At 35.6% G+C, this 72,089-nt stretch overlaps 1 protein-coding gene across 1 annotated transcript; it reads right to left on the reverse strand.

Moving 5' to 3' along the window:
- Positions 1 to 26,533: 26,533 nt before the first annotated feature.
- On the reverse strand, positions 26,534 to 38,089 carry LOC104165033 (neuroligin-4, X-linked; the record flags this gene model as incomplete). Its single annotated transcript, XM_009704548.1, has 3 exons — positions 26,534 to 27,435; positions 35,273 to 36,062; positions 37,900 to 38,089. Coding segments are annotated over 3 exons (1,830 nt in total), but the record flags the coding sequence as incomplete, so codon positions are not given.
- Between the last annotated feature and the right edge of the window lie 34,000 nt (positions 38,090 to 72,089).

Consider the following 72,089-nt stretch of genomic DNA (forward strand, 5'->3'; position numbering starts at 1 on the left):
ACTCCCACTGAAGTCCTTTTACAGTTATTATAAAACATAGTCTAGGAAATTAGAATGTAGCAGCATTTTGGGGATGTTTGTCTGGAACTGAGGCATCTAGAAACATTAAGTAGTGCTTTTCGTTTCAGCAAAGGGCAAGGACTAATTTGCATTCTTCTATGGCTCTTCCTACGAGCAGATCAACAAAACAGTGTTGGCTTGAGTCCTGACAATTCTGGCTGATAGCCTCACTTCCCTGGCTGCATGGTGTGTGACTCACACATTTACAAAGTGTATTAGGGATAAAGGGATTCATCCTGCACCCACTGACTTCAGTGGGACAGTATCAAACACAAAGACTCATTGAAACTCAATGGGACTTAGAATCCTAAGCAGAGCTGTACAAGAAACTGATTCTTTGGTTGTGGCACTGAATTTTTTAATTAGGTTTAAAAGAGAAAAAAAAATGGGAAGATCAGAAACATATCTGTGTTAATTGCAGAACTATTAAAGGTCAAACAAAGCATTGCAATTGCCCCAGATAAAATTCTCCTTATACATTAGGAAAGGAAAACATTATTTTTCATTATTTTAATAAGTTTCAAAGTGGAAAAAAGACGTTTCAAAAAAGCCCACAATATAAATATTTCACTTTGAAAATGTTGATATGAAACCTTCAATTAAAATAGAATATCTTTTTTCACTGAATCTGTTCACAAATAGTTTCAGTCTCTCCAGATTTCGTCTTTTTAAAATAAATAATTTACAGAAGAGTATCTTACTCAGACTCTTCATATTAGATTACTTTATCAAGTTGGGATGTACAGTTTCGTTTCCTTAGTGGACATGACTTGCTCTGAGGAAGGGTTTTGTCCTTCTTCCAGTGCAGCCCTTTCCCTCAGAGATTCCTATCCTTACCATATAGCTGACTTCTGAAGATGTTAGTACATCATCCTGCCTTATTAAAAAGAAACACACAAAAATTTTGTCTTAGTTAATACATCGGGCTGTAGACTGTGCTCATTCAGGATCAGTCTCAGAGAAAACTGAGCAGACTATACAGCAAACAGGAGGTGGAAGAACCCAAGAGAAGAGAGGATGAATTGGAGACACAGTGACTTGTACTCCAGTTGGATTTTTGAACAGCATTTTTTTTGTGAGTCAGAGCCATCGGACAGGCATTTTAAAGACATTTGATGAACTATGCCCATTGATTACAGTGGGATGTACCTACATCCATCCACAGTCTGGTTTTCAGACAGCACAAGTCTAAGTAGCCCTGTAATTTAAATACCTTAAACGTTTTGGACTCTAATTGAACTGAGTATTTTGTTCTACCTTTAGGATTGTCTCTCTCTCCCTTTCCTTCTCCCTCTTAAAGTTGCTTGTGTGGGAAGTAGGGCTTGCAACTCTTCATCAGACTGGATGGGTTAATTTACAGGAGTAAAGTCTTTTTATAACTTAAGGTCCCCTCTGCCACTTTTTGCTTGGTAGCTGCATTCATATATTACTCCTTTGAAAGATGAAAGAAGAGAGACCTTATATCTGGATATCCAGGACCTTATCTCAGTCTCCTAGTAAAATTAAAATCAATCATCAGCTATGAAGTAAAATCTCTAAAAGAAGACAAAACACTAACTGTGATTTGTTATTTAGGTTAGACATTTGACAAGGCTTGTCCCAGAGGATATAAAAAAGATACTGCCAAATTTATGAATCAACTTGGAACATCCTTATAGGAATTCTCTCTTTTCAACCCAAGACTCTGATAGATAACTATGATTTCAGAGCGTATTAGATGAAGAGATAAAGTGTTAAGGGACCTGTGGCGTATTACTAGTTTTACACAAAGCTTTGACAAAAACAAGTACTAAAATATGTTATTTAACTCCTTCTTATAACTCGTTTCAAAACAGTGTAAGAAGAATTAGTTAAAAAAAAAGATTTTTAATTCTTTCATACTGCAATCTTCATATGAAATTTTAAAAGGTTAAAGACCGCTTACTATGTATGAATTTCTATGTAATGGCAAATTAACTACTTACATAATTAAGCAATCTGCTCAAAGTTCTCACTCCGATTTTTGAAGTGCTAATAAGACTAAATTGCTCAAATCCAGGAAAGAAATTGAAAGATGTGAAATGTTAATTAGATGAAGAAACAGAACTAAAAGGAGAAACAATGTGCAATAGGGATTAAAAAAGAATAAGCAAATATTTCAGTTGGGAATGAAAAAAAAAAGAGAAATGAAATAGAGACAAAATAGCAACATATAAATTGATTGCCCCCATGATACAGTAGAATAGAAGATCTCACCTATTTTAAGATATGTTGCTGAGACAGCACTATGCCTTCTGTTTACCATAAATGTTGGAAATACTTGGGATGTTCTGAGTTGCTGGGAGTGTGGCTTTACATCATCATGGACACCAGGGATAAGACTCAGAGCCAGTCTATTGGAACCTAAATTTACAGGTAAGATGAATCTGTAAAGTGTCGTTATAATAAAAGGTCTAGGCAACACTATCACTGAAGACCAAGAGCTTCTTAGTTGAGCTGTAAGCTTCTACTTTATGATGAATACACCAGTTCCGTAAATTCAGCTGACTGTGGACTAGACAATAGCGTAGACACACAATCTCAAGTGTACTGTAAACCCCAATATTATAAACACGTACATTTAAACACCTGAATCTGAAGGAGAATTTCTCTATCACTAGTTCTCAATAGATGAGTGCAGAAGAATACGTAATACTGTTAACAGTGTCCTTGATGTAGCAGATCATAGAAACACATGATTGGATTCTATTTCCTCAACATTAAAAAAATAATACCTTTTAATAAATATGCCTGTGCCCATGAGGCTGGCATGCATAAGACAAGATATATTGGAAACCTTCACACTTTCAGAATGAGGAACACCCCACATGGCTGGAAAATACACTAGCTTTTTGCTGAAATCTCTTTAGTGGAAAGAGTCCCGGCTGCTTGCTGCCCCCAGAGCAAGTAACTCGGCTTCCTAGGGCTCTTCACTGGGATCTAGAGGGAACATGTTCTGCTGTGGTTTGGCCATGAGTTTTTCCATGTTTGACTCTTAGCTGTCCCTTCCATCTTTAACCAGTCACTCTAATGCTGTTTCCATTTTCTCCTCCAGACCATGGCAAAATTCATTTTTCTTCCTTCGTGTAGGTTTTTTTCCATTTTATCCGTGTTCCAACTGTAAGTGCACGACCCACAAGAGGCACAAAGCAATATGGAAGCTTAGATTGGTTTCTGTGTGAAAAACTTAATATCATTTAAAGGGGAAACTGTTTGTGGAAACAGGAAAATGAGGGAGAGAAATCAGTGTAAGACAAGGACAAGGAAAATTTTGCCAGGAAAATATCTGTTTTCAAATAGTTGAAGTTTGGCAAAAATGCATTCAAAAAGTCACAGCTCCATCCCAGGTCTCCATTCCCTGAATTTATAAAAAGAAGTGCTTTGGAACAGCTTTTTATCATCCTTGCCTACAGTACATCCAAATGCTCATTTTCCATACAGAGTTTTCTGTTGCCCAGAATTTTTATTGAAAACACAGATTTTCCCTGTGCTCTCCTCTCACGGTTAATAGTCATGTTGCTATTGACTCTCATGTGATGACTTCATCTTACTACCTGTCTGCTGGGGGATAAAAAATGTGGCACAGAAATTAATGTTCCTGCAAGCATGACTAGCCAAATGTAGCAGGAAGAGTTTGCTGGAGTGGAAACAGGTTGGAAAGACTGACAGTCCTTTCCTTGTATTGCTCATCCAATGTCCGATCACCTCTACATCATGAAAAAATAGCAAGTATGAAACATGACAAAATAGGAGATCTGGGTTTGGACATATTTTAGGAATATGTGACAGACTGATCCCTAACACACATGACAGTCTGAAAGATAAAAATAAGAAAAATAATGTCAGGTAAATACAATTTAAGAGCAGTACTTCATTAGGAGAAGTTGCATGTTTTCAACATGCAGCTGATATCCTAGTGATATTTTTCTTACACAAAAATTAGTAAAAAGGATGATACATAGCATGATTAAATATTAAACAAAACCCAACCTGCTGTGTCAGGAAATTTGCTATGAAACTATCTATTTAATAAGACAAGAAAAATAAAAAGTAAAGCAACTAAAAAATTACAGTGTTGGGGTGTTATATAAGTATGCTACAAAGCACTGAATCAATGCTGTATGAGTAGTTAATATTTTGTTTAAACAAAAATATATTAAAATACTTTCAGTTTACCCAGGAATAGCAGTAAAGCCATATTGAATTCTCTTTCTGGAGCAGAAATCCTGTAAGTTAGAAGATACTGTCTTTTATTTGGGAGATGTTTCTTTTTTAATCAGAAATACATTATGTTAACAATTCCTACATATTGATTTCAAAATAGTAAACAAAAAAACCTGAAACCCTGTACTTTGAAACTGTTGCTTTCTACTTCTTATCTTTCCATCCCAACACTTAGAAAAAAATCAGACAGTCTGGAAAAAGATGAGGGAGAAGATGAGGGGGAAGGTGATTATCCATTTCATTCAGAACATTTTTAAAAATTTTAATTATTACAGACTCAGTCACAAAGATAACTTTTCATAGAAAGCACTAGGTTGAGTGATTTGTATCTTTACTCAGTAGAAGGTATCTACTTTATTTGTTTCAGTAAAGTTTCTTCTGATTTCTTTACCCTGAGCAACAGCTGTGGAAGTTGTATTATAAATGCTAGGAGCTTGCAATGTAAAGTGGCAAATTTCAGCAGCAGAAACCTGACACAGTTTTAGATTTCTTTCGCAGAAGCATTTTAAATACTTTAGCACAGACATCTACAAAGAGGTATTCGTCACTGAATAAGGACAAATTATGAGAAACTGCAGTGACAAGTAAAATGATGAAATGTAATTATGTGCAAGGTAAATGATGAAGAAAGACATCCTACTGATAAGATCTATTGTTATTCTTTGAATTCACAAGGGAAGTGACTAAAGTCTCATTGATCAAGCCACATGATGTTCATTTTTGACAATATGCTAGTAAATAATCTATGAGAAATAATGCAGCATGGATTCCTTAGAGGATCTAATAAGATGATTTTTGTTTTTATTTTCTCTTGAATACTTTGATGTTTTGCATATGGGAAACTCATTATAAATTATTTGGCTAGAAGAATAATGGGAGAACATTTTCTCCTTACAATCTCTGAAGGTTCCTTTCCTTTTAAAATGGTTCTTCCTCGTGCAGAAGACAGAAACAACAAGTTTGGCGATATCACTGGGAATTTTCCTTATGTTTGTGCTGCTTTTGACTATCAAATCTTTAAAATAGATAAACTGAGACAGAGAAACAACCAGAATATTTTTACTTTCTGCAAAAGCTAAAGCATTGGCATTGTTTGCTTCTTTTCTTTTGATTCAAATGGTAATAAACAGCAAGAGAGAAAAATCTTTCTAATTGCTCAATTTGCATACAATTTCTTAATAGTATCTTGGACAGCTGTATAGCTGAAGGATATTCTGTGAATGTATACTAAAATTCTGGGGTCATCACTACCTAGTTCCACAGAAGCAAGGTTCATGTCCAGTCTATTTAAACTCAAAACCTTGACTGTGATTATATGGAATATCTTGTATTATTGCAAAACAAAGATACAGTTTACATTTTCACGTCATGAAAATGGCTTGTTTTAACCTCCAACATTATTTTAGAGAACAACAGACATCAAGACAAAAAAATAAGAATTTCTGAGATAAATGCATAGATGAGTTTATAGTGCCTGTAAAATTCATCCAATGTTCCAGTTTCAGACCTGTAACATCAATATACTTCCAAAAGTGCTACTTGCTTTTTACATATTTTAGCTTTTCAGCAATAAAATTCAGTGATAGTTTAGAGATCTGATTGAGACTTTTCAGGCATTATTTTCATCAAAGTAAACTAACACCGCTTGTAGACACGGAAGTTTGTAGACACGGAAGTCTGGTATAAAAGGTTGACTTAAGATCATCTTTAGAGAAAGTTAAGGAGTTGAGGGACATGGTGATGAGGAAGAAGGAGAAAGTAACAGCTTCCCATTATCTAAAATTGCTGTTTTTCATCTATTGGTAAATGATGACATTAAGGTTGTGAAGATTTTTTGTCCTGTTTGAATATGAGGAATAATGAGTCACAGGATTAATAGCATTAGTCAGTTGAAGGCAGGAAGCTGTTGTTGCTGTTCTTATTATTACCATCACAACTGATCTGCCAAGTTGTTATTGCCAGGGCATTGCATCAATTTAGCAAATTTCATTAATGTAACACAGCATTTGAGGCCAGAAGCATGTAGAAGATGGCAATGCTAATTTGAATTATTTGAGGGAAAAATTTAAAGAATGCAGTAGATAGATACAGTAATCCTTTTATTTGCTTCTTTCTCAATTATCATAACCTTATTTTTGTCCTTTAATAAGGACAAGTAACAATGGAGGGGGGGTATTACAAAATTATACAGTTTAACACCATGATGCTCAGGTTCAATTGCATGGATTGGCTTGATTCATGGCCTTATCTTAATTTACAAGTTTTAATGATCCAAGAAAGCTCCATTCCCTGCTAGGAATTAGAGCTAGTAGGTCTCTGACTTGTAGTAGACTCTAGTAGTAACATAAAAAGAAGTCACTGCAAATTCTTAAGGAAAAAGCACAGGGCAAAATTTGATAATTATGGGTTAAGGCATTGCTTAGCCAAATTCTATCTACCAATGGACCTAACCTTAGTAAAAATTAGCAACAATGTAACACAGGACAGACTTTATTTGTTTGGGTTCTTGAAAAGCTTTCCAAGAGAAAGAAAGGTCATCAGTTTTCTTCAGAGACTGCAAAACAGACTCTGGGGAGGAAAGGGATAGATCCTTTGTAAGTAATGATCCTGAATCCTGAAAAATCCTGTAGTAAATGACTGAGAAAAGTGATGGATACAAATCAAGGAAGACACATTGAAATGCATGTTCTTATGTTCTCTTTTCACTCTTTTTGCTGTTCGTTTCACACAGCCATAGAGTAGTGTCTGTGTCGAAGTACAGTGTAGAAACGCAGTTATTTAGCAGCAGGAAGTAAAGTAGTTTGGTCTCTTTCCTTCTAAGGAAGATGAAGTAAAAGTCTGGGTGAAGAAAATCAAAAGAGATTTCTATAGAAACAAAAATTTTTTTCTACCTGCTGTTCATTCATACACTTTCTCTCCATTCTGCTACAAAGGATAAAGATGCCGAAGGCAAACCAGGCAACCTTCTTTCTCCTTTCGAAAGCATCAAGAAATCCAGGAGAGCTGATATTTTCAAAACACCTTCTAGGTCCTGTATAGGAATTTATCCTGTTTTGTCTCTAAAGAAAAACTTCTTGATAGTGATGGGAAAGGGGAAACTTTCCCGTGAAGCTTTAGCTTTCAGAAAAAAATGAAGGTGTCAGGTTAACCAAGTCAAGTTAACCTCAACCATTCTACGATCCTATGATTCTGTGAAGTTCACAGCAAGAGTCTGTAGCAAAGTGTAGAGTATAAGTTTCCCTAAAGAACAGAGTTTGAGTATTTTATTAGGGGACAGTTTTCTACTTTGAGAATTGTCAGTGAGAGCAGGTTCAAGTCCTGAAACTTAGATGTGGAGAAGAACTGGAGAACAGTAGAGCAATTATTTCCATCCAGGTACAAATATTTCATCTCCTTCCACTCTCAAACCAGGTTGCTTGAAGAATGGATGGTTATTTAGCAGTGTTGCTCATGTTTTCCCATAGCTTGATATGATAAAAGTCAGGATTATTTGTTTGTTTCCTGCTGTGATTTTGTATTTTGCTGGCAGGTTAATCTGAAGGCAAGCACCAAGTCAATTGAAGGGCTCAGGGAAGAGATGATGTGCTTCACTCCTCACTGAAGCTGACTTTAAAGAGTGAAAATTCACTGAAAACTTGCTGAAATAGCACTAAATAACAAGAGGGGAAATAGCCTTCTTAGGAGAAAAGAAAAAAAAGGCAAACCAAAAACCAACAAAACCCAAACAACAAACAAACAAGCAAAAAAGCCCACAAAATAATACTGTATCATACATGGTACCAATTGCAGTCTAGAGGAACAGCCATGTAGCAGTGAAAACGTAAAAAAATGCAGAGATGCAAAATAAATGTCAGCACTGCTGCTAAATTGAAGAGAAAAAGATGTGGCATTTTGTGGGAAAAATTGACCATTATATATCTGGTTAGGCTGACTTTGTACCATGAAAAAAAAAAAGAAAAAAAAAAAATCTTTGTAGAAAGCTATGCAAGTTGTCAACTGAATTTTGTGTTACTTTAATAGGCATCAATAAACTATACATTTCTTGGAAAGCAGTCTAGCTAAAATTGTCTCAAGTATCCCAAATTATCTTTAAATTAACACAAATGCGATGGTAGTGATGACACAGGGGCAAAAACTGATCTGAGAATTGCAATACTATGGGAACTAACATTTTCAATCATTTGTTTATACTACTTTCAAAGCACAGAGTAGAGTACAAGCAATTCTAGTATCTTCATTAACAGTAAGTAGATAACAACAACAAAAAAGGTATCTGTAGTAAAACCACACTAGGAAGACCTGCTGTGACAAATCTTCGTCTGCCATAGAGACAAAGCTCCATTCAGTTCAATGAAGTGGTTTTTCTATGCCACTACCACTATCAGAAAAGGTACTGTGCTCTCACTTGCACAAACTGGTTTTACTTTGCTCCTTTTGTTCTGCTTCTTTATTAAATGCTGTTGCAGCATAAATGTCCATATCAAACCAAACCCATCTTTCAACCTCTTTTGTGAAACAAGAAGCATAAAGTTAAAATGTACTCTAGTTAATGCAGACAATTATTTTTCTAGACTTGTCACTAGTGTCACATAGGAAACACTCAAATTCTTGTTTTGTTGACATTTTTTATTTATTGCAGATTTCAATAATAATAATAATAAAAATCTCACCTTGCTCACTCTGAAGTAAACAAACATACAGCTTAGATTAATTTCATGTCATATGTGATTTTTCTTCTTTTGCTCATTTTGAGGCTTAAATTAATTTATTTTTCAACTACAATTTGATGAGATACACCAACTACTGCATGTCTTTTTCCCTTTATTCTTTTGTGAGTTGTATTGAAGCTTTTAAAAATGCACTTGAGAGGAAGTCATGGTTCAATGTAGGTTTGTTAGTACCATGTTATGAGTGTGATGGTGTTTCTTCGGTACAACATTTTATTTATGTTGCTTATTTCTTTGGGCCACATGAGCATGATTTACTGATTGTGTACAATCCACAGGGTAAATTGAGTAAATTACTAGTTCATTTATCTTGGCCTTCTTTATGTCTTATGCTGCTTAAAAAATACAAAGCTGATTTTACAAAGTGTAAAAAAATCAAAGTCACTCTGATTTCATATTTTTCAAAGATCACCAAGCTTTATTGTTTTGTTTCTGGAAAAATATACTGAAAACTACAATAAGAATACAATTCAGTGAAAAAATTCTAGTATAATAAAAACTCAATCATTTTATCATTCCCCCTTCCCTCAATTTTTTTAAAAAATAGAGTAGGAAATTCTTACAGACAATTACGTATTATTTGTGTGTGAATTGAATCTAAATGGTAAACTGTACAGACTGATAGAAGGAGACTTATACTAAAGTCTAAAGTGACATTTAATTTGTATTTTGTCTAATCTTGTGATTTTTGTTATTTCCCTCATGTATCAGTCACCTCATTTTACTATGAATTAGAAAAAGTCAGAATTACGAATATGTATCCAACTAAGAGATTTCCTGTATAAATAGGAAATCTTTCCTGTATAAATAGGAAGTCTTTCTTATATAAATAGGAAATATTTGATGAATTAACAACAACAAAAAAAGTTTTTCTAACACTGGAATAAATTATTCTTTGATGTCACTGAAGTAGTCTGAAGAGCTCTTTGAGAAAGAAAATTTTTCCTGGGGCTTCATTGTCTTTTCTGAATGTGGTGTTTCTGTAGTACTGTATCTAGTAAGGTGCTTGTAAAACTGGAGGTTGTTTTGTAATAATTAACATTGTTCCCAACCTTCAGCAATAAATTATGATTCAAACTATTACATGGCTTAAAATTGGATACTTAATATGTGAGTAGCACTTCTAGTGATATATTTAATAAAAAACTTGACTGCCGTATGTTTATTAGACAGGTGCAACTAAATCTTGCAAATACACAATAAATACTGTCTTAACTGTAAATTTCTTGCTATGGATAAGCTAAAGTTCAAATGTATTATGAATATGGCACCAGCAATTATTTTTTTGGCTTCTAACAGAGAGGAAAAGCACACAGAAAAGACTTCAGTTTACAAATGACAAAGCAACTGCTACACATTTGTCTTATTTCTAAGAAAGTATGAGTATTGTTCTTGGTTCGGCAGTTTTGAACTCAGTGGAAATGTTGCTATTCATTTTAGAGGGAAGAGATTTAGACCAATAGGCACATCTGTGACTAAAGAACTAGTGGAATTAAAGCTTTGCAGAAGACACACGGTGGTTTCCAAAGTCACAAACAGGTACCCAGCTCTTGCAGGCTTTATGCCTCAATGTTCTTTGCTTATTTGACCTTCTGTGAGAAAAACTGTTTCGATAGCTGAGTGAACAAAGGCAAAAGCTTTCCATGACAATTGTGTTCAAGAGTGAATTTTGATGTAAATGCTTGCCGTCTTTTCATGTTAATTAATTCTAATTCTGAAGTACTTATTTAAATGAAATATAAAAAGAAGGGGGAGGAAAAAAATAAGATAGTTTCAAAGCAGTTCAATTTAAAGAATTACAGCTTTCATCCTTCTAGGGAGCTAGGGGGGATTTTTCTCAACTACAGATTGTGGCCAAGAGAACACCTGACAGACCACACAGGGTTATCAGCATCTCTTCATGGTGTAAGGTGCTTCTTCATACTTGAGGTTGTTGTTCTTTGTTCAGTCCTTTCTCTCTGGTATAGTGTTTTGCTATTCCACCATCTGTTAGACCTTCCATTGCTTGAGAGTGCTTGTCCAGATAACTGAAATGAGAGCTATGATTGCAGTCAATTAATTATTTTCCCAGAAACGGTCAAGAGAGAGAAAAAGGTTTCTTTTTCTCCTCACAGGTCATGGCCTGGCATTGGGCCAGGAAGCAACTGAGGATCCCTCTAGTAGATCCCTTGAGGCAGTGTTGGGAAGACAGTGAGCAAGCCAGGACAAACCAAGCCACATACATTATGTCCAAACTGCCTTTGGATGTATTCCCAAGTCTACATTCATGCTCTGTCTGGCCCCTCCATGGCTCAGGCTAAAATGTCTACCTCTATGTGAGTGCATGGAGGAAGAGGAAGAAGGGCAGGACAGTTGAATAGTAGTTACATAGCATAGCCTAGTGGATGAAGCACTTCGCAAGGTAAGAATCTTGCATGTTGGGGTTTCTTTGTTCTCAGAAGAGTGACAAAATTAAATACAGTACAGGAAGCAGGAACTGGGTATTTCCTCTTCCACCTAAATGTTCCACAATTAAGTATTAGAAAGGAAAAAAATATATATATATTTAAAATGAGAATGCTGATTTCATTATTCATAAAATGTGTGCTAGAATAGCTGGCTTTCAGTAGTGGATGATGTAGAAGACACTATAATGTTTTACAGCTTGAGAAAAGAATGGACTGTGATGATGAAGACACATTAAAGTGTTATTCTGTATGTTTAGAAGAAAAATTCTTAGCAGAACACAGTGTCTTGTTTTGTAGAAAGAGCACAAATTACTTTTTCATCTTCTGGTTGCAGTCACTCACCTTTCCCATGGAAAACTCAGGCTGTGCAGTTGTGGTGGATTCACCAGCCTTACTCACACGCCACTACAGCCCACATCACCAGAAGAGTTAAGAAGAAAGAATCGAAACAGTCTGTATGTTCTAGAAAATGCCAGAACTGACACGACTGTATCATTTACAGTGTGGGAAAGCATGCCTTTGCACAATATTATTACATTTGCACCTTCTCACAATATTTACATTTCACCAGCCTCTGCTGCCTATTACTGCTATAGTTATTATGTACACGTTATACAGATTTATAACACAGAGATTACACATCTCTGCATAATATTTCTACAACAGGTATCTAAAGGTAAGAGAAAGAATACAAGAACTTTTTTTCAGCCTCATTTTTAATCTGTTGCTATTTTATTTATTTCTAGTCTTCTGTTCTTGTTGTATACAGTATTTTCTAATAGCTATCTCCCTCATGATCTCTCTCATACACTGTATTTCATTCTTCTCTTTTGTTATGCATGGCAATTATCGCACCCCTGTAAACATAAACCCTGCTTTCACCTATTCTGAGTTTTTATGTCACAGCTCTTTTGTATCTTTACCCTCTGGCCCAACAGCAGTTTCTTTTTCATCGTGAAATCTCAACACAAATACTGAGCTCATAGAACACTGCTTCAGAGATACTTGATACAGGCAGTCTGTGACCGTACTGTCTATTTTCAATTCCTCTCCCAAAAGTCCTTGTGGTCATTTTAATTACTGTTGGTGGAATGGTCCATTACAAAACTGATTCACTGAGTATGAAAATCATAGAGAAAGGTTACTGGCCAGCCTAGCCTGCTCTGCTGAAGACCCGACCGGCCTGCTAGATGAAGTCTGGGCATTGCTGGATCACTCTTTTTGCTTGATGCCAGGGAAAACCACAACAGCTGTCATGCAATGAAACTATCCAGATGTTGGTGTGGTTCTTGTCCCATTCTGCATACACTTATGTCTTCAAGCCTCCAGGCTTTAATGATGCAACTCACTGTTCCAATCAGAGCTGGGCATAAATATGATTTTTTTAACCTTCTGCAAGTACACAAATTTTTGTGCTTACAGTAGTCTGAAAAAAACATTTAACATCTAGATTGGCAATTCAATTTTCATTATCAAAAATTAATTCTTTACCTAAACACCAAGTCAGTCTTGCCCTCTCAATTTCTCCATCAGTTTTGTGTATGGCTCTACAAAGTCTAGACCACAGCCCTTCATTTTTTCTTCTCCAGCCCCTCTCTCTCCAAGCACAGTGCCATGTCTATTCTGCTCCTACCTCCTCCATAGTGTCTCTTCTCCCCGGGGTTCACTCTCCTTTTACATCTTTCCGTTCTTTCTTTTCTTCTTGACAGCTGAATGACTGCAGGGTGACAGAACTCTTTATTCTTAAGCTAGGTGTTAGTAGGGTATATAGAGCAGAAATCAGAAAACTTTTTCTTCATTCACAGTTGTAGATAGCTTCAAGGATGACTGCAGTTGAACCAGAATGGAGCAGTCCTGAGCTGCTGAAGGCTTTCTACTCTTCCTCCCTATTCCTAGCCTGAGCAGCTGAACAGCAAGAAGGAGCTCCACTTCCCTGGTGCAATAACCTTGTTCGTTTATAAACAAGGAGGCAGTCAGTAAGAGGCAATTTGCTAAACTACTCAGACTGTCATACTAATATCTGTCTTTCCTAAATCTGCAAATCACTGTGCTCTCAAGTATTTAAGTATCAGTTATTTGAGTGTGCAGATCACCTGACTTGTTGATAGTAAGTGCAATGAAAAAAGCTATTAATAAAGAGAGAGAATTGAATATCTGTGTTTTCCAAATGCTTCAACAGCAATAAAAGCATTTTCTTTATGGGAACATATGTTTCTGAGCATCTATTGAGAATGCTTTTCCATTTCATGTTTGCAAACTCCACTTTCAGTGTACAAGGACAGTTTTCACTGCTTCATTTAAAACGTTATTATCTGCTTCTCCTTCATAATGATTAAAACATAAGGAGCTTTAATAATTTCAGATTATCTTACTGTGATAGAGCATTGGGTTACGAAAAGCCGACCTAAGTATGTTGAATCCAGATACAGAAGTTCTGTTTTTCTTGGAATGTCTTATAATAACTAAATGGGTTTGCTTCTCTTATAATTAACTAAACGTTACCTTTTTATTAGGTATATAGATATTGATGCAATATAAATATTTTTGTTTCTTATTCTGCTATGGCTACTCCGTTCACAGGGGCTACAAATAAGATATCCCAGAAATGTTTAAAGAACTTCAGAAAATAAAATATCTCCACAGCAGAATCTTTGCTGTTTGAGGGTTAAATCTTCTTTGCCAATATACAATAGTTTTCAATACTTCAGCTTTTATGTGACGCATTACAATACTTCACACTTTTCATATATACCCATTATTAAAACCATCAAGTATTTCTTACTTTTATTGACCATCTTGCTCAATTCTTAATTTGATTTATTTTTGATTACAATTTCTGATTATTTTACCTTAATAAACCTCAAAATCAGTTTTGAGAAAATTAGTCTGATTAAAACATTGCAACAAACAATTTCATGCATGCGTTGGAGTTTCAGATATTCAGAATGAAATAATGATCAAGTTGACAACTGTTCAATAAAGAAAAGAAAATATTTATGCCAGGTTTAAGGATATTCCTGTTTAATTTTGATGCTTGATTTGAAATTACTTTACGCAAATTGCACTTTTAGCCCCTGTAATCCTAAAATTTTGCATGGAGAGATAGATTTGCTAAAATGAGATATAGGACATTTTGTTTAATCAAGATAATTTGATGTTCTGACTCCCTCATTAACAACTGCATTAAAAACTCAAAGCAGCTATATTACTTTAGGTTAAAATTCCTTTTTCTACCAAATGTAAATGGATTTTTTGTTTGTTTGTTTGCTTTTAATGCATGAAATTTCCCTGAGGGTATAAAACATAATAACTCTATGTAAACAGCTGTTTTACTTTGATTCTTTAGACTGGTGGGTAATTGTATTCAAATTCTTTCTTCTAAAGATTTCACATGTATAGGAAGTCTTGAGAGCCTTTAAAACTTTAAGCTAATGATTATTAGGAAGAGGAAAAGAGAAATTAAATGAGATTTAAAGTACTATCTTTAAAAATTTTGAATTTAATCAAACTTAATCTCTATATTACTCAACATGGAGAATCTATTTTAAAAATGGTTCTGTTAATTTGTACTCCTGAAGACCATAAAAGACCTCTCTTTAGACTAGCGGCTACCACATATGATGTGGATCAGATTCAGTATTAAGTCCAAGTTTTGTTTTCTCCAAGAGCAGGATGCCTTCTACAGTTTTGTCCTTCATAAATATGTAAATATTTCGGGTTGGGTTTTTCGTTTGGTTTGTTTTGGTTTTGCAAAAATAGGCTGTTGCAAGTTCACTTATGGATTGAAAGAGGTATCTTCCTATATACCTTTAAACTGAGAAAAATCTCAAAGTTTAGGCTTTGCAGTACATGATGAGATATCCTAGGAGTTCTATCATTTGATCTGATATCAGACTTGTCATGGAAGTATGGAAAGCATGTGCTGTTCTGTGTTGCTTTCTTAGTTAACACAGAGGTTTGTAACGGGAATATCCACAACTAAAATAATAAAAAGCCCAGCTTGACACGAAAATCCTCACTATGTCTGGTAGAGAAAAGAAACCAGAAAACATACTTATCTGTTCCTTTTGAAGAGTGGAGTGATAAATCTGTTGTCCATGGATATAATATTTACTTAGAAGATGTAAGCAGGGAAGAATTATGCAATCTGACATTGAAATTCATAATTCAATCTCCCCTAGATCTTGTCGTGAAAATAATTACCAAAGCAAGTAAAATAACACTTATAAAAAATTATGCTAGGCAGTACCTAGATTTGATAAAGCAAAAGGATTAAAATAAAATAAGGCATTCAAAAAATAAAAACCCTTTAAAGTTGTGCAGCTTTTTTTTAAAAAAATTTTGTTGCATATGTCCACTCCCAACATCCGCAGGTGCCTGGCATTTTAGGTCAGTGTTAGGAACATATAGCACAATACAAAGGGTGCATATTTCCCCACTAAAATATTTAACTAATGATTTCAGGTTTTAAAGTGGACAACAAGTAATTCTCAGTGCACTGCTGAATCTTTAAACCACTAGGAGTATAATTAGATTTAGCATTAAATGTGTGCCTGCTTTATTTAAAGGAAAAGAGAAAAGAAATATCCTTTTGTCAGTATAATTTGCTGTGTAAGGTGAGTGGTGGGACCTGCCCTTTCCCTTTTTCATAGTGTTGAGTAGAATTTCAAAATTAGTATTTTGTAAATGGTTTTAGGACTTGGCAATTTAAGATGTATTTTGGGACTGAAATCAAAAGCACTGCACCATGAACTGAACTTAGACACCAGGATGAATTAGCCTCGATGCAGTGGGAAAAGTTTATCATTTTATACCCACAGGCCATATAGCTAAATTGCTAGCCTGTTACATACAAGGGGGACATGGAGTGGTGCCAGGGCTGTGGGGAAGTGTCAGAGAATGGTTTGCATCCACAAATCTCAGTGGTTTGCTTGGAGGTTTGGGGTGCACTCCTAGATCATATCTTTCAGTATATACTTGCAAAAAGAATCCAGCTCATCTATTCCAAGACTGCTTGTAATGCACACCAAAGTTTAGTTTGTGAGGAAAGTTTGATAAATGGGGACTGGGAGATTTCCCTTAATGGCATATTGCTGATCCAAACAAAAATACTAACGCAAACACAGCTTGGCAGTCCAGTACTACATTTTTGTCCTGTGCACTATTTTCTGAACTTTTATTCTCAGTGTTATGTTCTTTCTGTTTCTTTTCTCTTCCTGATTGCTGTTTTATCATTTTCTTCTTCTGAACTCCCTCTGAGTTCAGTTGATCCAGGCTCAGATTACTTCTCAGCTCCTCCTCATGTTTCTTTGGTTAACAGCCACATTTCTTCTGTAGCTCCTGCCATCCTCCTGACTTGGCTTTGTCCATTCTCCATCACTTGCTTTTACCCACATTTCCGTAACCTCATTTTTCACAGGTGAATGGGATTCAGTCTTTTCCTCTGAGGAACAACTGAGGACTAGATTCTGCAACAGACCTATTGCAGCTCAGGAGTTATTTTCACCAAGTGAATGAAAATAAACAAGATAAGTTATCTTCTCACCTTTCTCTTGATTACATTTGTGTGTGTCTTCTAAGCAAAAGCATGTGTATATCTCTGGAAAAAAAAAATACGTTTAAAAGGACCAGTTCCAAAATACCTGTGAAATGCATTGGTATTTTGCATATTCTGTGACTTGTAACTAATTGAAAACAGCTTTTATATTCTGACACTGAAAATTGGCAGTGAGGAAGAAGATAATAACCATGTATATTTATGTGTCATAACTATATCTGCACATATAGATGGATGTAGAAATACATCCCAGATATCTAAATGTGTAGACTTCTAGATCCAAAAAAACTCAGTCAGCAAGAGTTCCTACAAAGCTTCTGTATTTGCACATAAATCTTCATATTGCCTATTAAAATAATTGAAATGGTCTATCTACCAAAATCCTTCTTTGCCCAAATTAAATATCCTATAAATTTATATTGTTTTCATATTTTGACAACATTTCAAAGCTTGCAATGCAGAAACTGCTCTGAGATCAATTGCTAAAGTTGTGGAGGCATATAATAATCCCAGAAATAAAGCAATACAGTTTGGTTTCTTTTTTTTTCATAAATTAAAATTTTCTACTTTATAAAAATAGATAGATATTCTTGTTTACCTCTTTGAATCAGTTTGCCTTTGTTTTATAAGTTTGTAAATTCTTCCTGAGGAAAAAAATTACAGTCTTAAGAAATTTCAAGTTGGATGAGACTCCATCCCATCAAGAAGAAGAAAAAGGTTATTATACCTTTACTTTGTTTTCTTAACAGCTGGAAAAGAAAAAAATACAGAAAGTAATAATTAGTCATCTGCTTCAGACCTAAAGCAACTGTTCCTGTGAAATTAAAAGGGACAGTGCCATCTTATCTACTTATAAATATATAATTTGGAAAACGTGAAAGGATTGCCTTACAGTGATAAAGATCCGTAAGAATTTGACACTTGTAAAAAGATGTACACTCAAACAAGCTGTTTGTCAGACAGCTTTACTGTCTCCTTCAGGCAATTATTGAGATGACTAAAATGTGTTGATTTTCCCATAGTTAATTAGTCTGTTTTTAAGGAAAGCAGAGATGACAGCAAAACTCTACAAGTTCAGAATGTGTAAAGTCCCCAATTATACAAAAAGGCACAAAACCAAATAATTCCAGGTGACAAAGATGAGCTCAGATCTTGAGTTCAAAATGGAGAATTATAGTCCGTTTAGTACAAATGCACACATCTGTGCTTTTTAGTATTTACCTGTTCTTCCAGGATTATCTGCAGTCTCCAGATTATTAAGTGTGATATGCTGGATTCATAAGGATTTTTGGAAATTACTGAAGTGCTTCTAAACCACAGTGATCTTAACAGAAATTATCTTCATTTCCGTTTTGTGGTTGGTATTATCCCTCACATGGTACTTACTGAATAGTTTTTTCCATTTCTTATTGGTCATCTATCAGTAAACTGCTGAGTGACAACAAACTTTGTGAACCTGCTCTGCAGAGGTCAGTGCAGTCACTGAGATATTATCACCACCCTGAGGAGATAATCTTTGTTTTCAATCCATGCTAGTCCCTAGTTACATGGCAGCCTTCTGGAGGAAGGAGTAGCTCTCCACAGGAAAGTTCATTACATGTAAGATCTGGATGGTGTGTTGGTAGCAGGAGCTGAAGAAGACAAGGTTCCTCCTCTGGGTCTCAGCTGTCCAAAGTTTCAGAAACTTATGTCTTCATTTTTCATTAGCTGTGTGTTGCAGGTCTGAGCGCTGCTGGCAGTTGTTCCATATGTCCTTGGCATATATTACTTCACATCCCACAGACTCAGCAAGAAAAGGTAAATAACTTTGAACTTACTATTTAGTGAAGCCGCAAGTTATAGAGCTGTTGCAAACGAAACACCACATCCTACCTATGTGCATATACACCTGATGATTTATCCTAGTGCCTCCATCAAAACTGTCTTATTGTGTCTGAATTGGAGACATAATGACACATCTGCAGTTAGATCACAAGACTCAAGCACACTGGTATTACTTCTCTTACAGATGCTGGAGTTTTAATTTTTGGTAACGAAATTTTTGTTTTATTAATTTTTAATACTGACTTTCCACTAAATTAATGGTGCAGAATCTACAGTCTGGGGAGCAACACAAAAATTTTTTAATAAGCCCATTATAATGGGGCAGAGAGAGGCATCCAAGCCTCACAAATCAACTCAGCAAATGGCTGTTGTCCCATCTTCAGCAAATCCCTCACTGACCACTGCTCCTTGAGTGCCTCCATTGTCTTTTTTGCAGCTGGCAGCCCTACTGAAAACTGAGTAAGGAGCTTGGCTGGCTCTCTCAGAGTACTGGGGAAAGCTGGCAGCACATTGCTTCTCTTCCCTTACTTCTTCCTGACCATCCTTCACTGAGTAGAGAAAAAAATGGTAGAAATAAGCAAACAGTTCCCAGTCCTTGTTTCTTGGTCCCAGCTCCAGCTCAGAGGGACCTCTAAGGTGTATTAGTTGTCACTGATTTTTGAGGGCTCGAGGGCCAGTGGTTACTGGAACACAGCATATGCCAGGGACCTTCCCTCTCCATGCCCCACCACCAGGAAAGTGAGGAAAAAAGCAGATTTGGAGTATAATACCTCTGTTGGTCTTTACATGCAAGATGGTTCTCCAGGCAGGACCTGTGCCTGGCTTGTACTGTCATTATTCCCTATTTATTGAGTCTGGCACTTTGCCTTTCTTGGAATAAAATAAGTTGAATGTTTCTTTCATCATTCCCTGACACAAGCGCACATTTCACTTTGTTGTATTATCTACCATGGCAGCACTGTTGTCGGGCTAAAGTAGGGCATCTTGGGATCTAATTTTATACTTCTCAATACCCAGATGAGCATTGTAGATTATATTCAACATATTTAAATCCATATAGTATAGCATTATGACACAACATCTCTGTTCGAAGTCCCATTATAATCTCATTATCTGCAGAGATTTCATTTGACTAGACCCTGTAAAAACGTATCCTTTGAGATACTTGTCCTTTTTTCTATTGGCCCTTCACACAGAAGAAATCCATCACATTCTTTTAAGGTCATCATATCACATCGTATCATATTTCTTCTAGTCACATTCATTTAGAAACAATTTGCATGTGTTTTCTATTTATTTTAAACCATTTTTCCTGTAGTTTCTTTGCTACTGCTTATAGGCATTCTTGAAAGCACAAACTCCATTAAAAATACTTTTGCAATGTCATCTTCATTTCCTGAAATCCACAAATTCCACTCTAGCTTCTGAAGTGAGATATCCAGTGACTGAAGTGTACTAAGCACTCATGCAGCTGCTCTCTATTGACCTGCAAATTGTTGCCTTTACAGAATAACCACCAGTGCAGGACACTAGAGCATGATCCTCCATATCAACAGGTTCTCTGAATTTTACCTTAGGTCTTGGTTACCTTTGACATGATGTAATGAAATTTTGACGCATGAAAATGGTAACTGTATTTATTTCCCCAGATAGGTGAAACAAGTCCCCACCAAGTGGAAGGCAGTATACCGTGAATTCTTGTCGTACAAGGCTAACTGTGCCAGCCCCCCATTAGTTTGCACTGCTGGGAGAATCAGGAAATTTGAATACCTTAGAAAGGTTTTTATGTTTTGATGGTACAGTGTAGTTAGCTGTATCTAAACCAGAATTAAGAACAATAACCTTTTAGGGTTTGAGAAATCTTGCTGTGGAACAGAACGACAGACTAACTTAATTTATCCTTGATTAAAGACCAATTTAGAAATGAAACAAATGCCAACAGTGAATAATAACAGTAATACAAACTGCAGAGGAACAGGAGAGCCTGGCTCCAAGCTGACACTTCCCACTGAGACATACACCATGTCAAACCAAAGCCGTTGGGCTGGCACAAAGTGCAGACAGCCATAGAGACTGATGCTTTTCAAGGATGATGAATACTGTCATGTAAATATTCCGTCACTGGAACTTTTTTAACACTAAAAGCAGCAAGGAAAATGTCAGATGAAAAATGCTCTCTCACAGTCATACAGCACAGAATGAAACAAATCTGAGGCCAAATTTAGCTGTCGTGACAGAAAAAAACCACATGGAAACATATTTGTACCTCTTGGGGAGGTATCTGATGAAATAGTGATAACAGATATGAGATGACATGAAATGAGTGAGGGTTGTGAGTTAGGTACAGCAAAAAGCATGACATCAGACATCAAAAGCTGAAAAAAGAGAATGTCGTCTCAAGAAATGTAGTATTTTAAAAATCAAACATAGATAAAGTTCACTATATTTTTGTGCCATATCTTTGGCTGTTGGCAAGGAACATACTCTGCAGTCTAGTCTAAGTCAAAGTCAATATATGTCAGTTCTGTGCCTGGCTTTTCCCTTTTATTTAAACCTGGACTCTTGGGAGTAAGACTACTCTGAAGCATCTGGATTACCTATAATCCCTGATAAAATGCAGTAGAGGAAAGAACTTTTTATGCTTTCAGTACTTGAGGGTCTTCATGTAGGAGGGAAAACAAAAAGATGTCATCTGTTTCATTTCTCATTTACAAGAACAGATATTCCAGAAATGACTAGAACTGGCTGAAAATGTTTTGCTATTCTTTGTGGGGAAGGGGTGGAAAATGAAGTTGGGAAAATGTAGGTATTGCAAAAATTTGCCAACTTTCCATTGCAAAAAATGGAATGTACCTAATGTATTACATGCTTATTTTACATTTGAATTGTTGGAATATTAATGCATATTCTCCTTAATTACCACTGTGTCTCATGGGAGCTGCAGTTCACTTTATGACAAAATTATTTCTCTGGTTTGGACTTTGTGGCTGGATTGCATCTACCTCATCCCTGAGTGATATGGGTTTCTTTACCACAGTAAAATTTGGATAAAGTAGTCTAGGTGGGCTATAAAAGACTGAGAAAGCATAACTTCCTTAAAACAGAACTATTAGAAGACACAGTGAGGATCTTGGTGGCCACAGTGGAACACCAAACAAAACGTTTTGAATCAAAAGTTCATCCCAAAGTGAAATGTTATTTATTATGCTACAGCTCAAACAAGATGTTTAGACATTGCCAAACCCCTTCCTTATTTTTCATTTGCATTAATAAAGGTTAATATCTCGCTTTTCAGGCTAATTTGAGGTGCTGAGAAGCATTTTAATATATTATGATATTAAATACATAATATCATTATTTCCAGTGGGATGAAAATCCCAGTTTTTACCAGCTGCCAACGGTCTCTGGAGAGATTCAGGCTGATGAGGTTTGTGATGTCAAACTGCTGTAGATGAAAATACGAGAAACAGTTGACAATAATTAAATAACACAAATGTAAAACTACAAATCTGAGACAAGTACATAGTTGTCATGGTATTATTTCATATGATTTTTATGTGATATTAAATATCATTAAATTGGTATACTCTTAGCAAAGTCAAAATAGGAACATACTAATCTGCAGATTTATATTTCAGACAGTAAAGAAATAAAACAACACAATATTTAGTTAGCATGAACAAACTTCTGAAGCTTTTCTTTTTTTTTAATGTGAAATTGATTAACTGAAAAGAAGGTAATTTATTGAGTTCACCCAGCAATTTAAGGTGAACAATTCACAGAAATGACACAACTGTAACCCCTTTTCTTGTGTATAAATTATCTCAGAGTGAGCTGTGGAATTTCAAAGTGTACCTGTAATTAAACATATTTGCTGAACAATTCTAAATCTGCAGTTTATTTGCAAAAGCTTTATACACAAATTCAATATTCAAAATTCCAGCTGCTTGATTAGGTCAGTAGGCACATAATATGTTTCTATCTCAGAAGCTTGATTCTTCATATCAAAAATCTGATATGAATCATTCAGAATTTGCTTTTTGCAAATACTCTTCAATAATAAGCTCAAAATTCATCAAACATTACTGTTAGTACCTCTATTCAGCAGAATAGTTACAGAAAGCAAACAATACCCAGCTCAAATGACTAAAATGTCTATGTACCTTTCCAGTGAAAGGAAACCTGGTTGATAAATGGAATTTAACAGCATAAAAGAACAAACTATTTACTTACTCCGCTTTTGAAGGAAGAATGATATTAACATACCTGCAATATATGTAAATCCCTTAAATATATATGAGTAACTGATATTGCTACTCCTACATATGTTTTCTAACAAAACTCATTGTTTATCTAAATTTTAAATATAAAATGAAAGTATATTTACTTGTAGAGGCTGGATGTATTAGATTTATCTGAATTATTTTGATCTCTAATTTGGGAGATACATTTTTCAGCTGCTAAGCTCTACACAAATATGGGAAGCTGCTTACCTAAGGTTTTTTTCGGTGCTACAGAAAGTACTAACAGAACAATTAAACCATTGCTTCAGTGGGACTTGCAGTGCATACAGATAATAAATATATGGAGCTTATTCTCTTATATCTTCATTGTCTGAATTTCTTTCCTTTTACTGGCAAGCTTATAGAACTACCAAAGCCATGAAAACTCAATGCTAACTTAAAAGTGCAACCTCTGTTACTTTAATATTTTTGTACTGTGTATCAAGGCATTGTTTACATTAGATAATGAAATGGAGATGGGGCAGAAAACACACCTCTGAAAGACTTTCTACACAAAAAGGATGAACACGTAGTTCTTTGCACAAAGCATTAGAAAATACTGTGATATTTTATTATTAAAAATGCTGCTGAAAAGTTTATACATATGTGTCCAGCCATATATATCTTCTATCATTACTTAAGGCAAAAAACAAAAAATTGCAAAACAATAACAGAAGAACCCATTAAACCCTGTGTGCCTCTTAAGGTCAAGAATATAAGCCTGGGAAAGTACTTTTGTTTTTCTTTTACAGTTTGCAAAGTATATTTTGATATCATTATTATAGAACTCTATGAAGACCCTATAAATCTGTTCCCTCTATAAATCATACATCAGTCCAGATGTATCAAATTATTAAATCAACTTGATTGTAATTACTTTCAAAAGCTAAAATCATTCACTTACAGGAACTTCTTTTTTTTACCCAAATGTCACAAGCCTGACACAGTACTGTACATATTGCTAGCAGAAGACAATTGAAAGTACTAAACAAATACTGTAATTCACATTACAAACATACCCAACTGATTATGATGCCAAGCATCATTATCTTTTTTTACTTTTTTCTCTTTTTTTTCCTTTTTTTTTACCTTTTTTTTAAGAGTTATGAACTGCTGCATCTCAGCTGAGGCATTACATAGGTGGTGGAAATGGCCTGGTATAGAGTCAGCATTAATTAATATTATGTGATGGATCAGTGAAAAAAAAACCAACAGTTTTCCATTTGCTACTCATTGTACTTTGGAGTTCTTGCTTCATCACATTCCAACCTGAGCATCTAGGTCAGGTTTATAACACATTTATTACAGATAAAGGATTATATCAGCCACATGTTGCAGTTTTATCATGTCATTAACTTTCTTTTTATTTCTTTCCTTCAGCATCTGTTTTACTGCCTGCTACAACAAGGAGTTGTGCAGATGAATAGACCTCATTGAATCACCTTGTCTTTGATTTTATTTGTAGGGGCGACTATTCTAAGACATTTTATTAGAAAACAAAAACCATAGAAAATGAGAAGAGGTACAAGGCATCTTGTGTTAGATACTTATGGGACATACGATATTGATGCAGCTTAGTTGTGAATTAATAATAGAAAATACATCTGGGATAATCATGTTCAAGTGCAGACCAATCTGTTCAAATATCTTTGGTTACTATCAATGATGGAGTAACTTTCAAAGACAAAATATAAAGCAGTCTTCATCTGCAAGAACTTATTTCTAGCTTTTCACATTCAAATCAGTTGTTTGAATCAAACTACTAAGTTCCTTTGTTTGATAGCTCTGCTAGGCCACTGGTTTCCTAGTGAAGGAAGGGCAGAAGGAAATAATCATCTAAGAATTTTGCCCTTCCGGAGAGTGATGCTCTCTGGGATTTTCAGTTTTATTCAGATGCAGAACAGCTGACAACGTCTCTGCTTCTCTCTCCACAATGTTCACTGATTATGGGACTGCTGTGTAATAAATCAGCAAAAAAAGTATTTTCTGACAGATACACTCTCAAGCACAAAACAGGATACTAGGCAGAGAAGTTCTTTACACACTGATCATTTCTGAACACTTCAAAAAACAGCCAGCCAGCCAACCCACCATTTCCCCACTTTCAAATTGTGATTTTATTTCGTTTAGCAAAGCTAAGAAGGTGCTTTCTCAGCTGAGATTCCGCTGCAACTGCTGGTGAATACAGAGCTACTTTTCCTCAGAAAAGACTGACTAAAACACAGGCTTTCTTTGCTTTTGTCAGGGCACAAAACTCTTCCTAATGTATCACAATAACCAAGAACTACAAACTGGACTCTGAATATATATTATTGGATGTTTCTTGGTTTAGTTCAACAAGCTTAAAACAGTAATTATTTTCTTTTGTGTTTTTGTTTTCTCCATTTTCCAATCCATTGCTGTGTTGCAATTTAACAAAGGCTAACACAAAATTAAATTATAGAAAAAAAAAAGTTCCAGAAAAGAACAACAATCTCCTATGAATACTTTAACATGCACTAGTGTAACCTGTAAGAGAAAATGCGCAGGTCACACAGACAACTGTATCCTCTGCATGACACCATGGCCTTATATAAATGAAACATGTTAGAAAAAGTCATGTTTTTTGTTTACCACTAGTAATTAAGAAGAAATTCCTCCTTTGGGCTTGGAGGAAACAGAGGTGATATGACTAATGTATATACACATAGGTCACAACCGAATGCACAATCTTTCTAAAAGCTCTTTTCAAACTGAAAACATCAATAAAAGCTGCTTCTTTTTTTTTATTTTTTTTTTTTAAACTCACAGCTATGTACATTTTTACAAAGTTTCTTTAAATATAGTTCAGGCTGGCAAATCATCTCTTTGCACAGAACTATACGTATTTTACTGCATAGTCAGTCCTCCTCTTTTTTTTTCATTTTTGTTTTTAATAATAAAATTCTATTTCCCCCATCTGGATTACAGCTTCATATGCTGGGTAAAAGCCCATGGTGATGTCTTTGTTTTAACAAGGGCCATTCATGGTATGGCACATAAAGAATTTTTTTTACTATTTTATTTATTAAAAAAAAAAAAACACACAACCAAAAAAACCACCTGTACAGTCACTGGCTCTGTGTTCCAGAAGACTCTGCTTTGCTTGTTACACTCAAAACATCATTTTAAGTGACTTCTTCTGGCCTCAACTTTCAATCAAAGTGGCTGAGATCTTAAAGCAGTATCGTAACAGCAATGTACACTTTTCACATTTCACAGGGTTTGTAGTCAACCTTTAACATCAGAGAGTTTCTGTGGGAAGGATCAGTAAGAAAATAATGACTGTCCTCCTCTTTTATTTGTTTTTATTTTAGATTTTGGCAAGGTGTTCAATGGATGGTATTATAACTTTTTCCTCTTTTTTTTTTTTTTTTTTTCTTCTTTCTTCCAAGTGGCTTGTGAGGGTAGAGGGGGAAGGGCTGAGCTATACTCTAGTGGTTGAATGTCCATGGGGCAAATTCGTACTGTTTTGTCCTCCACTGAAGGTGTTGAAAGTATGCAAAGGCTGCATTCCTGTTAATGTATTTGGAATCATGGTTATGGTGTTGGGTGTCATTAGCGGGATGTCGTCTGGGGACCTTCTCAAAGTAAGCGTGTAGTCAGGTGGACAGGTTAGTCTCAGTGTGTCATGGGCCTGCAGTGATTCACACTCATGGTCATGTTCTAGCTGTTTCATCTGCAACGACATAATCTCTTCGTTTTGTATGTGTGCGATATCGTTGGTTGTGTTCCTCTGGGGGCTAGGGCGCCTGTGAGTCTCGTGACGCCGCTTGTCCTTCTTGTAATATAATGCAGCAAAAGCTAAAATATTGAGGAACAGCAAGGATGCCCCCACAGCAATGGTGACACTCAGCTCTGTGGAGTAATCTCGCTTGTTTTCTATCAGAACTGTTGTATCCTCCGGAGCTGTTTTATGGGTGTCTTTTGAATGTTTGGGATTGTTGGCAGGTGTCATTGCTGGGCGTTTGGTGGCTGGCCACAATTTACCAGGAGAACGTCGTGTCACATAAGGAAACGATGTCATGTCAGGAGGGGGGACTTTAGTTGTTGTGGAAACGTACTGAAATATTTCATTCAGGTTGTGAAGGTGAGGTACGAGCTCCAACCAGAAAGCAACTTTTGTTGCTCGGTAGTGATCACGAACTCGGGGTTTCAGGCCAATATGCAGATAAAGCTGGTCTTTAGGATTGTATTTGGACCAGGCCACTTCTTCAAAGCGGTTGGGTTTTGTGTGGATGAACTTTGTGTCCTGTGGAACAGGCTGGTTTGGATCTCTACGAAAATAAAAACAGGCAATATTATAATCATTAAAAAAACCAAAACCAAAACCAAACGCAGAACTCAAAACCCCCTCCATCTTTCAGTTAATGGTTTATCTGGTAATTAACATAACCTAAAAACAGAAGCTTAAAAATCCTCCCTAACTTAACAACAGATGTTAATAAATAAACAAAAGAAAAATTACTTGCACTGTACCATGCATCTCAGAAACTATAATACTTTTTTACATGAAAAACGGTTGTGTTTCAGCTCCCAAAAGCTCCTCTGAAGTTCTGTGATTCAGTATCATACTCTAAAGCTGTCTTAGAGAGGTACTACCTACCTTTGTCCATAGTAAAGGTGTACGTTCAGCTCTGCTCAAGGTTTGACATGAACTTTCTTATTTAAGATACCACTACTTCTACTGCTGTAAGCAGTAAATATGGGTATCTAATCCCTATGGCAACACTGGAAGTTCATGTGACCATAAGAATTCATATTAGCTGTGTATATTACATAAAAAACTTCAAAGCATGAAGTGGTAGGGCTAATACATGTAACTAGGAACTATTTCTCTTTGTGTTCCTTTACTGAGCTATTAGTCCCCCTTTGTTCAAATATCTACTTTAGGGAAAAGCCTTTGAAGTATTTGTATGTTGCAAATCTTTCCATCATTTACATTAGCAGATTACTGTTTGAAACTTCTTTGTGCTTATTGCTACTAAATAACTATGTCTAACGGCCGTACGACAGTGAGCCTTAATTCTGTCCCAGTTTGTAGGGATGAGAAATATATTAGCTGAGATCAACAAGTTTTATAGTAGTTAAGTAGTAGCATAGTACTAGTAGATATAAGTGTAGCACACTACTCAGAGATAATTTAAAAATTGGTAACCCAAATATTTCATTGAAATTATGCTTTTCCCATCTTTTCTTTTTTCTTTTGTTCTTACAGCTTCACAATAAAGACAAACTAATGGCACAAAAAGCATTTAAATGTGGCTAATGTCTAGCTATCCTTATAATTTTGCTAAACTTTACCAAATACGACTTCCTCTTGGCATGAAAAACCACAGAAATTTAAATGTACTAATACTGAGTTTAATATTCCGTTATGCATGAGTTTGAATCTTCTTTTGCAAGACAGAGTACTTTCTGGGACTTTGTGATATATTATATTGAGAGTATATGATTCATTTTCTGTGCATTACTCTGAGAACTTTCCATTCTCTTTTCCATTCCCATATGCATTAGTTTATTTCCTGTGAAAACGATTCTAATATTTTCCTTTTCTTTCAATATACTGTTATGTATGTTACGGGAATACCAAGACCCATCGGTAGAGTTTTTAAAGTGTCTTAGTTCTTCTCTTTTTCCATTTTCAAAAGCTCATGAACATGATTACCTAGTTTAGCATTCCTTCGCTGTTCATAAAGAGTTATTCCTTAATTCTTAAACCAGACTGGTAATTTGATTTTAATAAACCTGTAATTCCTGTATTCATCTGTTTACCTGAAAGAATTTATGTCACCTTTTTTTAAGTGAAAGGAAGAATTCTTTTTCTGTATAATTTTGGTACTTTCGTTTACTTATGCTTGTCATTTTAGGTGTTTGGGTTTTCTTTGGGGTGGTTTGTTTTTTTCTTTTTTTTATATTGTACTGTATCAAATATTTCCCATCTTAGTAAGAGATAATCTAGGGGTTCCAGAACTGTGGTGATTTCATTTATCTATCTATCTATCTATCTGTTTCTTTATTTATTTTTCATTTTATGTAGTAACAGTTAGCCAAATTGTGTTAATTCTGAGGAAAAAGATAACTGCTTAGTAATTGTTCATCCTAGTTGAAGCTACAGAAGTAATATCCACATCCAAGCAGTACGGCAGCAGATATATGCTGCTACTTCGAGGGATTCTAGCATGCATTCAAGAAGGAAATAAAAGTATTTCTTTTGTTCTTAAAGAACAGACTGAAAGATTTGGCAAATCCAAAGGAGAAGATATTGGCCCAATTCGATGTACCTACTACTACAGTATTTTGAGATTCAATACATAAATTCTAAATCAAATTAAAAATCAGGAAGATTATCAAAATGTAAAACACTTTTCTTGTCAGAAACTCAAAATCCTGTAATAGTTTCAGCACAAAATCCATCTTGTGTTCTCCCCACTTGCTGTCCTGATTCACAGCACTCTGGGAAGTGTCCAACAGAAAACCTGTAAATTAAGCTAGCTCATGTAAATGAGTTGCATTTGATACACAGTACAGGAGATGAAGAAGCTGGAAACTCATTTCAATGAGCCAAGCTGGACATGCACTTTTCATTCTTTTTTTTTTTTGTGGCCCTATAAAAATGACAGCAGATGATGATTTTTTAGCTACTAAACAGTTTTAAAATTAGTGTTCTCTTCCCTTACAAACAGCCCACAAAATAAGTAAATATCAGCCTCCCTTTCCTTTCCCTCTCTTCCTTTCTCTACCTCCACCTCTCCTTTTTAACTGTACCTATTAGGAATAGCCAATTATGCTGCCATCTCCTCCAACCACAAGAGAGAAAATTACTTTACAGGAAGCTAGTTTTCTATTTCAGGATTTGTTTACATGGCTGTGTGTGGGCATGAAGCTGACCATTGAAACAAGGAACAGAAAAAAATCAGCCAGCCCTACAGACAAGTAATTTTTTTTTGCTGAGGGTATCAGAATTCTACCATTGGCATCAACATTAGGGTTGACCACTTAATAACTGAATAAATGATCTGAATATTCAGTCTGAATTTGGAGGATAGGTATCTAAATGATTTTTTTTTAAAAGAAAATGGAATAACTAAGTCCAGTCCTAAATAGCGGATCTCATAATGCATGGATCTTGGTTTTACAGACTAATGATAATTTACCAAAAATATTCAGTGGATATAAATAAGAGGATTTTTACTTTCATTTGCCCTCCCTCTATATAACCTGAAGACAATTCATAAAATCATAAGGATACAACTTATGACATGTTAAGTCTTTTTCTCGAGTATTTGGGCAGTTCATCGTATTATGAACACTTTTCCAGTATCATAGATAGGCATAAAATACAGATGTACATATAGTTACTTCTCCTATCAAATCAGCTGTTTGACAAAACTTCTGATGTGTTACTTTAACTTCAAATCCCCTTTCATTTTTTTTTAGCCTCTCACATGGTCTTTGAGTTTCTGGACATTCTTGAGGCTCAAGTGCGTAATTACAGAACAAAAGGCTGCTAGGAAACCCTCCTTTAAAATCCCGCTGCAAACATTGCAATAAAAATATAATCTGAATAATATATTTTCAGTTCTGTACTTCCTCCAGTAATGGTTCTCATAGGGACTAGAGAAATTGTTTCCCAATCCTACTAGTTGGCAAGGAGGCTTTTTTTTTTTTTTCTTCATCCTACTGCTAGAATAAAATTCATGATAATTGTTGCTCATTTTGCTCTCTGATTATTTATTTTCACCACCTTTAGAATTCAATTTAAATAGCTTCTCCATCAAAAAATGCCCCATCATGAAATGCCTGAACTTGTCTTCCATATGATAGATGACCATATGATAGTCTTTCTTGTCTTATCTAAGGTATTTTTTTATTAATATGCAGAATCATCTGATTTCACCTGTCACTTTTTTCCCCACTTTCAGTCTGCACTGGTTTTGCTTAATTTAACATGTTGCTGTGTATTGTCATTTAATTCACACCTCATGGGCTACAAATGTACATTCAAAGCATTGATTTTTTTCTCAGGTGATATAAAGTAAATGTGTCTGCAATGGATGCTGACTGAAGAGCAACACACATTCCTGTTCATAAGGTGAATTAATAGCTGACCTGGAGGGCAAATGAGGGATATCATATCTGGTGATACTGGTACAGGAAGAATGATGGGGAATCTTAAGTTTTCTCTTATCCTGAATTCCATGTAACATACTGAAATACCATTAATCTTTTAACTACTTCTGCAACAGCATTAACTATCACTCAGGCCGATGGAACTGTTACGTTAATGTACTTAAGGTGTTTTATTCTTGTGTATCATTCTCTAACTTCATTGGAGAACAAAATGTCTTAACAGGTATATACTGAGTCTGTCTCCAGGACACTGAAAGGCCTTGATCATTTATTTTCTTTCAGTAGTCCTCTTTTCTCCATATGGAAAACAAAAAAAAAAAAAAAGAGAAAGACCACGTGGCATTCCTTCATGCTTCCACTGATTTTGCATGTTGTCACAATATTAATAACGGTACAGCCATTCCTCCCTGAAGCACTGGTACACAAGCATATTTTCCCTTACCTCCTTTCCTTACTTATCTCCTCAGGTCCCACTGTTACCATGCTCCCAGTCAGCTATTATAACTACTAAGGAAAGCAAAGCCTAAGTACACTGGTTTTGTGACCAACACAGATTGGCCATTGGAGACAGTTATTTCTTCAGACAAAAGCATCAAAAAGAAATGCAACAGGCTCGTAAAGGAGTTCACAGAGAATTGATTTGAAAATACGCTTTAATCATTGTAAGTTTAATTGTTTCTTCCATTAGAAAGCCAAACTGAATATGAAACATAGACATCCTTAATAACTCAGGTTTTTGCTTCAGAATTAATGGTGGTAAAATAATTCAGGAGCATTTATGTGAATTACAAAGAAAGCATGGATATATCCTTTAGGCCTTTATCTTTCTCATCACCAACCTAGATAAAGCTGGATGAATGAGAGCAAAAACAGGGTAATTTTTAGAAACCCTATAGATGCCTCTAATGAGATCACGGCTTCGTTTCTACTCTATGAAACTTCGAATCCTTCTTCACAAGAGTGTAGCTGGCAGAGTATCTGTGACGGTCTCGCACACATCCCCTCATGTCATTCACTCTCCCCCTGCTGATGTATCTGTGAAGGGTGTAACATGGCCCTAACTAACAGAACATCTGAGCATATAAAATTAACATTACAGTTAGGATAGTACTACTGGCAGGAGACTGAAGCTTTAAGTACACCTCTTAATGAAGCTCTCACGTATCATTTTGCACACAGTGGAATCAAAAGCTGTATTTTCATGTCATTTTTGTATCCCAAATGTAGTTTCTCACACCTACTCTATAACAAATTACTTCCTATTTCTAAGGAATGTTAGAAACACAGTTTTGAAAAGGCCACAACAACTGTTAATGCAAAAAAAAAAAATAAATAGCAAGACAGAAAATGGAGGATTAGCAAAATACAGCTTCCACGTATTCATTTCAAGCATGATCCATTTGTCATTAAACACTTTAATTGTCACCTCCTATTTGCTAGTTTCAGTAACTGACATCAAAGTAAAACACAATATAACATTGTGCCTTATGCAGTGTCTTAGACACCTAGTGATTTTACAACATTGACCTGCCCTCCAAACCCAGCCTTGGCAGTAAGCCCATTAAACAATGTGTGTTTTTTAGCAGCAGGTGGCATATCGGTTAAAAGCCCAGCACAGTCTATCAGAAGGATGCACCACCTGAGCCGTAATTATACAATAAGTACCTGGATGCAGCCTCTGTGGGAGTCATCAAGATTGAAAAATGTCTCAGGGACGTTAAAATTAAATAAATAAATCTGCAGTTTTAATGTTCAAGGCTCACCTAAAGGGAAACGTGGAATAATAAAATCTTTCCGTTAACAGATTTTTTTATATGTGCTGTCATGGGTACAAACACAAAGCAAGCAAAGTTTTATCAGAATAAAGATGGGAAACAATTAATTAAAGAAAGGGCGGAAAAAAACCCAAATCAAATCTTTTTGAGAGTTGGAAGACCTGAGTGGGCACATGGATTCCAGATTGCATGTGAGAGGGTAGAGAGGAGAATGGTTATCCCAGATATGTCCCCTGTTGCTCCAGGCTTCAGGTGCTACAACCTTCCCTTTTCCACTGGAGGCATCAGAGGTGCAGAGCAAATGTAATCTTAAAACATTATTTTCCCCAAGTATTCTTTTGTACTACCCAGAACAATTAATCATTGTTCATTTAACCGAAGAAAAAAAACATCAAGGTAATGCATCTTGTGTTGCTCTTTTCCTTTCCTTGTGAAAACTTAAATTTTACAGCTAGAGGTCATTTTTAATGTCATGTCTTTCAGACTGTCTATAAAGCGGCAAGTCTGTAATAGGAGATATAACCCATTCCTGTCTCATCAGCAATGGTGAAGTTTCAGAAATGACTAATGACTCTCCCAAAGCACCTGTTGTGCCTTTAGGTGTAGTATGACAATGGGTTCATAACCAGAGAACTGGGTGATGGCATGTATAGCCTGCTGAAATTAGCTTTCAAGTAGCAACAGCTGGAAAGTGCTTGCAATTATGAGTAATGGTGGCAGCTGTGACTGTGAGAAGCTCCTGTCAGCCTCAAAAAATTGCTTAAATACGACTTCTTATTCTACAGGGAATAGTCATAAAGTAATTGTAAATAATAGTGAGACTGTGGAGATTGTGCAACTCCATAATAATTCCAATGATGTATATTTGTGAGGATCTGAAGTCCTCTCTATATATGTGGCACTTCATCTATAAAAATAAAGACAGACTGATGGTATAATCATCTTTCTGAGCGTGCGGTACAGCCAGCATGCGGCATTCTCTGTCCATAAACCAAGCTTTCATCCTGAAGTTTGGCCATTCCAGTACTGATGACTCTGTGCTGCCAAAATACATCTAAATATTCCACAGTTCATTCGCTGTTGTTGCAGTACTGTGGGTTTTCTGGATGCAAAAGTACCTGTTTGTCTAAAATGCAGTGCAACAAAAGCTTCCTTTTTGCCTTGTAAATTGACCTGAAGCATTTGATTGTTTTTCACTCAATTCATGCTTGAGGTTTTTGTTAAGACTGCAAAATCTCTCTCCCTTGAACGTCATTTGGATTCATTAAAGGCTGCAAGAGCTGCTGAAGCTTCTGAGTGTTTCACTAGGCATCTCTGAATTTTTCTTATATAGCTGCATACCACTCACTGCAGTGCAGTAAAGCTGCAGTTTCCAGAGCCCAATCCTGCCATTAAACATTCATGGGAAAGATTTACAGCCCCTTTGTGCCACAAGTATCTTTGTTTTAATTCAGTATCGAAGACTCAAGGTTAACAAAAAAGCCCTTGCTGTTCAAGTAAAACACTGCAATACTCTTTAAAGGAATGTTATAGGAAGAGAACTGAAATTATTAATAGCACTCGCAGATTAAGCTGCTTTGAGTGTTCTTTCCTTGATGTTTACAACTCTATTTCAGCAAAACATTGATGTCTGTTTTGTTTCATAAGCAGAATTAATTTACATTTTTAACTTTCTCAAAGCAAAATTTATATCTAAGTCTCCTCTTCATTCCAGTCAAGTACTTAGTATTGCCATTATAGCCCTCAGAGAGAAAAATCTTTCCAGTGTCTGCCTTTCTGTTCTAATTCCTCCCTGGGTCCCCATCCCTGTGAAGGTCGCTAAAAACAAGAACTTCCTTTCTTTTGTAGCAGATAAGTGCTATCTGCCTGACAGTTCCTTCCTCAAGTAGCAGACATTGCCTCTGATTTTTCAGTATCTTAGTGAGCCGCCTTTTCTCTGAGACATGCTTTGTCTTAATAATGGCCCTATTTTTTGAATCAAAAATACAGTGCATTATTATTCTCACTGAGCTACTGAAAGAAAACAGTTTGAGGGAACACACTAATTAAAAATCTATTAAATATGAATAAGCTCAGTTACCTTCTCTCTTACGCAAATAGTGTTATAATACTACTGCAAGATCAGGGTTTGAAGCCACTGCAATGGGGTACTGACTATTTTGGAAATATGCTATCAACAAAAAGGAATGCTGGGGGTCAAACTTACCCAGTTTTGGCGAAGTTGGTCCAGTATGTCATAACAACTGCACTGAGCATGACATCATTCTTGGAAAAGTTGCAGTTGAACAATTCTGTGGGGCCAATCATAGGAATCCCAAATACGTAAGGGACTTCATCACCATGAGCTGAATCAGCCCAGCTTGGTTTCATTTCACTTTGGCAATGGTGATAAAATGCATAGAAATAAGTTGGAGATCCATACTGGGCATGCAGGTCAGCGGTAGCAACAGCCGGAGCAACCCACTGGTGGTCTGTAAAAAGAGCGACCAGGGTCTTCCGCCTTGTTTCAGGGTTTTCTTTATCTGCCCAGTCGGTGTACATGAATTTAATGGTCTCTCGCAGTGTATCTTTCCCTTCTGGATAACCATATAGATTGTCCACAAAATTGGAGACAGAAAAGTCAAAATCATTGGGGGAAACACCATCTTCATTGTCTACAATGCCATCCACAAATTTCAAACCTTCCCCCTGATTCACACCCAGCATTATATCATAGTTAAGGAATTCTCCTTGCTCCATGAGAATCTGAGGGTCATCTGGAATCACATCTCCATCTATCACAGGCCCAAAGGCAATGTGGTACGTGGCTGGAGTGATGGTCTGTTGAATGAGTTCTTTGTAATTCTTATTTCGAAGACATTCAACCAAATCAGTGGTATCCAGCATGTCGCAGCCTACTTTATCTGCCAATATCCGAGTGTACTTGGCAGGCTGGTAGTTCACTGCCCAGCTGGACAGGGCTGTTCCACTCTGTATGATTGCCTTTTGGAACAAACCTGCAGGTGCAAATTGTTTAAATGCAAATCCAATTATACATTAAAAAAAAAAAACAGCTTTCACTAAGCAAAGAAAGTTTTGATTACACAATCACTAAAGGATGTATATACCTAAATTTCAGTTCAGTTTCCATATATTCTACTCACTGCTCCATTTTTATTATCTCTAATAGGTTACTAATTAAAATCTCTCTTGTTCTTGATGCTCACACACATAAAGCATGAAGGTTTCAGGTTCCTGTTTCAAGAACAAAACTCATGCTTGTACTGCAGTTTTCTTGCATCTTTAATGGCCTTAGCACAGTGGTAGTCCTGTAAAAATGTCTTTAAAGGAGTGGCAGCTACAAGCAATCATATCCTCTTCACCATGTAAATGACTCTCATAAATGCACTCTTCAGTAGTTTAAAGGTCAAATGAAAATTACACACTCTCATTTCCTTCACAGAAGCCATGTATCATATAATTTGAAAAAATCTGCTCTGTTAAAATCAATTTAATAGGCTTGAGACTTCTACTCTGACATAATTTTTTTTTTACTATCTTAATTTTTGTTTGTGTGTGTTTGTGTGTGTGTTAGCACTACCTATAAGTTGAATTCAAATATATTTACATTTTTCAGAAAAGAGTAAGATGAGATTCAATAGTTCTTTCTGGTTGTTTTATATGTACTAATATAAAGAAATGAAAGACCCAGTCTGAAGAGCTTCTTTGTGTCAGAGCACTGAAAAACAACTGGAGCTTACTGGTGAATCTGCGCCGTCTAGTTTTTCCTCATAAGATCACTAAAATGGCCTATTTTATACTTAAACTAAAATGCCTGGGCCTCCTCTGCACATGGTTCTACTGTCAAGCTCTTGAAATGTCAAAGACATCAACATCTACAAAAACATTTAAAGACCTTGAAGCATTTATGAGAAAAACTGGCTGTGGTTGATATATCTTTGTGGTGACTACTTACTGCACAGGTTAAAAAATTTCAATGATGTGATTAGTTAAGTTTTTCATGGTTCTATCTGCTTGATTTTGGCATGGCTTACTCAACAGTTATTCAGTGCACCCTATTTGTATCAGTAGAGTGAATTGTCAGGTATAATTCTATGTATTTCCAAATAGGGTGTGTCTACCAGCCACCCTGCTACAACTGCTTGCTAGGGTTTAGCCTTCTGTCATATTTCTGCCTGTTTTAATGTGATAGAAGTAGCATGGACTTATAAATACAATAGATATTTTGGTCTTATCTTCTTTTATAAATTCTTTGTAGATTTGGTCTTATCACCAGGAATATTTATGGTTCAGTACTGGCACTTTACACTCTTGGGGTTATTTTTTGGGGGGAGTGAGGTGTTTAGGGTAGAAATCCCCCAGCTCAAACACTTACCAAAATCTAAAGAACTGTGTGTGGGATCACACAGTACTTGTGGGGAGTTAAATACATTTTTAATAAGGTTAAATTATGTTATTATTAAGTAAGGAAAGCATCTAAATACATGTTGTAAGTGCAGACAAGAGTCTGTAAAAAATAAAAAAGGTCACTGCTCTTTTCCATTTTAATTAGAGCAAATTCTTTGACAGAACAGCCAGTGGAGACTGTTGATAAAGCTAGATTAAGTATATTGCCCATGGCATTTGCTGCACAAAATTTCTGCTATAATAGCATTTAATTTTTCATATAAAAATATTTATGTTGACTAATACAAATCCAGAATACTAGCTAGTAGGTATTTTACAAAAATTACAGACCTCATGTGATTCTAATTCAGCCTATCTGATACGGCCATTTTGGTTACAATATAACATTTAAAAAAAAAAAAAAAGCTTTGCTCAGAAGATTGTTACCTTCTGAATAGTGAGAGAGTGTCAGGAGACTGACACAGGAAGCTCCTGCCCCAGATCCAAAAATAGTAACTCTTTTTGGGTCTCCTCCAAAAGATCCAATATTTTCTTCAATCCAACGTAAAGCTTGGATTTGGTCAAGCAATCCATAATTGCCTTTTGCAGCTTGGTCCCCAGTACTTAAAAAACCTATAAGGCAAAAAAAAAGATAATTTTAGTTCACCAGATAGAGAGTTAGCTAAAGGGTATCCACATATTCACAACACATCTTCTCATCTTTTCATCTTCTGGGCTTTTTTTTTCTTCCTCTTTTTTAAAGGTCACGGTCCTAGTTAAATGTCTTCAGTGCAGGCAGTGGAACTCATTCTGTATGCTGTTTGGCTTTGGTTTGCTTTTCCCTACTCCAGAGGTCACATTTGTGAAAAATCATTATTTTCTTTCTGAAATAATTCTATACTAATGTAACAATACAGACTGAAGATTTTAAACATTTGATAACTGTATATGAGCAAGGTACAAAAACGTAGGAAATTGCTTTTGTGCAAAGAAGGAGGCAGATACCCAGTCTTCCACTGAGAACAAGGCTCCCTAACACATTAATTTAAATGTTTCTTACCGTGGACCAAAATTGTCCTGAACTACATAGCTCTTTAAATTATTGTACTTGTGATGTGGATAGACATACTCAGAAATAGAAAAAGAAGGATGAAGAAAATAGTAAAAGGAACAGAAAAAAGCTTAAGGAAAAATTATTAGGAAGATAGCAGGTAAATCCTTGGCAGTTCAGCCTTTTGTAGGGAGATCTTATCTGAACAAATCAGGTTTTGTCTCTTTCCTTGGAAATTGCAGGGAAAGCTGCACTGCTATTTTTTGTTCCTGTACTGCGGTTATCAGATTTTAGAAACAAAGCATGACACGTTTGCTGCTTGTCTTGCAACTGAGAACAAAATGACCAAAAGACTAGGACTGAGATTAATTTTGTTTTTCTGAAACCAGCTAAGGTGAAACATTGCAGTTATCCGCACTGCCTGTCATTCACAGTTAAGACCTTGTGCGACATCCAAATTACCACATCGAGCCATGTACTCACACTCCTCTTTTTAACTCCCACCGACCTTTTCCTGTCAGACAGCTGGAAGTCAGAAGTCTATTAGAAATACCTTACAGCATATGGAAGTTTTCAGATGGACATTACTGATTTAGGCACCGCTGATGGCTGCTTATCAAGACAAAACAAGGAAATCCCTTGGCTGATGTTTCCAAGCTAATTATCAGTTCAGACAAATTTGTCAGAAGATGGCCCCAAGACTCAGGAGATCTGCAGTCCTGGAGCAGTTTGAGATGAGAGAGTCTGTAATCTTGAGCCACCTTATCCTGCTGTGACAAGACCTTCATGCTCCTAGGAAGGACCGCAAGGGAAGCCTGAGGTCCCAAGTGAAAAAAAGACCTTGCAGTACATTTCATCTGCTTTGGCAAAGGGGAACAGATCTCTTTGCAGTGGCTGTAGTTGTTTTTTCAGTGATAGGAAGAATGAAAATTCACAAGGTGAAGGGGTTCCTAAGATGGAGGAAGCAGAAGAGAAAGAAAGGCAAGAGAAAAGAAGAAGAAATTAGATGTGTCAGACATTCACACCTGTTGGACTTTCACTGTAATGTTTTCTATGGTAAAATTCCTACAATGAGATGCAAAATCCAGCCTCAGTGTTTAAAAGCAAGATCACATAAGGATTAAACTCTAAATATGGAATGCTATATGGCCTGCGTTATGGTGGAATAAATTTCTGCATGCAAGGTTACACATGATTGAATGGAATGTACTACCTTGTGCCCAAAAGAATCTTTTTCATATTTAATTAGTAATTACTAATAGGTATTTAATGTCAGCAAGTGTCTGATGAGTTCTTGTATTTTTCACAAAACAGTTGCTTCAATTGCAGTAATATGAATCATATCCTTACTGCTAAATAGCATTTGATACGGCTTTCTCATAAAGAAGTCTCTAATAATGGCAAACACAGTAGTTAGAATGGCAGTAACGTCTTCTTTTTTCTCTTCTATACCAGTGGGGGAAAAGCAAACCAACTATTAAACCGTAATTGCCTTAATTTTTTTAACACGTGTTTTTCTCTTTTTCACATGCCTTTATTATCTTTTTAGGACTGAGAAAGAATAACCCACTTGCTGGCTTTGTTGCCGCAGCTCACTACAGTATTCTATAATATTCTATAATTAAGCCTTTATTCAATCAGAGCTATGACCTCCCTGGGAGAAAGTGACTGTTGTAACTTTTAAAGCAGCATGGTAATTAATACTCAGAGCCTAAACACATTTTAGCTCTTCTAGCAGCATCAAGGTAAAGCAGGTTGATCTTTGTGATTTTGAATTCTTTCCAAATGTACTAAAAGGTGACTGAGTAAAACTGCAGTCAATGAATATCTGATGTTAGACAAATGAAGATTTTTTTTGTTTGTTTCCACAGTTCTCTCCTGATTCTCATTAATTGCAAGAACAAATTTTCTTAATTTAAAACTAATCATCAGGGCAAAATGTCAGCCCCACATGACATAAACTGAATTCACAAATCTCTCTTTTCTTGATGAGGATATATTTTCTTTCATGTTCTGAATACCAGATCAAAACATCTGTTCAAAACCATTTCAAGAAATTCAGGCAAGGAGTAACTATTTGTCCAGAAATACTAAGAGATTTTTTTTTTCTGTGACCACTGTGAACATTTCAGAACAGTATCTTAATGTGTCACTCCAAAATCCTGAACAAACAGGAATACAGCTTTTTTTCTGACATGGGGATTTATACTCTGTGCCTTTTACAGATATGTTTTTAAGTGCAGTTAAGAATATTTCCCATTTTACAGTTTGGCGTGATTTGAAGGGTATTCTGTGACCTGAAAATCCTTAGTTTGGGGTTTTGATAGAACCTGGAAGTTCTTCTCACTAGCCTAATGCAGCAGAGGAAGGAATGGCAACAGTTGAATATGGAAAACAAAGAGCTTGTGCTTTTATTTTTCCCCTACATAATGATATAGAAAGGCATTAACAGTAATATTCAGTTCTTGACTTCACAAATCTGTCTTCCCTTAAAGAAAGATTTGGAAGGGTGACCACATGGCTCTCCCACTGCAAAATGGACAGCAACAGCTGAAAAAGAGGAATGTGAGTCAATCCCATGTGTGTTGAGTGAAAAACCCCAAATTGTCTTAGGGGACATTTGCTCAAAACTTATTGTGCCAGAGGGAAAGATGACCACCAACTGGACTGAGTAGTAACCAGGGAATTAGAGTCTTCTGAAGCAAAGGTCAGCTTGAAAAGAAGGGCAAAAGAAGCATAAAAATTTGTAAAAGTAGCAACAGGGAGGTGGGAAGAGGGCAGCAGTTGGACATTGTTTGATATTGCAGGTGGCCACTGACATTGCAAACTGCCTCCAGCCTGGACCGAGTACCCTCCTGTGGGGTGCCAGCACCCAGCCAGGGGCTGTCCCTGTGGGCTGGCACACAGGGACCCTCTTGGTGTGTCTAGGGCCTCATGGGGTGTTTTTTGCCCTGTGTGGGTTGGTGGGTGGTCAGGAGTGGCAGAAGCTCACTTGATGCTGGAGTAGCCATATATCCCACATGGGGAATGGAGGAACTTCCACTCCCACCCGCTGGGGCCGCTGGTGACCCACAAGCCTGGGGGTGGCTTGGTGCACACCTTGTTCTGTGAGTTTGTGTGTGTGATTAAAAGTTCTGGGGATTCCTTATAGAAGGGTGTCCAGAAATTTGCAGCTGTTTATTAACCTTTCTTAAGTGTCTAGTATTGTAGTTTACCTTTTGTATTGCTGATACTAATCGTGAAAGTATAGCTCACTGACTCCTAGTTAGTTATATGTCATTAACAAATCAATAAACTGATTTGATACTGATTTGATTTAAACCACATGAATTGAGCAGCTTTTCCCTATAACAGTTAATTCTTCAAAAATAAATAAAAATGCATAATATTATACGAGGAAACATCAAGTATTCTTAATTTGTTTTGCTGTATTACAAGTAATTAATCTTGCACCTCATTTTTTCCACATTCTTTCATATAGAGAAAAGTAATACTTCTTTAAATTGAGATTTCTGAAGTAATAGTTTTATTTATTTTTCTCTGATTCTATTAAGGAAGCATTCTAGATGAATGCTTTCGTTTTACTCTACTAGATTAGCTACAGTCAAGGAGGAAGAAGACTACAAATGGAAATTACTGGGAATTTTCCATTTCCACAGCCTTTAAAAATGAATGGACTCATAAGCTACATGCTGTCACTTGCACAGTTTTCATAATGCAGTGAAGACACAAAGCTACACACAGAGCTCCTTTAGATCCCACTTACATAAGAGAAAATCCCTAGGTCTATCTTTATAGTTGGTTTTCCCACTATGCCACAGAAATCTTACTGAGAGACTAAACAAACCTCAACAAACAAGGTGATAGTTCCCCTTTACTCCTAAAAAGTTACGTGGGGACCCACAGTGACAAATAAGAGAGGCCAATATCTATAAAATCCACCCAGTTTACTTCTGTCCAGCTCCAGCCTTGTCTCGTTGCTGGAGGCCATCCCCATGTTAGCATGCTGTGCAGACCTGCAAGAGTGAGTCTAGAACAGAATACTCGGACCTCACGTCCACACTGTGCACATTTCACGTTCTGTTTTTTACTGCGGCCTCTTGTTTGGCCCCAAGGGCTGAATGAATGACCACTGGTGGACATGGTGCATAAGGGGGAGGACATCTTCCAGCTGAGGTTCAGCCGGAAGGGTCCAGGTTGTACTTTACAAAATCTCCCTGCAATGTGAAATAATGTGCAAGGAGGTGGTGACAATACTGAGGTTTTCTGTGGAAATGCTCTCTTGATCTGAATTAAAATGTTAGTGTGGACATGGTCAGGATCAAAATTATATTCTTCCAGCCATGGAATTTCAATTTGCAAGGAGCAGGCTCAGGTGCAGCTGCATTTCAGCTGTAGACCTTGTCAATATATGAGAATAACTCAGTAGGCTGCTTAAAAAATATAAAGCATTTCACTTACACTAAATATGATACTGGAATATAATCTATCCTAATACTTAGACAAAAGTATTTTCAACTGAAAGTTATGTGGTGATTTATGGACATTGAATAGATAGTTTGAGAAGAATAGTATGAGTATGTCAAGAAAAAAACCATCAATCATAACTGATATCTTTGTGTCACGTAAAGCTGCAGATCAGAGATGTGGAAGCATGTATGGATCACTGTTAACTTTAGCCATCTAAAAACTCTGTGTCTATTCTAATATTTTTTTGGTACTAATCTGACAACTACTGTGGGCAGACAAAAAAAAACCTCTAAAAGTAGCTTCAGCTTTTTAGACGTCTAGCTTTGGATTGGTTGAATTCCCATGGAAGTTATTTTCTTTCTGTGTAGAAAATAGACAAATGTAGATGACCAGTTTAGACCTGACACCTACCTTTTAGGCAAGTTTAGGCAAAATCAGTCCCTACGTAGAGAATAAATTCATCTCTAGTACTTGTAGCTCCTGTTGCTCAGGACAGATAGGCTGGCAAAAGAACAGACTCTGCTGTGTCTGCTATTGAGATGAAAATACTGAATCATTCCCCTAACCTCACTCCAGTTTTCCTGGATTTAACCAGTGGAAAGTGAAGAGGAATTTGTTTCCATTTGAGGACATGTTTCATCGCTCTTTTTTTCTCTGAAGTAGCTGTGCAGAAAAAGTGAGGTTTTATCTTTCAGGAATTACTAACCTAGCCATTGGCATGAATACTAAATTTACTTTAAAAAGAACAGAAAAAATAATTAAAATACATACACTTAGGAAAAAATAAAGACAAAGAAAAAACCGAACACCACCATTAAGTTAAATACAGTAAATTATGGCTTCAGCCTTAGAGATAAATACAATCACCAAGATAACTGCAGTCTTGTAGCAATTTGCATTTATTTTATTCCTATGTACTGATTTCTCATACTTTTTAAGTTATTCAAAAAATAAAATACTCTGACAACTTTCCTTGGCCATTTCACATAGAGTAATACCCAGTGTTACGTCCCTGCAGGAAAAGCCCAGTCTTCATCTTCATGTTTTGGTCCCTGGGCCTAATCCATACCAAATCAATTTGATGGTTGGCTGAAAGCCTAAATTTCAACTGTGAGTGTTCCTTCACTGCTTTGTGCCTTTTCTTTTCTTTTCTGTTTGTTTGCTCCCAAAGCAGTGGGAGCAGGAGACTAGACACTGAGCTACTCTTCTGCCTTCAGATTTTTTTCCACTGCTTCCTTATCCTTGCTTATCCCTTCCACACTGGTCAGCAATGACATCTGCATTCCTATATCAACACCAGGTTTAAAGGAAAGCTTGTATAACAAAGGTATATGTGATGGAAGTAAGCTGCCTGCTAAACGAAGAGTGAAACAGTGGTAACAACAATCAAAACCACTTGCACTACATTACATTTTTCAAAAAGATTTACTTCACTTCTTTTACTTTCTTAGTTTAAATATGAGCTGCTGCGTGCTCATTTAATTCTAATCTTAAAATTTGCCATTTGATATGCATAGTCATGTGGGTGCAAACATGGTTCTCTGTAGTCCATACCAGGCTGTAATAGATTATAAGTTACTAGAAACTTAGGAGGAAGCTAGGAAAACTACAAATGCAAAAGATCCCCCTGTTGTGATTTTTTGCAGGTGAGGTGGTCAACAGTAACAAACAAATAAATAAAAAAATATTTCCTTTTCTCAGGGAAGACTATTTTGTACTACTCTAGTAACTCTTGGGACAGAGGTTTTTTGTTCTCATTTTATACTGCAGTAGACAGTACAAAATCTCCCAGTGGAATCAGACAAGGTTGATTTGGTGCGTGAAAGCCAGTATTTTCTTACCAGTTCAAAATAGTGTCAAAAGTTACAAATACAATTTGGTACTGGTATATTGCACTGACTATAAGATTTAAACAAAACTACAAAGTAGAAAGGTAAGCAATTATATTTGATTTTTTTTTCCTATTTAAGGGGAAAAAATATAAATAATGGAAGATTAAACCACATTCTATCATACATTTTAGTAGCTACTACAATCAATTTTAAAAATGCATCTTGAAATAAAGTACACTCTTCACTGCAAATGGAGTACTTTTACTTCCTCTTCCACCCTTCACAGGTTTTCTTAAAAACAAAATGTTTAATTTCTGAGGCAGAGCCCTTACATAAAAACTAATGCCAAACTTAATAAGACACATTGAATAGCCAAGATATCACAACAGGAAAGTAATCATCAGGAAATCTGTAAAAGTCAACGTGTTAGTGTATTTTGATCTATCTGTCTCCTCCTTTTTAAACCTCTGCCGTATTGTCTGGCTTCACATTTCTTTTGCCTTTATGCATCTTCACGACTGCTGCCCAGACTTGTACAGCCTGCTGCAATTTGTTTGTCAGGCAAAATTCTCACGAATAAGATTGATCTGTACAGCATCTGATCAGAAATATGACATAAACAATATAAATAAGATACAAGAGACTATGCCTCGAAGCATAATCATGTCTTTTTTGTTTTCATTTGTGAAATGCCAGAGTAGGGCCTTTTTTAAGCAAAGAGCAAACGGCAAGCATACAGCAGAGTCTTCACATTTTCTAATAGCTTTTGTCTGTACATACCACATTTTCCACTGTAAAAGTGTACCTGCTGAATTCAAATGTTAAAGTGCTCAAATGTGAAGTGAAATCCATTGGGGATTACTGAGTACACAGAGATCACAGTTGGTTCAGGAAGTCCCTGAGATACAAATAGTTGGAGGATAGAGGAGTGTTAGAGGGAATTATCATATAAGTTTGTCCTATGCTTACCCTTCTCTAACTGTCTCCAAACATCCCCAACAGTGTTTGGAAACAGGATAGAATCATAGAATCATTATGGTTGGAAGAGACCTCAAAGATCATCAAGTCCAACCATCTACCAACACCACCATGCCCACTAAACCATGTCTCAAAGCGCCACATCTAAACATTTTTTGAACATCTCCAGGAATGGTGAGCCAACGACCTCCAGGAATGCTTGGCAAGATGAAGTTTTGGTTGGAATCAATATAACTATATATTCCTTTCTGTTTTGACTCTATGTGTAACTTTAACAGTACTGTTTAAATGTTACTGCAAAGATGGTGGGAAGCAAGATGGAGTAATGGTGTCCTTGGCACACGTTTAGCAGAAAGAAAAACATTGATGAATTTATCCTGCAGCATGAATGGCCCATGAAAAACTGAGTAAGCATCACTGCTGCACAGGCTCTGTGCAGAGAGAGTCTGAGACATCTACCCAGTGACTAAGACAAATGGGAGGGCTGTGGAGTGGCCATGTACGAGTCTGTGCAGAAACAATGTTACACAGGTATTTCTTCATCCTGAAAACAAAACAATAATGCTTTTCCTTCAGCTGCAAAATGGCTTGAAATTTGCAGGTGCTACTGCCAAAGCAAATTTTCTAATATTCAGCAACTCAAGGAGTAGTATGGCCTGCTACTCTAAAGTAGTGTTCACAGAAAGAAATTTCTGTCTGCTATGGCTACGTACTCTACCCAGCTCCAGATAACACTCATTTAAATTTTAACTCATGATACAGTAAGTGAAGAGGAAAATGTAGTGAAGACAACTCAGCGTACAATTTTCATATGAGTTAATAGATTATATTAAAATACAAAGGATAGCGATGCCTTTAGTTCAATTTTCTAACTCAGGCTTGAGCAAGAAAAGAGTCTCTCACGATTCTACCTTGATGGATTCTTTCAAATTACTTCTATTGTGAAGACAAAACCTAAATCTGCTTGTCTAGAAAGAACATTTCATTACCACATCCAGTACAAAAGAATAGGTCAGAGAGAGAGTGAAGTGAGAATATTATTGTTTGTTTCTATATTCCTTCAGTACTGAAATATAAAGAGTGTTCTTATACAATTCAGGAGTATATCTAGTCTTAAATACATAAAAGCATTTTGAAAATGTCCTGGATAGCATATGTTTATGAAAACAATTAGGGGGAAAAGAATGAGAAAAGACAATAGGATGCATTTTAACAAGATTTAAACCCTATTTTTATACACATTTCTAAACAGTGAAAAGCTGCTTAGAGAGCATAAATTTACCAGAGAACTAGGCAGGTCAGCAAGTTTCCTTCAGTTGAGTCATTATGATATTTCTACAATGAAATAGTTTTAATTAATCCAATTGAAATTTGTACATGACACCTTTAACTGCTTTTAAATTCGCCTTGTTCATTGTAAAATGCTCTGAAACTATTGTGCAATGAGGTTAGGCCAATGAATGTTATCTAAAGCATTAGAGATTGAAGACATTGTCAACATCCAATTCTACCGTCATTATTAACGACGACTAGCACATAACTCTATATGAAGTGTCACTGAAAAAGCTTTTGCCAATTTTATGAATGTAGATTTTTTAAAAAATAGTAAATAAAGATGACAGCAACAAACATTGCAGAACACATTCATTGATCTATTGTCTTCTTACTTACTATTTATCCAAATATTCACAAGTTAAACCTGCCATTACAGGAAATACAATCAATAAAACAGCAGGTCCAATAAAAACATTGTTGTTGAATGCATCATAAATAGCCTGATTAAAACCAAAATGAAACAAGCTAAAATCTATCAATTGCTCTAAGAATGTCATTGCTAGGAATATAAAAATGTAAAAAGAAAAATTGTATATGTTAGAGAAGAGACTGACAAATACCTGGTATACTCAATCAGCCTATGCTTTGAAAATATTCTCTAATCACTGATCTAGATGGTCAAATCCAAAGGCATTTAACAAGAGAAATGCACTATGAGTACAGAAAAACAACTGAATGAGCCACTACTTTCTTGCAGTGTGCTGACCCTGGCCAGCAGCCAAGTACCCACAAAGCTGCAATGCAGTCACTTCCCCACCAGAAATACACAAAGAGAAAATGCAAAGAACAAACACAAGGAAACTTGTGGGTTGACACAAAAACAGCATAATAGGGGAAAGAAAAAAAAAAGCAACTGAAAGAAACAACATCGCTCACCACCTCCCATAGGCAGATCAATGCCTCGCTAGTCTCTGAACAAGAGCTACTTGAAAGCCAAACCAACCCCACTTCTTCCTCTGACATGATGTCCTCTGAGTGTGATGTTATAAGGCATGGGAAATCCCCTTGGTTAATGTGGGTCAGCTGTTCTGACTCTTGCTCACCCTCCGAGCCTCTTGCCCATCTCCAGCCTACTGGCTCTGGGGTAAAGTAGGAAAAATAAAAAGGCTTGGCCCTGTGCAAGCACTGTTCAGCAATAGCCTATTTCATCAAGAAGAGGTGTGCTATAGGTCTATGAAAGCTGGAAATAATTTTTTATTATTATTATAAAATATAGATGAACTGTACATGAAATTAAGACTGAATTAATATACTTTTGATTTTTTCAACTAAATGATCAATATTACAATGAAGAGACAACATCTTTAGCAGTTATCCATAATAGAGAAAACCTAGTAAGACACAGAAAAAAAGTTACATATTTTAAAGACAAGCAAAGACATTAGGTTTACCCCTACAAATGACAGGAAAGTTAACCTGCATGACATAAATGGCAACCAGCTGTAAAAACAGCATGGGGATTTTTATCTTTACTTACCAGCTTCAAAAGATTGGAATCTTTTGAATAAACGGATGATAGGAGGTTAGGCGTAATTTTTTCTTGCTAGGAAAAACACCAAGTGACCAAGCAGACAATATTATTGCATTAATATACTGGTGTCAAAAATCAAGTGCTTACAAGCTGTGGTGAAAATGAGAAATAATGGCTCACAATGTTAAGAACTTCACTGGGTTATTTTTTGTTTAGTATTTAAAACAATATTACCCAATGGGTCTTGTTGTTTTTATATAATGCTACTTTTAAGAGAAATAAAATTGCACTGTAAACCTGTAAGTTGCCACTGAACAGTAAAGAGGCTCACCGAAACATAAATTTCTTTACTGGTCAATAGGCTGCTAGTGTAACGGTAGTATCACCCCCAAAAAAAGGCAGGTGGCCTCTTAAGCCAAATACTCAATTTAATATTCAATCAAAGTAAAAGTCTCTCCAAGTGGCCCTCCAGTGAATCCTGTTGGCAATGTAAGAAGTAGTCACCAGCACTGACATGCACATTCCTACTGACAGTTTTATTTTCTTATGTCATAGTCACCTCTTCTCTAGTAAGGATAATGCTCTTTGCTGTCTTAGGTAAGAACTGGATGGCAACTAGCAGCATCAAAACTAATCACTTTGTCCTGACTGAATGAAACTATTAGAAAATGAGTGTTGGCATAGAATTAATGTTTTGTAGTGTTTTCTACACATTAGATAAGGGCCATTAGCATGCCAGTCGAAGTGCGTTAGTCCCATTGCCTACAATCCTTTTCTTTCCACTTGTTTGACCTGAAACATTAATTAGATACATACTCACTACCACCAACGGAAAGACACTTGGAATTGTATGTTTCTGCAAACAAATAAACTAAATAACTAACTAAATAAAATAGCACTGTTACGTTATCAAATAAACATAGCAGAGTGACCTTGATTTTGTGAATTCAGTTAAGTCAATGCAGATGCATACTGATGCAACAGATACCCTACAGGTAACAACCAGCTCATAGAGCTTCTTGCAGGGAGATGAGCTGAGTGTAAGAATTCAATGGATGGCAAAGAAATGGAAGTAGGATAATGCTCGTTCTCTGTACTGGTCTTATAGTGGGAAAAGACTCATGCAGAACAAAAAAATGTGGCAAGGGTCACTTCAGTTTGGGATTAATTATGGTCTCTTGCAGCTGTGTCTGTAACATCCTTAACACTGTCCTAGGCATTTACAGATCAGCACCATTCATCCTCCTTGGAATGTGCAGAACAGATGATCTGGGAAAAATCTTCAGTGACCAAAAAAGCCTCAGAAATGTCTCAGTAACATGCAGGTAGCTGGCACAAATTATCATTTCCAGTGAACTGATCTGATAGATGAGTGACCCCACTACCAACAGGAAAACAAAGGTCAGTTATGATCTCGTCCCCAAGCTGCAATGCACATCCCTCAAAGGAAATTGAATTTTTGTGCCTCTGTTCACATTTTTCTTGTGTGTCTCATTTGACCTTAAGACTGCATGCATAGTTGGAAGAATGAATGCAGCAAAATATCAGAAAGCAGAGGAGTAACACATATTGAACAACTAATATACCACACAAGCCATACCACTAAAAAAAAATAATTATTTAGTTCAAATGGACTACATGCAGAGGTAAGCACTTTCAAATGCAAAAAGCAGGATAATTCAAGGAAGAGAATGCAGCATGATCGGTGGGCTGGAGCACCTCTCCTATGGAGACAGACTGAGAGTTGGTGTTGTTCAGCCTGGTGAAGAGAAGGCTCCAGGGAGATCTTAGAGCAGCCTTTCAGTACCTAACGGGGCCTACAAGAAAGCTGTGGAAGGACTTTTACAAGGGCATGGAGTGCTAATACAAGGGGCAATGGCTTTAAACTGGAAGAGGGAAGATTTAGACTAGATATCAGAAAGAAATTTTTCACCGTGAGGGTGGTGAGGCACTGTCACAGGTTGCCCAGTGAATTTGTGGATGCCCCCTCCCAAGGTCAGGTTGGATGGGGATTTGAGCAACCTGGTCTGGTGGAAGATGTCCCTGCCTATGGCATGGGAGTTGGAACGAGATGATCTTTAAGGTCCCTTCCAACCCAAACCACTCTGATTCTATGGTCTAATAAAAAATATTTTCCTACTAGGTAGCCTGACATCATTAATGTATCACAAAAAGTTATGTAATTTCAAATGGCATACTTCTTATGAGGACTGACCACCTGGAAGAGCATGATGGTTAATAAGTGATCATTAGCAATGGTCTCACTTGTCTTCTGCTCCATGGACAATTGTCTTATCCTCTAAAGTATCATTCTCAGTTGCAAGAAGCAGACATAATGAGTTACCTCACTGGGTTGTGTTGCTTCCTCTTCTCAGGTATAAACTCCATTCCCCTAAACTAGCAAACAGTGCATAACATTCAGACAGCTTAGAATATAAAACTGAAAATGAACCGTGCTTTTTTTTTTTTTTTTTTTTGTTTTAGCTAGAAATATTAAAAGACAGCAAAATATCATACATCTGGAATACAGAATACTAGCTTCAGAATTAAAAGCATATTAAAATTAAAGTTATCATTTTTTTTAGTTAGAATCAAAATAACTATGTAACTAAGCAGATGAAAAGAACAAACTCCTCATTTTCCAGTTAGAATTTTTTTCCATAATATTTTGTTTCAGAGTTTAGGGCTTTAAGGGAGAATAACTGTATTGCCATCTATAACAACAGCAAAAACATATACTTAAAGAGCAAGTTCTCTTTAACCATTAACTTGAGAGAAAGACATTGGTCACAAACAGAGCACCTCATTGTATGTCCACAAACTTCATTTCAGTTATTTGTGGCTGCTGCTGCTTCCTTCACTATGCTTACAAAGAGCATGCTTACAAGCACAGAACTGGAATACAACAACTGTACGTGACCCAACGCACCAGCTATTATTCACTCAGCAGCATTTGAAAGCCAGAAGCTACTGCATCACTGCCAGTTAATCTATGATGAAAAAAGTATCCAAGTTGACCCTTCTTCTTTCAGGAAAGAGATTTTGTGTTGGTAATATTTGGCTGGCTTGAAGCCTGGACACTCATCGGTGCCCTGTGCGGGAGCCATCGATTGGTTATGCATCAATTCTAGACATTGCCTTCAAATCACACTTTGAATACTGGTGAAGCAAAATGCTTGTTGTTGATAAGCACAGAAAACAAGCACATATGGGACTGAGAGAAAAGCTAAACTGACTCTACACAAATAAAGTACTTGTGCTATTTCTCTACCTTCCATTCTGATTTTAATTTCCAAAAAACATTCTACTAGTAAGTGAAACAAAATTCATAAACATTTATTTTGCATCATAAACAATGCTATGTTTGGGCTCACATAAGAGCTGAGCTTTTCATGATGTGAAGTGCGGTGGATTTTTCTATCATCAGGCTGTGAGTACATATTTTTAAGTTAATTGCTAAAAATGAGCAGGGAAGCTAATTACATTCTGACTTCTTTATTGAAAAAAGTTGATAATGCCCTTGCCTTATTTATTTGTGATGCATACCATTATCAAGTATGGTGTCAGTAATCTATAAACTAAGTAGCATGCTGTTCTGAAAGCTCATGTAACATGCAGTAGGATTCTCTGAGAAATTAGACAAAGCAGCTCTGTTGATAATATTTGACTAGAATTCGTAATATCCTTAATAATCTGAAAAATGCTCAGCTCCTTGACAAAGCCCTAATGAAAGGGACTGGGGAGAAATGAACCTTACCACTCACTAGTCTGACAGTGACTAATCACTGTCAAAATCTTTAATACAATTCCTGGGAGCCAAAAATAAAGTTGAAAAGTGAGTATTATTAAAGTCTTCTTATGCTATATACTCTGTATATGTCTTCTAAAAATGATTAATAATTATACTATACAGACCCCTTTGAGAGAGGCATAGCACAAATGGTTTTCAACCAGAGTAAATGATTCATAATTCTTTATCTTAATCCACTAAGTTTTTTGTATAAAATGCTCCCTTAAAATGAAATTTCCTGTGCAACATCTAAAATACCTGCTGAAGAACCCTATCAGTGGATGCGGGCTAAGTATCCCACTTAAACAAAATCATGATGTATTAAAGCAGCAGATTACGTAGAATATGTATCATTTTTTTTACACCGGAGGATATTGGCATATGCCAATACCAAATTTCCTTTTGCATCAGGTTTTAAGAAAGGCTCGAAGAAAAATAAAATATATTTTGGTGTTCTAGTTTTTGTTCCTTCTTAACATGCCTAATAAATGGTTAAACTTACTTTGTGTTTAATCAAAGCTAATTGGTAAACAAGACTGCAAAGGTTATGAGTTCTGTTGCTGAATTTACCAAAATTGCAGTGTTCAGGAGAATCACATGTGGGTGTACTTAATCTTTTTCACCACAACTCTGGTGAGCATGTAAGGATGTATCCCAAAGTTAGACCTACGACCCAGCAGCTATAGATGGGCTAACTAAGCTGTGATACAGTTTAAACTTAATTCTTTTGCTGATTGACAGGGCCCTCAGGAATCATCCCAATGCCAGAAGCCACAGATGAGAGCAACTTTGCCACTGCCTCTCCCATCCCTCACATCTCGTACATGTTGCCTGTGCTGAGGGATCTACTAAGCAGCTTCAGAAATGGCTAACATGAAATTTTTACAAAGATAAAAGTGTTCATGCACTTCTGTCTCCATCTACTATTTAAAACAGAGCTTTAGAAGGCCTGAATAAGATAAGGTAATATTTCAGGAATTACGTGAACAGAATTCTAGAACTCCTAGTAATACACTCTTTTTTTTTTTGTTGTTGCTGTGACTTCTGCTGATATGAAAAAGTCTTATATGTAAATTTTGGTTTTTTAGAAGAAGTTTTTGACAAAACTATCTTTTCTAAGTCTTTGACACTGACGTCCAAAGAATATATTAAAATAGATTGTCTCAGATTGGTTTTGCACATCATGAATCCCCTGTGAGAAATAAATGGATTTAAATAATGTGCCTCAGCATTCACAGTTCTAACAAAGTGAATCAAATCAATTCTGCTGCATATTCAAACACATGGAATATTCTGAATTAGCGTTTCTAAGGAGGAGTTTACCACGACAGTAGAACTATTATGTGCAACAATTACTCTTCTTAAAAAGAAAAAAGCAAGTATAAATCCCTTCTTATCACTTCCATAGCCTCAGTAATCCAATCATTTGCACATGAGATCCTAAATATTTTAAAGTATACTTTGACAATTCTAAGTTAGAGCATTCCTAGAGAAACATCAAGCTAAATATCTATAACTACGATGTTTGCCAAACAACTTTCATGAAGTACAGTCATAAATCAGGTGGGATTTTTTGGTAATCTGAGGCATTTCTTCAACTTGAAAAAAAACAGATATTTGAAGATATAATATGTTATGCTCAAATTAATGAAAACATGGAGTTGCTTCTTCGTTTTAACACATTATTTCATAAGTTTCCTATAAAGCTCCGAATGAATTTGGAAGGTCATGGCCAGTCTTGCTCTACCACATTATCATAACAGGTGAAATGTTTTCACTATTTTGTACCAGTCTTGACCAATATCTGATGAATTAGAAGACATATATACTCCTCATTCAACTTTGTAGTTCTTAAATTAAGTATTGCTTTGAAGACTTTACATGGTATTCAGTTAGGCTTATTTTCAATCATACTATAAATAAGCATAAATCACGAATATAATATTATAAAAATATAATATATAAATAGCAATATAACCATAAAAATAAATTAGAGAGGAGAAGGAACTTGTTAAGTCAACTATTCTATGACATGTGGTTCTGATAGGAGATTGTCCTACTTATTGTTCACTTGTTACTTATCTGGCAGTGTTTTTGTCTTTGTATCTAATTATTCATGTCTTTGGTTCTTTTCTTTGATTTTTTGTCCTTATAAAAGTTGTCATAACAGGTGAGGTAAAGCTTATCATTAAAAATACGATGAAAGAACCTACATGTAAATTTTGGACATTTGAGTGTAAAAGTCACCTGCTGGTAGCTGACTTCATGCTACAATACCCATTATTTCATAGGCACCATGTAAACTTCCTTCTCTTAAGCAGTATATAATGGCTTCCTAATAGAATTACCCTGGGCCTTAGGGAGGAATTAGATTTTCAATTATTACATTCATAATTTAGAAAAGGAAATGACAATTAGATTTGTTTAATTTAATCTTATAGGTAATGTGGGATTTTCCCCACTATAATATTTGTATTTGGGTTTGGGTTTTGGTGCTTTTTTCTGTGCTTACTTCTCTAATTAATAACATATGTTTTATAGCACTAAATCATTATAAAGGAAAACAATAATGAATTACTGTTTTCTAGTTTTAAAAATCTTGTATGAATCTCAGGATAAACTTATTTTGTTTAGCCTGATCGTTTTAGTTAACACATTGTTTACATTTACATATCCATGTAGTGTTTTTAATACCATGTAAGAAAGCTAAAAATACTGGAATAAAGAAATTGAACTAGAGTTGCCTTTAGAACACATTCTGGAGTTTCTAAATATCTCCAAATTATGCTCTAGCTCTTTATTTTTTCTTCAGGATGGATTCAGTTTTCTGAGAGACCACTGGAAATCGTGCAGTGACAATCCCCTACTCTCAGAGGTGATTTTGGGGGATATGCTCCCCCTCCTGTCCTCAATGCACACTGCCATTGTACTCTAAACACCACATTTCAAAAACAAAATAACACAAATCCTTGATTAGTTGCTAGAAAATATTTACAACAGTATCAAGAATTTGGCTTCTCAGAGATACGAATAGTAGGAGGATTCTACTCACAGGTTTTGCAAAGGAAGATTAATCTTCATAAAATATTCTATAGTTATTGAGGGGAGAGAGAGAAAAAAACCCCATCTTTTCTATAGGGCAAATTAAAACACTGAATTGCATTCATGCTCTGAATTGCCACTGAAGTAATCTCTCTTCACACCAACAAGAGGAGGAGTTTACTGGGACTAATCTCTAAGGGTACAGCAACCCCAGCCTCAGCACCTCCTGATACGTGCCACCAAGGGCAAGCAAGGGAAGCACCCACAGAAGGTATCAGAGTGTTGTCATCTTCCAAACCAGCAAAGTGGTGTTAAAAGAGCAGGGAAGGAGCTGATTGCTTACTGCTCTCTAAAGAAACTAGGAGGAAGATGGAAATCAGAGAGATTCCTCTCGGGAAGCAGCGCAGGTCAGAGGGATGGCTGGAAAGACTGCTGCCGCCTGTTGGGGCTAGGCAAGGTTGTGACAGTTAACATCCTTCTCAAATCTATGGTATTTCACATTCTAATTTGTACTATGACTTCTTTTACAAACAATGAAACAGTTATCAAAATCTCCTACATGAATCTTATTCCTGTAGAATCAGCCCGGCTCTCCTTCTGGCATTAACTAATACGCATTAAAGCAGCAAACACTCTTCATACACCCACACTTGATGTACCACTAGTAAAAGACAAGAGTCTTTACTAATTTCTACTCCAAATGATTCTCAACGTATTGAAGTTAACTTAGATCCTCTACAAAACAAGCAAAGCTAAGAGGTTGTAGGGCTCAAAATCTAGCAAAATAGAGAATATGATAATTATGATCCAACAGTATCAGGCATAAATGATGAAGAAAGAAACTTATCTGCAGCAAAAGAAAATAAGGAAGTATTTTATAAAGGGTAGTATGACCATTTCCAGACTTTAGGTTGGTTACTCAGGTGAGATAAAGTCAGATCTTCTAAAATTATTCTCCATAGCAGAAAATGTATCTGAGAAGCCTGAAAAGCTTTGATTAAATTTAGTTATAAAACCAAAAATATTTATTTCCTGGAACCATTCTGATGTCTTCAGATTCTTTAAGACAGTAAAAGATAAAGACAGTAAGTACTAAAAGATGTATTAAATATACAGAAAAACTAAAATTGCTTCTAGATTTGCACATATACATCTTATTTTATGAGATGTAAATGTTGAGTACATGGACTTTGCTGTTTCCATCCTGTATTCTTCTGGTTATGAAACAGATGTTATTTTGGAGAGGAAAAAAGGGTTAGAAACTGTTCAATATTCATGGTTTGAATGTTTCAAAATAGTATTATGAAAATGATAATTTTCTATTTGTTATTTTCAACCAAAGACTGTAACAGAAATAACTGTTTCTTTAGAAACCAGCTCTGAAGACTAGGAGTTCACATTCTGCAGTTTTGGCTGACCTCTTTGTGCTGGTTTCTACAGAAAGCCAGAGATGATTGGTTGCTCCTGTCCTTTGATTCCAGGAACTCGTAAGTTTGAACTTCATGTTTATTTCTCCCTACTATCATGTATTCAAGAACATAATCCTAAAACTAAGAGACTTTCACTCCTCTGAAAGTTAGCAAAAAAAATTACCTTTAACCACACTAAAAGCATTTTCACTGCATGTTATCTGTCCCTGGATTATTGCTCAGCAGAAGGTAAAATATCTAGGAATGACTAGACAGAGTATTTTTTTTCCCCCCTCCATTCTATCCTGCTTGTACAGAATACTGACAATAAAGCATTAAGAATTAAATAATCTGGGGGGGGAGTTGTGAATTTGTTTTTGTATTTGGATCCCCAGAAGCAGCTATTTCTGATCTGTCTACATACAGCATTGATAGGAATGAAATTATTCTTCCCAATGAAGAGAAGCAATGGTGAAGAAGCAAAATTTATACAAATGTCTCTTCATGTTATGCTATTAGAGACAAAATTAAAGCACATTTTCATATTTATGCTTGTATTTTGTTGAAAGTTTTTAGTAAATCTAATTATTGTTGACCTTTTATTCAAAAATACATTTTTTGCTTCTCTTTACACTTAACAGAAGGACAAACCAGTCATTTATTTCTTTTACAGTGTGTGCCTATTAAAATGATTATTTACTCTCATATTTTACTATTAAAATGGAACAATTTTGTGTTGCCTAGATACAGAACAGAAGGCTACTTTATATAACTAATACACATGAACAAACAAAACAATCACAGATGAAAATTATTCTTTATTTTACTATTTTCTTTACCCTTCTTTGCCCTTTTTTGTTACCATTGCTTCATAGATTGTGACAATAAAAACATTTGTACTGGAGATACCTACAACTCCAGCAGGATTTTATGGTCTTTCTTTTACATTCAAAGCATTTCACCAGCTAATTTTGTAAATGGATTATTACGCCCATTCACTAGATTGCTGGCACAAAGAGGAGGATAAGCTCTGGCATTCAACGTTCCTAGCTTTACTTACTGCTCTACTTTTATTTGGATGTAAATATGATGCAAAATGTCTTTATTGAAAAACCCGTAAGATTATCTTAAGTTGTATTTTCCAACTTACACCATGGGACAATTTTAAAGAAATACAGTTTCTCTAAGTCTGTTCTTATCCAAAATGGTCATCATAAAATGAAAAATAATAGAATACATTATTTCAAATACATGTTTGCAGATCTGCGTAACTTCTTACTGTTATTATGCAGAAAATGTAATTCCCTTTCTTGATTTTTATTTGAACTGTACTTTTTTGTTCTATGTATGTTTTCTGCACATATTGGTCTCCAGTGGAATTTTTATATACATATATATACACACGTGTGTGTCTGTATATTTAGTGTTCATTAAGTAACAATTACAAAAAAAAATAAATCTGTCTTTTGTCAAAACACTTCAACACATTGAGTGGTATTTATTACTAGAAAAGGAAATATAAATAAAACGAATTGCTAAACTGGGAGAAGGTTGCAGAATCTTCTCTCTGGTCTGTGGTTCCTTTGTTTTGGTATTTTATGTTTGTTTTTTCCCATGGGGATTTAAACAGTAATACAAATGAAATAAAAAAAAAAAAAAAAAAAAGAAAAAAATTTACTCAGATCCCACCATTTTCCCTACTCTAAATGTTTTCATTATTCAGGCACACGGCTTCCTTTTGCCTCATGTTATGGCCCCATGATTTTTCTGAATAGTTGCCCAGTTTACCAGAAAGATTAGAGTCTATCATCACTTGGAACATCTCCTTTGGGGCTGAGTAAGTCTCTAAAATAGGTTTCTCACATCTTGGGTGAATATTACCAGGGTAAGATGAGAAATAGCTGTTCCCATACACTGTCTGCTCTTGAGTGTAAGTTAGACTGGTTCCTAAGGGGAAGGCTCTCAGTGGTGTCTCCTTTCTGTAGGATGGTTGCTTTGTCTTAACTTAGGAGAAAACTATATTAGAAAAAGCCAGTCTTCCCTAAGGTCTTCAGAGCTGCCTATCTTTCTGCATTGACTGCACTACTAATTTAAACATTTTATTTGTAGAACAGACCCTAACTATGGAGTCAGGCACCTGCAAGGACCATGGAGTGTCTGAGTCAAGCATCTAATCAAGTACAAGTAACTAAAAGGCAGGGCTGCGAAATAAACATCTCAACATCTCTGCAAACATATAAAATAATATCTCAGAAATAATTTCCAGCACTGCTTACTATAGAATATTAAAAAAAAAAAAAAGAATTTGCTGAGTACTTTTAGAAAGCTCCTCATTTTAGATCCTTACTTCTCTGTCTTAGAGAGGGCTTTGCTTTTGCATTGCAAATGTATACAGAATACATGAGTAGTGGTAAAACAGGTAGTGGTAATTGGTATTTGCTTAACAATTAGTGAAAATTTTAAAGCAGCCTGGATATTGTGAGTGTTCTTTTATGTGAGTTGGTGAGTTGTTTGTCATCATTTGCTGAATTTGTTGCATTATGTAAGGAGACAATTTTGCTTGCATGCTACTTTGGGATCAAAGCAATAACTCACAAGCACTATTTGTCTGTTTGTGACAACAAGTCTTTGTACGAATATTCTCACTGAAGATATCAGAGCTCCCAACAGGATGCAGAATTTTTATGGTGCCTTTTTCATTCTCTAACTATTTCATGGCAGGTCACCAAATATTTTTGTAAGTGGGTCATTGAGCCCATTCACAGCTTTTCTTTTTTTTTTCCCCTATTTTTATCCAAGGTTTTTCATCACATTAATAGCCTCCTGAGAAAGAGCTAGAAAGATGTATCATCAGTGCATGGATTTATTTATCTGTGTTGTCTAACACCAGAGCATAGTGTCTGAGAATGAAAATTAGAATAAGAAAATACCCAACCTCCTGGACACAAACTCAGTATATTTTTAATAAGTTTGCTTGATTTGAAATATTTAACATACACACACGCATATATTTAAAAAAAAATTATGCATAAATCTAAATATGCATAATTTCATTTCCAGTGAGAAGATGGATAGATACAAGGATTTTAACTCTCATAGGCTGATTTGAGAATTTTTAGTTCCTTGTTAATACACCGTATCTATTGCTTCCAGGTCCTTAAACTTTAGGTCATATCCATGTCATTTGGTAGAAATTTTCAGTTACACATAGAGATGAAAATCTGAGAGTGTCAGGTTCCCAGTTCACTTCCAGGTTCCCAACTCCCTGACTTCATAATTTGGATTTAAAAAAAATCCTGTTTGCACAGAATTTTGAAGAACCTAAGACTCTTTTCAAATCAAGTGAAATAAATTGTGTAAATTTGGGTTAAGAAACCAGATATTTTTTGACAGTTTAATACCACCAGACTTTATCTGAAATTACTACAAATCTACGTCAGTGTTTCTTCTGGTATCACCCAGATAATTAATGTTGCAATAAGTACAATAAGTGCATGAATCCCTACTGCTTTGTTATTCTGGAAAAGCGAGTGATGGAAAAGGTGGCTATGCGAGAGACATACCAGCATGTATAAATGCTCTCTAGCCACATCATAACTACCCTCTGTTGAGTATCGGCCTACATAGCAATTTCTGTGATAGAATTACTTTTATCTCACTCCCTCCTGCTTGTTCTTCACCTCTACTCTCTTTCCCATTGCTTTTGTTTTGGTGCCAGGTCATGGTACTTGACTGGTACCATGCCTTTGAGAGTTGGAAAGTAGAATTATCTTTATTTTAGAAATGAAGAAACTGGAGCAGAGAAACTGAAAACCCAAGACACAGAAAAAAACACTTTTAGAATTAATAATAGAATAAAGAAGTACATGGATCCCAGTTCTAAGCTCAGCATGCTGTAAAGTGAATGTTTTCATCAATGATCTGAAAGTAAGTAGAAAATCACTGATAATAAATCTTGCAGATGACTGATCAAATGAGGATAAAACACCCAGGCAGCACGATACAAATCCACTTACTATTCTCTTCTTTTTTTCACCAAACAAAAATTCTTTATCTAAAGCAAAGCACAGATTTATACAGGAACAGGGAATGGAAGCCATAGCTACAGAATGTATGGGAATGTGAGAGGAGCGATGGGCAGTACCCTAGAAATTAATGAGTAAAAAAGCCCTAGAGGGTTGGGTTTTTTAAGAGCAACTGAAGAGAAGACTCCAGTCTATCACCAGACTGATGCTATCTTTGGATATATAAGGAGGAAGCAGTTTGTAAGAAAAGGGGGATGACTTCATCCCTGAGAACACTGCAATCCATTCTAAGGTCTTTATTTTAAAAGAGTATCAGTGCAAATGAAGGATAAGCCAAAAAATGTAGCAACTCAGGAAAATGACAGAGAAAAAACAATAGGATTCATCTCTCCTGTTTTCAAATGTTGTCAGTGTAGACAACTGAGTCAGTCCTCTAAGTCTCCTTTTAATGTCAATGGTAATAAACATCTACTATGTTTTAGGCATTTGATGAAAGTAATCCTGTTCTTTAGACTTTGGAGCCCAAATCTCCTGAGGTTTTGCAAAAAGATTGAGACATGACTTAATTACAATGTAAAAATACCCTTCTGATCTCAGAAACTCACTTATTTAGCAAGGAAAAGTCATAAAAAAACCCACCACCAACAAAAAGGCTATAAGCTAAAGTGAGACAAATTTAACTGAGATATAAATCATGCAGGTTTTTTTAAAAAGAGCAACTAATGATGATACTTTAATGGTTAATGCATGATGTTGATAAAACCCCATTAAGAAGTAGATTTAGTAGCTTAAAATTTAAGTGAAGAACTATTTTATTTCACAAAACACAGCCTACTAAAAGGCAACTTCGAAAATGCTGTGTGGCTATATTATCACAATTTCAATGAACACAGATTCTCTTTCAGTCTGCCAATAAAGAAGGAAGCTGAAGTTTATGTTCTAGTCTAGGACCAAAAGATGACTCATTTCAAATTTCTGCATACCCATTAAAAATTACATATAAGCTCCTATACACAACAAGTGAATGGTATAGCTAACTATGAACCCACTGGTAGCAGTTACTGGGGAATATAACATCCTTATAGGGCGAGAATTAAACTGGCAGCACTAAGCAAAGTACTAGCATAAGAAACCATTCATGAGATTTGGCCCTTTGATTAAGTATTTCCATTTTGTAGGTTGGTGGAAGCTCCTTTTTTCAAAAGGAAGGAACAATTCTTATTTCCATGCAACTTTGCTATTAATATGCAATTACTTTATTTTCTAGCTGTTCCTCCTGACCAAATTTTCCTTCCCTTACACTATCAACTATACTAGAGGTGAAGTACTGGGATGTATTCAGTTTGGCTTCCTGAATTGCACATTCTAAACAGAGGCAGGTGATCACAATGTTGTGGATATATATTGCTGTTACCCTATGATAAAAGAGTGATTTTCATGTGGTAACTTCTGATCACCTATACAACAATCAGGAACCAGTTTCTCCCTCCATCTTGTCCTGCACAGTTTGTTTAGGATGGTAGTTCAGCTGCTTTCCACCATGGCATTAAATCAATAGTTCTGTAAGAAATTGTGCTTCTCTCAGAATCTCTGAGAGATGTTGCCTTTTCATTACAGGAACACCAACCAGCAATTCCTTCTAAAAAGAAAAGTGTTAAGTTGCATAACTAAGTGGATATTAGCTTTGCCCATGATTTCCTCTGAATGCATGCTACAGCTAACCCAGTTTTCCTGGTGTCCTTTATAGAGATTCTGTGTTATTACAATTGCAGCTGAGGATTATTTTCTTCTAATGGTGAATCAATTTTTTATACAAAATGAGTCTGTTCTGGGAAATAAAGAGAAAAATTCATAGACTAAGTTTGTAACATATTTCAGGAGGATTGAGGGGGCAATTCAGGGTTTAAAATTATGCCTGGTAAAGAAGACCATATTCCTTTAAAATTAATAATTTTTAATAATAGAACAATGTAACACTATGTTACGACTGTGCCATGAATATAAGACAATATAATTATATTGTTGCTATGCCATGAATGTTCACATTTATATGTTCTTCCTGTCACTGAAGTAAAAAAAAGATTAAAAGATTTTACACAGAAATCAGCCATTTTCTAAAGATTATTTAAGAAAGAAAACTGAAAAAATAAAAATAATCATTACATTTAAATATAAGACACAACTATAAAGACAGTAACTGGTTAGATCACAAGTGTAAATCACTGGAAAAATATGGTTCAATTGGATCTTAAATTGGATTTGAACTAATTTAACTAATTTTAGTTCTGTTATAAGGAACCAAGAGATGTAGAGAAATGTCATGGAATGAACAACAGAGAAAAAAGAATGAATTTGTAACCAGTATTTTCAGTATGTGGTTATTTAAGACAAGAACACAGATTAATCTATTGTATCTTTTAAGCTGAGCAGTTCATAGTGGAACTTATATGCATTTGCTTACTTATTAAATGCCTCACAATGTTTGTAAAAAGGACACTGCCATGAGAATGTAATGAAATTAAATTAAAACAGACCCCTAAAACCCAACAGATTCACTGGTGACTTAATAGGCCTCCTGTGTGAAGCAAAATAAAATGTTGAGGAATTACTCAAACCTTTCTATCCTAACATAGCTATGAAAACTTGGTTTTGTTTTTGTGGGTTTTTTTTGTTTGTTTTGGTTTTTTTGGGGGTTGATTTTTTTTTTTTGCTTGGTTGGTTGGTTGGTTTGGGGTTTTTCGTTTGTTTTAAGGCAGAAAACCTGCTTAAATCCTAGTCTTAAAAATACTTATGGACAAGGATAGCTTTACACACATGATTAGGTCTTCTGAAATCAATGGACCTAGTCACATTCTTAACTGTTTGCAAAATCAGACTGCATATCCTGTAGGAACCATTTCCCAAATGCAAAATCCAGTAGCTGTAAATTTAATGTTTACCATCTGCCAGCAAACTAGGCTTTATCTAAAAATACCAGACTGTGATGCACTTTTCACTAGAGAAGAGGTTTTTCTATCACTTATTTCCCTGGTTAGTCTAAAGCTAAATGATGTGAAACTGTCTTCTCCAGTTGTAATCACATCTATTTTATAGAAGGAACAACTCCCCCAAATGGCAGCCTGTTTATCAAACCGAAAGGCAACGTTAAGAAGTATGGCTCCTCCAGCACAACCAAATCTACCCGACCTCAAGAGAAGCACCATAGCACAACATCCTTTTCACAGTAAACTTTGCCAGTTTCACTGGCATAAACTTTGCTATAAAAAGTTTCCCTGGTAAGCAAATGAGATCGTAAGAGTTAAAGAATGAAAAACATTGCTAAGAAAATGACCCAAACTTGAAATTTTATTAAAAAGAATAAGTTAGTATTAGATGACAAGTCCAAAGAAATATTGGAATCATGATATAACAATGCAGAATATAGTAAGATATATATTATTATCTCCTATATAAGATGTATTTTACATTTGATATAAAGATATTTGTGATATTATTAAGTTGCAATATCATGAAGGAAGAAGCCATGCTGAGCCCTAAAGACAGGAAAGTCAACAGGAAAAGTTAAGATAAATGCAACAATTCTGAAGAGAACTCTGAGACAGAAAAATAATAGTATAAATAAATTACACAGAAATATTAGTAACAACACATTAAGGGTTTAGCACAAATCCCATTACAGATAAAAACTATATCCCTCTAAATTCCAAGGAAGAAACCTCGTAAAACTGCTACATATGAATGTGCAACAGCAATACATTACTAACATTTCAGATCTAAGGGTTACGGATAAAGGAGAGAACGTGTAAGAACTTCCTCTCCTCCATAGCAGTAGTAAAACATCACCTAGTACACATAATTTGTAATTTTAACTATTATGATTTTATTTTAGTCCTTGTTGTTGCTCTCAAAACAATGCTGAAGGAAGGAATAGGTGGAATACTACATACTGAGCTTTGAGGCAATATGCACCATCACTGGACTGCTTTTAGTGGCCTTTCATGTGTCCTTTTCCACATTCTCTCTCTCTCTCTCTCTCCCCCCTCTCAGTTATTCCCCTGAAAGGCTGGTGATTAGTAAGAACCAGATGGTAACTAAAAAATACATACTTTCTCAATTGTCAGCACCGACAAAGGAAGGAAAAAATATTAAGGAGAGCTTTTTGCACTGTCCTTACAAACTTCAGAGTAAAGAGTGCGGCCTACTTCTGATAGGGAAACCATACAATAAACTGAAAAACAGTTTTTACCTGAAGTTAGAATGACCATTGCTGCTTCAGGTGTTTCTCTAGACACTTTTGAATACAATTTAGTTCACGCACAGAGGATTTCTTTCGTGTCACTTTATGTTAGGAGTTATAGTTAGTGGTACTCCTCTGGGAAAGGATACTCCAAATTTATCTATTTTCCTCAAATTAGGCTGAGTAAGGATTTCAAACTGGCTACCTCATGTAATCTTCCCACTTCTTCCACCCCTGAGAACAATGATACCTTGGTATGTGTGTTGTAGCTGCACTGTTGAGTGACTCTCTCCCAAACAGTCATTCTGTCCTTGATTTGCTAGTGAACTGTATTCTAAATAAAAGGATTTTAACGAAAACATTTGCTTTTGACAGACCAGAACTTTCCAACAAGATAAAACTGGCTATTTGCAAAAGAGGAAACAAGATAACAAGAAATATTTACAGTATACTGAATTCTACTTTTGATTTTTTTTCCCACTCACCTCATCTACACTTTTGCATTTTATGTTTTCCTTCATATTCTTTCCAATAGCATATAACATTTTTTGCTTCTTACAATGAAATAAATAATACAGAAGATGAATGGCCTAACAGCCCAAAACAAAAGATAATTCTGATTTATGGTCAAGTTACACACTCATGAAGATTAGTTTTGGATCTTTCTACCATATGTTCAGATATAGATGGATTTATGATCATCAACTAAAGAATTTCATGTTATTGCTTTAAAACAATAGCCTTTATGACAGATTGAAATACTGCAGGTTATGTGTTTATGTGTAACTGAGGACTTTGAATAATTTCAATTCATATGCTTAAATATTTTTATTTCTTTTCACATCTCAAAACAGGTTCCATGTCCATGTTTGTGCGTTTTACTCAGCTTTCAAAGCCGTGTTTTTCTACTTCTGAGACTGTAATATAATGTGGTAGAGATGAGAATCAGACCATAGCTATTTTAAGAATATTTCTTTACTATTATATTGTCAGCATGAAGTCAGCTTCGTAGTTGTTATTAAAAACAAAAGGCTTTTTAGTTCAATAATAACACATTTTGCAACAAGCAGACTAAATTCATTAAGTAAAATACTTCTTTATGCCACTATCCTCACTGTCTTTTAAGACTCCTTAAAGAAAAAGTTGAGAAAAGGGAACGAAAGGAGGAAAAGTAGAGAAAAAGTTTCTAAATATTACTAAAATGATCCAGGAAAACCTTTCTGTGAACAACTTTAGATTGAGAACCTAAAGAAATCTTACTTCTTGAAGGACTAGGCAGTATCGGAATAGGTGTTTCAAAAATATCAGTTACCCATTAATATCAGTACTTACCTACTTTAAATGGTGTTCCTAGACTTCAGACAGATAAATCAAACAATTGGTAAGAGAAAATGTTATCATCCCTCTATTACAGAAAGGGCAATAAGATAGAATTGTGTAATACACAACAAAACTGAATGTTGGGTGCTTATATTCTTTTGAGAATAAATCCAAGATCAGGCATGAAATCTGCAAATCTTTGGAAGTGAGCCCCATTCTCTGAAGCTTAGCTGAGAGGGCACCCTTCCTTTTCAACAGCATAAATCCTAAATCCATGCAAGTCCACAGGAAGATTTGGATTAAAAAACCACAATAACAGATGCAGCAGTTTTCATTCAGAACAAACTTCCTTAAAAGCAGTAAGAGTTTCATTTAAAACTCTGGAAAAAAAAAATAAAATTAAGGACTACAAGTAGTAGTAATCTGAACTATGGACAGGGGACACAGGAGTTACCTATCTATAAAGAGTTACCATACAATTAGCACAGCAGTAGTCTTTTAAAATATGAAATTAGAGCTTTAACAGACTCTGTTCTGTGGCATTATGTAGAGCATTAAATATGTTAAATGTCTGTTCAGTCATAGACAGAAGACACAGGAGTGAAAAAAGCTAAACTTTATAGATTAAATTGTCAATGTCAGTTTGAAGCCCATTAGCACTGGAAAATAAATTTTTTGCCTTGAATACTGAAAAATGTGATCCAGTTCAAACTTTCAATACATTTTTTGATGTGTTCTCAGTCATTTTGGGAAGTCTTTGTTTTAATTCAAATATTTTTTAACACAGTGAGTGAAAATCAAATTGGAAATGTTATGTCTTAGATTGTTGTCTTCCTTTCAGATTTTTACCAGATTTTTTCAGATTTTTTATCCTGCTCTGCTTATGAGACTTCTCTTATGCATACAGTCTGAACACTTTCACAGCAGAGAGCAAAGAGGACACAAAGCTGAATGCTCTACTCCATAGTGGGCCTCAAAATCCTCACTTAGGTAGTGATGAAAATTACATGTCTATCTAACCTCAGCTGAAGGCATCAAGGCATTAAAGAAACATAACCAAAATTAGAGACTTCAGGAAAGATTTCAAGAGTAGGATTCCCCTTCATCTAACTTTACCAAGGTTATGGACCTTGCTGAGTCTTATCATCTAGGTTCTTCTTTTAGTCAGTCAATGGAAACTGCCTAACAGCAACTCCACCCATTTTTTATGTAGGCTGAGTTATAAGCCTTTGTCTCAGTCCTTCTGTGCTGCAGTTAATAGCAAGATATTACTATCAGACTCTCAGAATTTCTGAAATGGATGGTTAAGTAAAATATAGTCATTTATTTATACTAAATTCTACAGCAGCTACATATACATGAGTGCTGTATGAGCATCTACACCATTTTGGACTAGATGACCTCTAAAGGTCCCTTCCAGTCCAAATGATTCTATGATTATAAATGTAGAATTTATAAGACAGATTTTATATAGGATCTTCAGAACTGTCACATAATCCTGCACTGGACAGTACAGCCAAAGGACTGGCATCTGTAATTGATATCAATATGTTTTGAACGATGTACCCCTTCATATTCTTGTCCTATTACCCAAGCAAACTCAGTGGTAGAGTGGCATGCAGTATAATCAGTGCTATAAAAAGATGTAATTTTTTCATCATCATGACTGTGTACGAAGGAATTCCAGTGTCCATATGACATCTGGAAAAAGGAGGAAAGAAAAAATGCAAGAACAAGCAAAAAAAACCATAAATCTTGAGGACAATTGAGGTTCTTTGTATCATCTGAATAAGTTAAGAAGCTAGAAGTCAAGTATCCCTGCAGAAAGATCGACTGGATACTAGTTATAAAGTATTCCTCAGTATCTCTTTCAAAATAGCTCCTGCTGCAGAGACATTTACCCTGAGATGGGAGTGGGGCTATTGCTTTCCAGTTGTAGGTTTTTTTCCCTTCACTTTAGATTTACGCTTCTCAAATCAACACAAGCTGTCTCATTTATGACGATGGAAATATAAACTGTTAAAAAAATCATTCATGCCTTTTAAAACTGGAAATAAATTTTACTGCAAGAAAAAGAGGATTTTGTGAGATTGCCAATAAATCTGCTGTGCTCAAGGCTAGATAAATATTTATACTATGTACACAGATCATTATCAGACACATTTCTAGTTCAAGTCTAAACTGACACTACAGAAGAATAATACATACGCTTAACAATAATGACATATTAGGATGTCTATTCCATTTCCACTATTAGTGGTCCTTAAGCTCAGAAGCCATTTTGTTCTTGCTCAACTTCTTTTCTTTGGTAATAAAGCTTATTTCAATTCCCACTTTAATTGCTACCTAGTCCCTCATAAAGACTCATGGTCAGTTTATTCCTATATTTCACAAAAAAGAAAGCTATACCAATGGCCTCTGATTTATTTTAGTACTGTGGCTCTCACAGTGAAGCTGTTATGCAAACCTAGGTTTCAACATAAAATGTGCATGACTTAAAAAACAATATGTGGTGGAAGAGATATCGTTTATTCTTACAGTATATTTCTAAAACATCTTTTCCACAGGAGACTCTTAAAAGCCTTCTATAAACCATAGGCTTTGGCTCGTGTTGTTCAATAACTCTTCCAAATTCCCAGAAACATCACCAAAACCTGCTTTGGTAAATCAGTCCTTCTGACAGTTAAGTATTACCAATGGATGTTACAGTGGCTGGATACCCAAATGCTGAAGGAAAATGCTAACTTATAATAAAATATTCATTGCAGATTACAAATGAAAACATCATTTCTATTATTATTATTTCCATAAAATGAAACATTACTGTAAATTTCTCAAGAGATAAGAACAGCAAAAGATCAAATCAGTTCCCTCAATACAGTGTTCTGATTGGAAAGGATTAATTAAGAGATCCCTACCAAATAAAGGATAAAATTTGCTATGCTGTTTGATAGTAGGTTATGAAAGACTGCAACTGGCAGAATGAGACCATTTCGTTATGAGAAGAGATTAGACAGAGTAATATGTGATCAGTTCAGTGTAACTTATTTGCCTTATTTGTATTCTTTGCTAAGATCCAACCTTCATACAGGTAACAATTGAGTTATAAGTGAATAAAAAACAATACATTAAGACTTGCTAGCGAGAGAGATTTTGGTCAGAAAATCAGCTCTTCAGATCCAACTTTTACATGTTTCATTGCATAAAATAAACTGTATTTGCTTTATGGCTTTCTTTCCAGTTTTAGTTCTGTAGAGTACAGAATTTATGAATGTTTGTCTGAATAAATGTATGCAAAAGAGAGAAACAGCAAAGTCTTCCAGCCTCTTTTACTGTGGACTTGACTTCTTGTCAAAAATGAATTACTTGTAACTCTACAAGGAAATGAAGAGTATCTTTTCAACAGAGAAGAAAAATTACAAAATGAGAAAAATTTAAATGGGATTAAAAAATTCATAAATGAAACAAAAGTACAGCTCTTATAAGTACAGATAAACAAATGGTATCTTTCCCTTTTTATTCTTTGTCATCTGATTTATCTTTCTTTACCTCTTGTTTTTTTGCAGTGTGTTTTCAAAACAGCATCTCCTTGTTCTTTGTTACTTTTTAAAGTACTGTTATGTGCAAGCAGCACTGAGTCAGTTTTACTGGAAGCAATGTTTTGAAAATAACTAAATAGCAAAGATTTATTGTAACACTGAAAATAAATTGATAAACCACTTGAAACAAAACAGAAAATCACTTTTTTGTTTGTTTGTTTTGGTAACAATTGGTAGCTGGCTTATCTTTCTATATTATGTTATTCCATTACATTCCTATGCTATTTAGGAATGATAGTCATTGGGTAGGTCAACAAATAAGGCAAAGCAGACACAGAAGAAGACCACAGACAAGAACTAGCTGAAATTGGTAAGAGTAAAAGCAACTGAACCAAAGGCTGCACTGCCTAGAGACTCTCTTCCTGTTTGCTATTCTCTTGATTCAAGCTACTAGAAGTTGTCCCCAGATGTAAAGGCTTTAAATGGCACATTTCTCCTCAGTCCTATGCTTGGTACATAGCAAAGGCAGCAGAGACAAGCCAACAAAGAAATCAGACTAGTAGAAGTAGCTATGTAGAAGCCAAATTTGGGCATGTAAATAATTAGCAGTTTTTGAACGAGATTTGTCTACATTTTTCTAAATCTTCTACCCCATTTTCATTTTTCTTATCTGTCCTTCCTTTAGCATATTCACCCCAGCTTATCATCCTTCATCTCTGCCTATTTCTTATTTCTTACCACTAGATTATCCTCCTAAGAATGCCTTCTCTTCAAATAAATTATCATCCATTACTTCTCCCACCACCACATTCTCTATGTGCCTCCGTTATCCTCCTTTCATTAGCCTGTGACTGCTATCTAAAGTAAGATTTTAGGAGAGAGACTGCCTACTGCTCTGTGTCTGCATTCTTCAACAGGGACAGGTATCATTCTTGTAAGTCCCACAGGAAGAAAACATGATTGATCCCTAAGGAAAAGTGCTTCCTAAAGGGAGCACAAATATCTCCCGACACTACCAAATGTTACTCATATTTCATAGCATATATTCAGCCTACATACCAGGATTACAAAAAAAAAAAACAAACCCAAACAATCAAACCAAAACCCAAAACCCAACAACAATCCCTTCTTAGTGAAATTGAAGAGGGAAAAATCAGTCCCTCTCCGTTTTTTCCAAAGATTGCCAAATCAGTACTGTAGTAGCAATGACACATGATGTTGGCAGTCGTCTCTAATAATATTGTGGATCAAAGGCTTATATAGAAGGATACAGACACAAAGTAGAACAAGAAAACAGTAGTTTCAGTCTTTGGAAAATAAATTATATAAAGGATGAATCTCTCACAGGATTATTAGGGAAACAAATACAGACAGAAATGTTTATCAAGTTCATAAGCAAATACAAAGGACAGAATTGCACTTTCAAATTTTATAAAAAAACATGTAAAAATAGCATTTACAGCAAGGAATAACCCTTGAAAATCTGTAGAGTTTCATGATACTTAGTGTTGGTGAGGAATAGCAATATGTATTCCTGTCTATAGCTAGAATGTATCATGCATGAATCTTGCATCTGTAAGAAATCAGACTCAATTTTCAGAGATTATCAATGGAAACCTATGTACCTAGCACCAAAATATTGCTTGGCAAATAATACTAATAGCATTACTAACAGTAGCAATAGCAGTAGCAACAGTAATAGTAAACTTAAATACATTTTAAGTAGGCTTTATTTAATTCAGGAAAACACTTTGTTACTGCTTTCTGTTAGGCCAGGATTTTACCCACAATGTTTATACAAAATGCATGCAATTTATTTAACTCAGACACTCAGAATATTTTGATAAGATTATGAAAGCATTTTATGCACTAGAACACTCAAAGAAAGATCTGTTTATGTGAAATCTTCCAGAAGTCGGGGGGGAAGCAGTAGCAGTTTTAGATGTTCATCTAATCCCACAATTCTTTTATGAAAGCGCAAGTTTTCAGTTTCCAAATTATTTATTTGATCATCTTAATATATTGTGTCATTTCTTCTCAATTAATGACAAAAGTAAAATATTCAAAACTGTTGTGAATAAATACTCATGAGTCAAATTCAAAAGCCACACTTGAAAGTTTAACAATTTTGTGCAATA

The sequence above is a fragment of the Cariama cristata genome, unplaced genomic scaffold (genome assembly GCF_000690535.1).
Source record: "Cariama cristata isolate BGI_N322 unplaced genomic scaffold, ASM69053v1 scaffold140, whole genome shotgun sequence".
In the NCBI taxonomy this organism is placed as follows: domain Eukaryota; kingdom Metazoa; phylum Chordata; class Aves; order Cariamiformes; family Cariamidae; genus Cariama; species Cariama cristata.